Source organism: Cervus canadensis, chromosome 18, assembly GCF_019320065.1.
Source record: "Cervus canadensis isolate Bull #8, Minnesota chromosome 18, ASM1932006v1, whole genome shotgun sequence".
In the NCBI taxonomy this organism is placed as follows: domain Eukaryota; kingdom Metazoa; phylum Chordata; class Mammalia; order Artiodactyla; family Cervidae; genus Cervus; species Cervus canadensis.
The window spans coordinates 22,256,639-22,328,031 of record NC_057403.1 but is presented as its reverse complement, the minus strand read 5'-3'; the positions used below and the strand labels follow the sequence as shown (position 1 = coordinate 22,328,031).

At 46.0% G+C, this 71,393-nt stretch overlaps 3 long non-coding RNA genes and 2 pseudogenes across 6 annotated transcripts in view; 2 read left to right on the top strand and 3 right to left on the bottom strand.

Moving 5' to 3' along the window:
• The window catches only part of LOC122420130, a 23,496-nt gene extending 17,349 nt beyond the window's left edge, over positions 1 to 6,147 (top strand). For both annotated transcript variants that reach the window (XR_006263188.1, XR_006263187.1), the window contains 2 exons: positions 4,056 to 4,166; positions 5,780 to 6,147. This is a non-coding gene — a long non-coding RNA (uncharacterized LOC122420130). The remainder of the gene's footprint in view (positions 1 to 4,055; positions 4,167 to 5,779) is intronic.
• Positions 6,148 to 17,852: 11,705 nt separating this feature from the next.
• LOC122420135 lies at positions 17,853 to 29,433 on the bottom strand. Its single transcript, XR_006263196.1, has 4 exons — positions 29,331 to 29,433; positions 20,049 to 20,091; positions 19,258 to 19,303; positions 17,853 to 18,374 (listed from the first exon to the last, which is right to left on the bottom strand). It is a non-coding gene; the product is annotated as an uncharacterized LOC122420135 (long non-coding RNA).
• Positions 29,434 to 30,191: 758 nt separating this feature from the next.
• LOC122421269 lies at positions 30,192 to 34,921 on the bottom strand (annotated as a pseudogene).
• A 15,093-nt stretch (positions 34,922 to 50,014) lies between these two features.
• On the top strand, positions 50,015 to 59,683 carry LOC122420131. 3 transcript variants are annotated; one of them, XR_006263189.1, is made up of 4 exons: positions 50,015 to 50,026; positions 53,433 to 53,522; positions 57,859 to 58,056; positions 59,118 to 59,683. It is a non-coding gene; the product is annotated as an uncharacterized LOC122420131 (long non-coding RNA). The 3 variants fall into 3 exon arrangements; XR_006263191.1 differs by lacking the exon at positions 50,015 to 50,026 and adding an exon at positions 50,147 to 50,172; XR_006263190.1 differs by lacking the exon at positions 50,015 to 50,026 and adding an exon at positions 53,056 to 53,171.
• LOC122420128 lies at positions 51,364 to 52,874 on the bottom strand (annotated as a pseudogene).
• Positions 59,684 to 71,393: the final 11,710 nt, after the last annotated feature.

Here is a 71,393-nt window from a genome sequence, read left to right as displayed (position 1 = left end):
TCCTTCCCTCTGTTCTCGCCCAATTCTCTCCTTTGCCCGGAGCCCCACGCATCCCTGACTCCTCTCAAGGCCCCACGGCTCCTCGCCCTCCCCTCAGGTCGGGATCAGCCCGCCCCAAACTCCCAGGTCGGCACCCACAGGGCACATGTTGGTTGGTTTGGCACACCACCCCCCCACCGTTGACCAGACCCCCAGATAGAGTGGGCAACTTCCTGGCCAGCCAGGCGCCCTTCCCCAGCAGACTGGGTGACCCTGCTGCGAAAGAGCATCCAGTCCAGGACACGACAGAAAAACCATTCCTCCAGGGAGAGGAAGACCAGAAGCCCTTTTGTAACCTCTGCCCAGCAGTAATCGAATAAAGCCTGTGTTTCTCAAAGCGGGGAAACAAAATGAAAAGCCACCCTCCCCCTACAAAGAAAAAAGAAATCCAAACACAGTTCACAAAGATAGTATAGACCCCAAGTGGATATATAAATAGAAATCAAGCCACAATCACTTCTGTTGGTTGGTTACCCATCTTTTCAAATATATTTTTGCTCTTATTTTTAAAAAATTTCACGTCCAGCCACTTGTATGCCACCGAAGCTATCTTGCGTAGTAAAAATATCAGTATCCCTTTGGTAGGGTATGGGATCAACCAATTTAAGGCTCTCAGGTCTTGCTCCATTCCACATGTTGTTAAAATATCTTTTATAAATTTTGTTACCTTCTGTGTGAGAAGTTCAGCCAAAACCTGCGCAGGAACTTCCAAGACCTTGTCCATGATCAGTGAAACAAGTGTCGGCATGGAGAAAGCTGGAGTTGTGAGTGTTCCTCTGCGACTGCACCCTGAATTTATAGCCTGGCCTGGGCGGTGCCGTTCTACAGAGGAAGTGTTTTGGCCAATGCGCAGGTGATACGTAACAGGGCATCACTTGATGTATAAGGTTACTTTCGCTTTCACTTGTTTGATGACCAAAATGTTGGATCGTAAAAATTTTCTTAAAAAAAAAAAAATAAAGAAAATGATCAGATGCTCTGGGAAACTATATCAGACCCTTTGGAAACAGAGGTGGCAGTGAGGAATGATAAGAAAGCTTAGGGTTCTGACCTGGGGTGAGGTGAGGGACCATAAGATGCCAAAGGACCGTCAGGGTTAAACTGTCACTTAGAGAAAGGACGCTCTCCAGACCCAGCCCAGGGGCGGGGTTTTCAGAGAAGAGCTCCATGTAGTACCTCTTAGAGTCTCGGAATCAAGGCCTTGGTGTGGGAGATCTCTGGGTCGAGTGTGTGTTTGTGTGTGAATATGTATCCACATATGTCCATCTGTGTGTATGTATGTAGGTATGTGCCTACATACGTGTGTGTAGACGGGTGTGTGTGTGTGTGTGTATTTGTGTGACTATATCTATTTGTATGTGTGTCTGTGTTTCTATGTGTTTTGCATCTGTTTGTAAAGGGAGTCAGCGACACGCAGCACAAGTCTCCTGACACACAGGAGTCCCCTTTGGGAAGAGGAGCGGGTGGAGAAAGGGTCCAGGAAAGCAGCCGCAGAAGGAGACTGGAATCCTTTGGGGCTAGAAAGGCAGAGTGTGAGCAGGAGTGGGGGATGTCAGGACCCCGGAGGAGACAGAAGTCTCGAGCTGAGGGCACAGGCGATTCAAAAGAGGAAGGACATGAGGAGTGGGGGTAGGGGCCAGAATAGGGTTCCTGGACTCCAACCCTGGGGAGGTGAGGGAAGGGCTTGGGGTAGGGCCTAGAATGTAGGACAGGAGGGCAGGGTTTCCAGGTTCCAGCTGGGACCAGGCTGAGAAGGCAGGGTTGCTCTCAGAGGGCGTCTCAGACGCCGCCAGCGTCTGCGGAAGCCCTGCAGGAAAATGAGTGTCCACGTGGGGGCGCCAAACGTTCTTCCATGGAGTTTGCAAGAGGGTGAAATGAGTGGGTGAATCTAACTGAGGCCACACGGAGGCTGAAAAGGATCCAGGCCCCAGGGAGCGGAGAGTATAGTGGGCAGAAGAATCCAGAATCCAAGGAGTGGGAAGGGGAGGAAATGGAGGATGGGGCAGGCCTAGGAGTGTGGGGGGCCCAGAATGATCTAGACGAGGGACGAATTTAGGGGGCAGGGGATGAAGAGGAAGTTGCTGTCCTGGGGGATGGGAGGGGAAATCGGGGTGAGGAGTGACTCTGCAGAGATGGGATTACTTGTGTAGTTTCTGCTTTTCAGGCAAAAAGAGGCCTCAGGCGCATCCAGCCTTTGGAACCGCCAGCCTCCCTTGGGAAGCTCAGAGGTTGTTGGAGTCCGCAAGACCTCACATATGTGGCCTGGGGCAGGACTCAACAAGTTCCTCTTTTTAAATATTTATTTATGCATTTGGCTGTGGTGGGTCTTAGTTGTGGCACACAGGCTCTAAAGCTTGGCTCAGTAGTTGCAGCTCACAAGCTTAGTTGCTCCAGCCTGTGGGTTCTTAGTTCCTCGACCAGGGATGGAACCCACGTCCCCTGCATCGCAAGACTGATCCTCAACCACTGGACCACCAAGGAAGTCCCACAAAAGAAGTTCTTGATGCACCTCGGAGTGTCCCGTTAATGCCTAATCTCAATGTTAATTCTGAACCACGTCTTACCTCAGAGAGGGCTGAGAGCCTTTTCTGCCTGCTGTTCCACTCCCCATTGGAATCACCTGGATAATTGCCAGCAGTCGTCCTTAGTCAGGGATATCCCAGGTGGTGCAGTGGTGAAGAATCCACCTGCCAGTGGAAGGAAACTCAAGAGAAGTGGTTTCGATCCTGGATCAAGAAGTTCCCCTAGAGGAGGGAATGGCTGCCCACTCCAGTTTCCTTGCCTGGGAAATCCCATGGACAGAGGAGCCTGATGGGCCAAGTCCATGGGGTCACATGGACAGAGGAGCCTGGCAGGCTACTTTGTGTCAGACACAGACGCACAGACGCACACACGCTCTGCCTGTCTCTGTCTCTTGCTGTCTCTCTCTGTATCTCTCTCTGTCTCTCTGTCTCTGTGTGTGTGTCTCACTGTATCTCTCTCTGTCTATGTCTCACTGTCTCTCTCTCTCCCCCTGTCTCTCTCTCCCTGTGTCTTTCTCTTCTGATCTGAGTAGGGGGAGGATTGTGCCCAGGAAAACATTCGCTTCTCACTGGAGACGCAGCAGATGCTCCCTGCAGACGCAGACGGTGTCTCTGATGCTGCAGCTGGTGTGGTGATGGCATCTCTGTGGGCAGAGCGGGTCTCAGGACCCTGTCCCTGTAACTATAGACTCAGGAGCCCCTGGTCCATCCTGCGTAACTCTTACCTGCACAGAACTCTGGAGCAAAGAGCACTCAGGGGAGTGCTTCTTTATGCTCCATCTCTGAGCAAAAAACGGAGGGGGTCTCCAAGAGGAGAGAACCCTGGAGCTGTGTTTGTGCACTGACATTGTTCGGGACACGTGCTGACCCTGCCCCGCTGACCACACACTGGCTCCGGCTGGATGGAGGGATGATTGGGGAGCAGAGAGTGGGGTTTCCAGTGGGGCTTTACTGAGCATAAATTCAAGTGAGGTGTTTTGTTTTTTTTGGTTTTTTTTGCTAACATAAAAGGCTTTATGGGATTTATTGAAGGTACCATATAAAACCTGACTTCCTGGAGTCCCTGGGAATTTGCAGGTAATTATAATTCAGAGGAGAGCTCAGGACGCATGAATGTCTATATGTCCTCTGTCTGTCGTGGGAGATGCTGGGGAGGAGACGGCGGGGAGGCGCCCTGTGTGCAGATGCTGAGGGTGGAGCATCCGTGAGTGGTAAGGAGAGCAGAGCTCGCCCTCACACGGCTCTCAGTGTGTTAGGAAGACAGGGGACAGAGGGGTAACAAACAAAACAATGTATGAATTTTGTTTCGAGAGGAACAGAGCGGCTTGGTCGTGCTGATTGAGGATGACCAGCAGCTGTGTCCGGGCAGGCGAAGCCCGCTGGGCTGGAGCTGGGGAAGGAGGGAGGCGAGTGCAGTGCTGGGAGGGGCTCCCAGGAGGAGGGAGAATGTGAATCGCTGTGATGAAACCAGAACGTGTTTCTTGCTTTTTCAAGGGAAATTAATTCAGCCGGATCTAGAGAGGAAGGGAAGCCAGGATGGAAGTGAGCTGCTGAAAGTCTTAGGTGCCTGACGGAAGCTTGCCCTCCCCCATGTCCCTACCAGTGGTAAGTGATGAAACACTTTCTTTTGAAAGAGGAAAAAAACTCTTGGTTTCACTGATCTGTTTTTTTTTTTTTTCTTTCTGGTCTTTATTTCATTTAGTTTTGCTCTGATTTTTAATATTCTTTTCCTTCTGCTAACTTTGGGCCCAGTTTCTTCTCTTATTATCGTTCCTTGAAGAATAAAATTAGCTTGTTAAGTATAAAGTTAACCTGTTAAGAAGTTAGCTTGTTAATTGAGATCTTTCCTTTATAGGAAATGTTCTTTATTTTAAATTTTAGGAAAATAATCTCCAAACTTCTCATTATCAGTAAATAGAGATAAAGCATGTAATACAGGGCTAAAATAATACCCAGAGAACCTGAATTTGTCTAGAAATAAATAACAGTAAAATGCTGTTTCCTTTCTGGATCCCCCCCACCCCAAACCTAATTAATTCACCTTGAAAAACATTTTGTATTCTAATTTGTATTGATGTTGGAACTCTATATAAGAAAGATCGTGCTGTTATTGAAAAACAAAAAAAACAAGTTTAATAGGTAGCCAGTTTTTACTGTAGTGGTGAGTTCTGTCAGGTATATTCTTACTGTTATGCCATAGAGTAGCAGTCCCCAACATTTTTGGGACTGGTTTTGTGGAAGACAGTTTATCCAGGGGCTGGGGAGGGGGATAATTTCTGGATGATTCAAGTGCATTCACAACAACTGGAAAAACTGTGCTCATGGGCACTTAATATTCAACAATTAATAATCACTTAATTTTTACCATGCTGAGGGTTTTCTTTTTCTTTCTGTTTATGGTTCCCCTTGCTGGGCAAATGCTTTTAAAGTCAATGAGGTCTTTCATTTGTTTAGTTTTGTTTTGTTTTGCATTACTCTAAGAGGTAGACCAAAAAATGTTGTGATTTATGTCAAAGCATATTATACCTATCTTTTCCTCAAGAGATTTAGATTACTGGCCATCTAGTTAGCTCTTTAATCAGTGTGGAGTTTCTTTTTCTCTCTGGGAGTGTCCTAATTTCATTCACTTTTTCCTTGAGAAACCTCCCCGCTGTTCTGTGTACTGGCTGTTAACAATCGACATTGCCAGCATCACTGTAGGAGGGTTCCCTTCTCTCCACAACCTCCCCAGCATTTATTGGTTTTAGACCTCTTGCCGATGTCCCTTCTAACCTGTGTGAGGTGATACCTCATTGTAGTTTTGATTTGCATTTCTCTATAAGATTTCACCATGTTGAAATATGTTCATGTGATTTTTTAGAAAACAGTGAGAGTAAAACTGACCTCCCGAGATCGTCCTCTTGACTGTCTGCTGTGTTTTGAATTCTTTCTCCGTTACCAACCCAAGGACATTTGTTGAGGGCTGGTGTATTTTACTTACAGCCCCACAGACGTGATGCCTATTAAGTGCCCATGAGAACAGGTTTTTCAGTTGTTGTTACCAAAAGTGGCCACTAGGAGACAGCACTTCTCAAGGTTACACTGTTTTTTTTCTTTTGTAATTTAGCTTTCATTTTCTTTTGGAGAAGAGCTGATTTCCGATGTTGTGTTTGTTATAGGTATACAGGAACTTGGTTTAGTTATATATGAACGTTTATCTGTTTTTTTTTTTTTTTCAGATTCTTTTCCCATATCGGTTCCTTCCATGTATTCAATAGACTTGTGTGTGCTATTCACTAGGTCCTTTTGGATTATCTATTGACAAGTACTATGTATATGTTGGGAGGGATTGGGGGCAGGAGGAGAAGGGGACAACAGAAGATGAGATGGCTGGATGGCATCATCGACTCGATGGACATGAGTTTGAGTAAACTCCGGGAGTTGGTGATGGACAGGGAGGTCTGGCGTGCTGCGATTCGTGGGGTTGCAAAGAGTCGGACACGACTGAGCGACTGAACTGAATTGAACTGATGTATGTGTTAATCCCAACATCTTAATGTCTCCCTTCCCCTACCTTTTTAAAAAATAAAAAATAATCATAAGTGGGTTTTCTAAGTCTGTGTGTTTCTGTTTATAAATTAGTTCATTTGAATAAAATTATAGATGCCACCTGTAAGTGACAAGACATTTCTCTTTCCCTCTCTGACAGACTTCACCCAATATGATAAATCTCTTGGTCCATCCATGCTGCGGTCAATGGCATATTTTTGTTCTTTTTCATGGCTGAGTGTATTCCAGTATATGGAGGACTAGTTACTCTTCATTTCTCTATGGATGGACATTTTGGTTGATGCTCTGTCTTTGATATTGTCAATAGTGCTGCCCTGAAAAGAGGGGTGCACGTGTCATTTAAAATGAATCTTCCTTCCGGATCTAAGGCAAGGAGTGGGCTTGTCAGATCATGTGGTAACTCTATAGTTAATGTCTTAAGGAACCTCCATACTGTTTTACTTCATGGCTGCACCCACACATTTACTTCCCCGCCCACAGTGTAGGAGGATTCCCTGTTCCCCTAGCCTTCAGCAACATTTAATCTTTGTAGATCTTTGAGAAGATGGACATTCTGAGGGGTGTGTGGTGATACCTTGTTGCCATTTTGATTTGCATTTCTCCAGTAATTAGTGATGCTGAGCAGCTTCTTTGGTGCTTTATGCCCACCTGGATGCCTTCTTTGGACAAACGTCCATTTAGATCTTTGGCCCATTTTTCTATTGGGTTGATTGTTTTTTCGGTATTGAGCTGCATGAGCTGTTTGCATGTTTTGAAGATAAATTCCTTGTTTCTAAATTCAGTTGCAAACATTTATTCCCCCCAGTCCAAGGTTTTTTAAAGTTTGGTTTATGGTTTCCCTTGACATGCAAAAGCTTTTGAGGTTAGAGGCTCTTTTGTTGAGTTTTGTTTAATTTTTCATTATTTTAAAAGTGGATCTGTTAGGAGAAGCACACTGACTGAGACTGCCCACCCTGGCCAGGCACCATAGTAACCATTGCCATGAGTTGTTTTATGACAGGAGGTCCTGGTAAGGAGCGGGGAACTTATAAGCCACCCACCACCAACCAGGAGAGGTTGGGAAAGGTCCAAAGGATACACCACATGTCCGACCACCTACCAGAATCCTTCTCTCTGGCATCCATCTGGGCTGAAGAAGGCGTGCATCACGGAAGGACTCTGAGTCAGAATGATCGGCTAAAGACAACCTGGAAACTAATGCCATCACCATAAAACCCGAGAGTGCAGGCCGTGTGACAGAGCTGTTCTCCTGGGTTCCCTTCCCCCCCTGCTCTCCACCCGGGTGACCTTTCCAAAGAAAATCTCCCGCTTTGTCAGCACGTGTGTCTCCTGGGACAATTCATTTCCGAGTGTTAGACAAGAGCCCAGGTTCGGGTCCTGGAAGGGGTCCCCCTTCCTGCAACAGATCCAAAAGGGCTTGCTGCAATTTATGTCAAAGCGTGTTTTCCCTCTAAATCCCTCAAGAGGTTTAGAGTAATTGTCCCTCAGTTTAGCTCTTTGGAATTCTTTTTTTCTGTAGGGAGATAGGGAGTGTCATAATTTCATTCACTGTTCTCTTGTTTAAGGAACCTCCACCGTCTCCTCTCTATGGACTCTTAACAATTTACATTGACAGTATCAGTGCAGGAGAATTCCCTTTTCTCCAAAACCTACCAGCATTTATTGTTTGTGGACTTTCTGACAAAGGTCATTTTGACCAGTGTGAGGTGATTCCTCGTTGTAGTTTTGATTTGCATTTCTATAAGATTTTAGTGTGTGGAGGCTTTTTATATGATTTTTAAAAAATAACAACAAAACAGTATAAAACTGACCTGTGGAGATTGGCCTCTTGGCGTCTGCCCTCTTTTGAATGCTTTTTCCAGGACCTACTTGAGGACATTTGTTGAGGACAGGTGTTTTTTCCTTACATTCTTGCGGGCCTGGTCAAAGTGTCCAAGTGAAAGTGAAAGTCGCTCAGTCATGTCTGACTCTTTGCGACTCCATGGACTATACAGTCCATGGAATTCTCCAAGCCAGAATACTGGAGTGGGTAGCTGTCCCCTTCTTCAGGGGATCTTCCCAACCCAGGGATGGAACCCAGGGCTCCCACGTAGCAGGTGGCTGAGTGTCCAAGAGCAGAGGTTTTTCAGTTGCTGATACAAACGTGGCCACAAGGGGGCAGCATTTCTCCCTGCTCCAGCTGTGTTTTTTGTCTTGGTTTAGCGTTTCTTTTCTATTGAAGTAGAGTTGATTTCCGATGTTGCGTTTCTTTTAGGTACAGAACTTGGTTTTGTTATACATGAACATATATCTATTTTGGGGGGAGGAGGTCTTTTCCCATATAGGTTCTTTCAATGTATTCAATCAGTTCAGTTCAGTTCGGTCGCTAAGTAGTGTCTGACTCTTTGCGACCACATGGACTGCAGCAGGTCAGGCTTCCCTGTCCATTATCAGCTTCCGGAGCTTGCTCAAACTCAGGTCCGTGGAGTCAGTGATGCCCTCCAACCATCTTGTCCTCTGTTGTCCCCTTCGCCTCCTGCCTTCCAAATGAGTCAGTTCTTCACATCAGATGGCCAAAGTATTGGAGTTCTGGCATTTCCATCAATCCTTCCAATGAATACTCAGGACTGATTTTTTTAAGGATGGACTGGTTGGATCTCCTTGCAGTCTAAGGGACTCTCAAGAGTCTTCTCCAATACCACAGTTCAAAAGCATCAATTCTTCGGCACTCAGCTTTCGTTATGGTCCAGCTCTCACATCTATACATGACTACTGGAAAAACCATACCTTTGACTAGATGGACCATTGCTGGCGAAGTAATGTCTCTGCTTTTTGATATGCTATCTAGGCTGGCCATAGCTTTTCTTCCAAGGAGCACACTTCTTTTAATCTCATGGCTGCAGTCGCCATCTACAGTCATTTTTGAGTCCAAAAAAATAAAGTCTCTCATTGCTTCCATTGTTTCCCCATCTATTTGCCATGAAGTGATGGGACCAGATGCCATGATCTTAGTTTTCTGAATGTTGAGTTTTAAGCCAACTTTTTCACTCTCCTCTTTCACTTTCATCAAGAGGTTCTTTAGTTCTTCTTTGCTTTCTGCCATGAGGGTGGTGTCATCTGCATATCTGAGGTTATTGATATTTTTCCCGGAAATCTTGAGTCCAGCTTGATTCCAGCTTGTGCTTCATCCAGCCCAACATTTCTCATGATGTACTGTGCATCTAAGTTAAATAATCAGGGTGACAATATACAACCTTGGCAGACTCCTTCCCCAATTTGGAACCAGTCTTTGTTCCATGTCCAGTTCTAACTGTTGCATCTTGACCTGCATACAGATTTCTCAAGATGCAGGTCAGGTGGTCTGGTATTTCCATCTCTTGAAGAATTTTCCACAGTTTGTTGTGATCCACACAGTCAAAGGCTTTGGCATAGTCAATAAAACAGAAGTAGATGTTTTTCTGGAACTCTCTTGTTTTTTTGATGATCCAGTGGATGTTGGCAATTTGATCTCTGGTTCCTCTGCCTTTTCTAAATCCAGCTTGAACATCTGGAAGTTCATGGTTCACGTACTGTTGAAGCCTGGCTTGGAGAATTTTGATCATGACTTTGCTAGCTTGTGAGATGAGTGCAGTTGTGGAGTAGTTTGAGCATTCTTTGGCATTGCCTTTCTTTGGGATTGGAGTGAAAACTGACATTTTCCAGTCGTGTGGCCATTGCTGAGTTTTCCAAATTTGCTGGCATATTGAGTGCAGCATTTTCACAGCATCATCTTTTAGGATTTGAAACAGCTCAACTGAAATTCCATCACCTCCACTAGCTTTGTTCATAGTGATGCTTCCTAAGGCCCACTTGACTTCCCACTCCAGGATGTCTGGCTCTAGGTGAGTGATCACACCATCGTGATTATCTGGGTCATGAAGATCTTTTTTATATAGCTCTTCTATGTATTCTTGCCACCTCTTCTTAATTAATGTCTTCTGCTTCTGTTTGTCCATAGGGAAACCCGAAAGGAAAACAAAGATAATCCCCAGGAAAAAAAAAATGTTTGCAACCAAGGAAAAAATAAGGAATGCATTTCCCAGACATGCAAACAACTCATGCTGTTCAATTAAAAAAATTAAAAAATGGGCCGAAGACCTAAATGGACATTTCTCCCACATAGGCATCCAGATGGCCATAAGGTACATGAAAAGATGCTCACATCACTAATTATTAGAGATACTGCCAATCAAAACTAGAACTAGGCGTCTTTTCAAGCCTGTCAGAATCGCCTTTGTCAAAATGTCTACAGACAATAAATAGCAGAGAAGTTTTGGAGGATAGGACTCTATCCTGCCTTGATGCTGGGAATGTAAACTGCTAACAGCCTGCTCAAAGGAGAGAATGGAGGTTCCTTAAACAAGTGAAAAGCAAATGAAATTTCAACACTCCCTAACCCCATACTGGAAAAGAAACTCCAAATCAATTAAAGAACGCAAAGAAGGGACAATTACTCTAAAGCTGCTGAGGAAAATATAGGCAGAACACACTTTGACAGAAATGGCAGCAAGTTGTTTTTGGACCCACTCTTAGAATAATGAAAAATAAGACATAACTCAGCAGAAGGGCCCTCAGTAACCTGAAAAGCTGTTGCCCAGCAAGGAAAACCCTAAAAAAAGAAAGGAAAGCACACAGCATAGGAAAAAAGCAGTTTGCAACCAAAAATAAAAAGTCAGAATTTATCTAGAAAACAGGCAGACAGCTCATAAAACTCAGTAAAGAGAATAATAAAAAACCCAACCCAATAGAAAATGATGCCAAATATCTAAATGAATATTTCACTAAAGAAGGCAGCCAGAAGGACATAAAGCGCATAAAAGATGCTTAGCGTCACTGTTAGATAAGTGCCAGCCACCTCACACAGGGCAGAATGGCCCTCCTCCAAAAGAGAAACAGAGAGGAAACGCTGCTGGGAAGAAGGGATTCTTCTACACTGGGGGCGGGGCTGGCAATGGGCAGGGCAGGTCACAAAGGAAAACAGTATAGAGGTTTGGCAAGCCCACCTCTTGCCTCAGATCCGGAGAAAATCATAATGTAAGGTGCTATTTGCTCCCCTATGTTCAGGGCAGCACTACTGACAATATTCAAGACAGCAGACGTGAAAGCGTTAGGTGCTCAGTCCTGTCCGACTCTCTGCAACCTCCGTGGACTGCAGCCCAGCAGGCTCCTCTGTCCGTGGGATTCTCCAGGCAAGAATACTGGAGTGGGTTGCCATTCTCTTCTCCAGGGATCTTCCTGACCCAGGGATTGAACTCGGGTCTCCTGCATTGCAGGCAGATTCATTACTTTCTGAGCCACCAGGGAAGCCAGATAGAAAATTAAAATTAGCTAGAGAAACAAAAACAAAAACAAAAAAAGCCAGTGTGGAGCATGAGGAAATGCTCCCCCCTTGTGGCCATTTTGGGTAACAACAATGGAAACCTCTGCTGATGGGTACTTAAAAGTCAGTCACCAAGCCTGAGGGGATGTGGGAAAAAACACCTATCCTTAACAAATGTCCTCAGGTAGGTTCTGGAAAAAGATTTCAGATCAGGGCAGACGGTCAACAAGACAATCTTGAGAGATCATTTGTGCTCACAGTGTTTCTTTTTAATCACATGAAAAACTTTCAACATCATGAATCTTATAAAAACTCAAATCAAATACCTGTCAGAATGGCCTTTGTGAAAAAGTCTAAAACAATAAATTCTGGAGAGGTTGTGGAGAAAAGGGAACCCTCCTACACTGACGCTGCCAACGCATGTTGTTAACAGCCAGGACGGAGGACAGGGTGGAGGCTCCTTAAACAGTGAAAAGTGAAAGAATGTACATCTCTCCCTAACCACTTGCAGAAAATGAAACTCCAAATCAATTAAAGAGCTAAATGGAGGGGCGATATGCTAAACCTCTCAAGGAAAATATACGCAGAACTTGCTTTGACATGAATCGCAGCAAGTTCATTTTGGATCAACTCTTACAATAAGGAAAATTAAAGCAAAACTCGACCAAAGGGACCTCATTAACCTCAAAAGCTTTCAACAGCACGGAAAACCCTAAAGGAAAGAAGGAGACAAACCTCAAAATGGGGAAGAAAATGTTTGCCACCAAATTTAAAAACAAGGAGTTCATCTCCAAAACATGCAAACAGTTCATACACATCTATCTATCTATCTAAATATATATATAAAACAGTCAACCCAATAGAATATGGGCCAAAGATCTAAATGGACATTTGTCCAAAGAAGGCATCCAGATGGACATAAAGCACATGAAAAGATGCTCGGGATCACTGTTAGTAAAATGCCACTCAAAACTGCAATGAGGTGTCAAATTACCTCCCTCAGAATGACCATCTTCGAAAAGGGAAAGTGTTAATCCTTCAGGCGTGTTTGACTCTTTAGCAATCCCATAGACTGTAGCCCGCCAGGCTCCTCTGTCCATGGGAATTCTCTCGGCGAGAATACTAGAGTGGGTTGCTGTTTCCTTCTCCAGGGGATCTTCCCAACCTAGGGATTGAACCCAGGTCTCCCGCCTTGCAAGCAAATGCTTTACCATCTGAGCCACCAGGGAAGCCCTTAATCTTCAAAAGATCTATAAAAAATTAAGTGCAGCTGAGGGCAAGCGGAATAGGGAATCCTCCTACACCGTTTCAGAGATGTATATGGGTGGGTGCAGCCACGAAGGAAAACGGTGTGGTGATTCCTTAAAATACCAAATACAGAGTTACCACCTGATCTGGCAAGCCCACTCCTTGTCTTAAATCCAGAGAAAGTCATAATTTAAAATGATACCTCCACCTCTATTTTCAAGGCAGCACTGTTGACAACCTCCAAAACAGACCATCCACCAAAACATCCATCAATAGAGAAATAAAGGGTAACTGGTCCATCTATATACTGGAATACACTCAACCATCAAAAAAAAAAAAAAAAAAAGAAGAAGGAAATAATGCCATTGGCAGCAGCATAAATGGACCTAGAGATAATCATAAGTAAGTGAAAGACAAAGATCCCAAGATATCACTTCTAGATGGAATCTAAACATGGATACAACGAACTTCTTTACAAAACAGTAACAGCTTCCCAGACTTAGAAACAGTACTTGTGGTTACCAAAAACTGAAAGTTTGGGGGCAGGGAGAAATTAGTAATAACATGAGAATAACAGATACACTAGTGTTTATGAAATAATCCACAAGGACCCACTGCAAAGCACAAGGAACCCTACTCACCGTTCTGTAATGACCTACATGGAGAACGAAGCTGACAAAGAACATCTAAGTCATGTGTAAACTATTCAAGTTGCTGTGCACCTAAAAAACCAAAACCCACCACAGTGTAAATTACCTATGTATTCCGATTCAAAATAGAATTGAGACAATAGAAAGACAAAAAAAAATAATAATAAATAAAAAGAACTGAAGACTCCATCCTCCTCAAGCCTTGGGACCTGGGCTGATGTCACATCCTTGGAGCCTGAGTAGGCTTGGGTCCCCAGACTGGACTGTAGTGGGGCTGAGGGTCTGGGGAGGGTGCCCAGCAATGAGCCCCCCACCGCAATAGACATGAACTTTCTTTTCCCCTCTGTATGAGCCCACAGTCTCCAGAGCCAGAGGGGCCCTCCTGCAGCAGAACCAACCATAGTGCCCCCAAAGGATGGCGGAGCCTCGGGGCTGGAAGAGCTTTGCAAAGTCCTGGCTCTGCGTCTCCTGGTGGTGGGGTTCTCACCTCCAGCTTCCTTCCTTAGCGTCAGCCCAGCTGTGGATGACACCACCTTCTGCAGAGTGGTGTTGCAATCGGCATCTGTCTTGGGGATGGAGGGTAAGGGGGAGGAAGTAAGGAGCCACAAGCCTTGCGCATAGCCACTCTCACTGACAACCCAGGCATAGGACTTGTCCTAAGGCTCTGGTTGCCCAGGTACCCAGAGTTGGGCATGAAGAAATGCTGCCGCCTTGTGGCCTTTTCCCAAAACAACCGCTTGAAAACCTGGGCTGATGGGTATTCACAAGCCTGTGGGGCTGGAAATAACACCTGCCCTTAACAAATGCCCAGGGGTAAATCACCGGAAAAGAATTCAAAACAGGGCAGACCTTCAAAAAGCTAATTTCAAGAGGTAAGTTGTACTCGCAGTGTAGAAGGTAAACAGGGACCTGGAAAGATACTGAACGTCACAAATTATAAAGAACTGCCAATCAGTACTAGAATAAGGTTTCACCCTACACTGGTCAGAATGACCATCATCAAAAAGTCTATTATTCCAGTGTTCATTGCAGCACATGGAAGCAACCTAGATGTCCATGGATAAAGAAGTTGTGGTATGTGTGTATATACAATGGAATATTCAGTTCAGTTCAGTTCAGTCACTCAGTCGTGTCCGACCCTTTGCAACCCCATGAATCGCAGCACGCCAGGCCTCCCTGTCCATCACCAACTCCTGGGGTTTACCCAAACCCATGTCCATCGAGTTGGTGATGCCATCCAACCATCTCATCCTCTGTCGTCCCCTTCTCCTCCTGCCCCCAATCCCTCCCAGCATCAGGGTCTTTTCCAACGAGTCAACTCTTTGCATCAGGTGGCCAAAGTATTGGAGTTTCAGCTTCAACATCAGTCCTTCCAATGAACACCCAGGACTGATCTCCTTTAGGATGGACTGGTTGGATCTCCTTGCAGTCCAAGGGACTCTCAAGGGTCTTCTCCAACACCACAATTCAAAAGCATCAATTCTCCGGCGCTCAGCTTTCTTCAGAGTCCAACTCTCACATCCATACATGACCACTGGAAAAACAATATTACTCAGCTATAAAAAGGAAAAAAGTTGAGTAAGTTCTAGTGAGGTAGATGAACCGAGACCCTGTCACACGGAGTGAAGTACGTCAGAGAACAACAAATATTGTATATTAATGATATATATGGAATCTAGAAAAATGATATTGATGAACCGGTTTTCAGAGAAGGAATGGAGACACAGATATAAAGAAAGGACTGGTGGACGGCACTGGGGAAGGACAGAGTGGGACGAATGGAGAAAGATGCATCGACATGTACACACAGCCACGTCTCACACAGATCAGCCGAGAAGTTCCTAGATAGTGCAGGGAGCCCAGCCTCCTGCTCTGTGATGAGCTAGAGGGGTGGGCTGGGGGAGAGGGAGGGAGGGAGGTTCTCGAGGGATGGGATATATATGTATATATATATATACACACATATATATGTAATTATGACTGATTCACACTGTTGTATGGCAGAAACCAACATAACATTGTTAAGCAATTTTTCTCCAATTAAAAAATAATTTTTTAAAAAAAGATTGCCATGCTAAGACTCTTCAGTCATGTCTGACTCTTCGCAACCCCATGGACTAGACAGTCCATGGAATTCTCCAGGCCAGAATACTGGGGTGGGTAACCTTTCCCTTCTCCAGGGGATCTTTGCAACCCAGGGATCAAACCCAGGTCTCCAACACTGCAGACGGATTCTTTAGCAGCTGAGCCACCGGGGAAGCCCAAGAATACTGGAGCGGGTGCCTATCTATTCTCCAGTGGATCTTCTCGGGCCTAATGAAGTTGAAAAGTTTTGCACAGCAAAGGAAAACACCGACTAAAGAGTGATAACAGCCTGAAGGGGAGAAAATAGTTACAAATAATGTCGGGTTCACTAACATGAGGAACCTGACAAATAAGCAAGATAGTGCGTACAACACAAAAGCAGCAGACTCACTGATACTTTGAATGACTAGTGGTTTCTCGTAGGAGAGCAGGGGCTTAACTATGGGGAGGAGGAGGTACAAAATCTGGGAGTAAGACAGGCTCCCCTGTCCACGGAATTTTCCAGGCAAGAATACTGGGATTGGGTTACCATTTCCTTCTGCAGGCGATCTCGCCTACCCAGGGATCGATCCCGTGTCTCCTGTGCGTCCTGGATTGGCAGGCAGATTCTTGAATACTAGTGCCACCTGAGAAGCCCTAAGACAGCCTCAAGGATGGATCGTGCAACACGGGGAATATAGGCAATATTTTGTAAGAGCTGTAAATGGAAAGTGCCTTTCAAAATTGTCAATGAAATAATTTTAGAATTTAAAACAAAGGAAGGGAGTTGAGACAGGGTGTGAGCGTAAAGGCTTCCCAGACTCGAGCCCAGGGGAAGTGAGGGAGGCCAATGGTGAGAGGTCTTGGAGTGGGGTCTAGAGTGTGGGACAGAGGGCAGGCTTTCCAGGCTCCAGCTGGGACCAGGCTGAGAAGGGCAGGATTTCTCTCAGAGAGGGTCTGGCTGGGGCGTCCAGCATCTGGAGAAGCTCTGTAGGAAAGCGAATGCCCACCTTGGAAGTTGAAGCCATGCTTCAACCGCATCTGGGAGATGCTGATACGTGTGAGTAGGTGAAACACTGAGACCACAGTGGAGGGAAAATGGATCCAGGGTCCAGGGAAGGGCTGGCACCGAGGACAGAGCGTCTGGAAGACAGGGAGGGGCAGGGAGGAAAGGGAGGACAGGGCTGACCCAGGAGTGTGGAGAGCCAGAAGGGCATGTGACCCACCAGGGTTCTTGGAATCCTAAGTCAACAGACACTGATAAGAGGCCAGACAGGATATTCAGACAAGGTTTTATTGGAGCTCTGGGTGCATCAGGAAGGGAGTCAAACAAGTGACAAGTTCCCTTGTTTGCTCCTGGGGGGTGAGGGGGTGTCAGGGCGCCTGTGGGAAATCTGCTCCATTAAATGGGGAGAGGGCGGGCTGGGTCCAGCGTTGGGCGGGAGGGCTGAATGCGAGGTCTGTGCAGCCCCTTGGTGGAGCTGTGTGCAGGCATCACGTCCAGGACCCCACTTTAGTTCTCCAGCTCTGAAGGGGGGACTGGAGTTTTGATCTTTTCTTTCTGATCTGGTGCATCACTTGCCCCCGCTGCCCGTGTGTGTAGTGATTGTTAGTCATTTGTGGTTTCCTTGCTGTCTGTGGCTCAAGAAGCTGTGTGTCCACGAGGAAGCACTGCAGCCCAGGTCCCAGCCTGTCTGAAATCTAGAACCTGGAGAGCGGGGAGGGGGAGAGAATGGAGGATGGGGCAGGCCTCGGAGTGTGCAGAGCACAGAAGAATCTAGAAAAGCCGGGGATGGGGGACGAGTTTAGGGGGCGAGGGGTGAAGAAAAGGGCACTGCCCTGAGGGGTGGGTGGGACAAGTCAGGGAGAGGAATAACTGATCGGACGGGACAGACGGGGCTGCCTCCCCAGTTTCCATTCTTGAGGCAAAGAGGCCTCAGGTGCATCCAGCGCTGTTGGAACCGCCAGCCTCCTGGGCCCCGCCTTGGGAAGCACAGAGCTTCTTGGAGTCCACACCCTGGTCCACACGCTTCCCCTCCGGGCCGGTCCTTACACTCCGGGGGCGCCTCCGTGGCACAGAGCTTCTCCTCCTGTCTGTTCTGACCCTGTTCTGTCCCTGGATGACTGGCGCCCGGGCCCTGTGCGCCCCGACCCCTCTCAGGGCCGCCCCGGCTCCTGTGGCCGATCTGCTGAGATCGGGAGTCTGCCTCCGCAGCCCCGGGTCTGCGCCGCAGCGCTGAGCCTGCTGCCCGCAGGACACCACCTCCGGAAGCCCCGTTTGGCCTCTCGCAGCCTTCCACCCCAGTGAGACTCAGGTCCCTCAGCCCTCCTGCCCCCAGGACCCTGTTCTTCCAATGGCTCCTGGCTTCTCTCCAGCTCTCCTTGCCAAAATTGGGCCTCTGTGTCCTGGGGCCAGAGTACATCTGAGAGAGAGAGTTTTAAGAGAAATGGAAAAACTAGTTTTACTGCTTTGACACACACGGGGGACCAAGCAGGCTAATGCCCTCAAGACTGTGTCCTGGGACTTCCAGTCGTCCAGTGGCTTAGAGTCCATCTTGAAATGCAGCGGACCTGGGTTCGATCCCTGATGGGGAATCTAAGATCTCACAGCCCAGGAGCAGCTGAGCCCTCGCCCCACAGCTGGTGAGTCTCTGCGCTACAAGCAAGATCCCACCAGAGGGAGGGACTATCCCGCACCTGCAAATCAGAACCAAGGCAGCCAAATAAATAGATCAATAAAATATTAACATAAATAAAAGGCTGTGTGTCTGGTCCTGGAGGGGTCTGAGGAGTCTTATGGTGTTCAAGGAGCAGACCCTGATCAACGCGAGGATGCTCTTCCCTTGGGTCTGTGATGAGGTCTCGGGCAGCAGCAGCATCACCCTTGTGGTTCCAGCCGGTCTCAGGTCTTCCTGCTTGTGGGTGGCATAGTTCACTTCTTCCATCTGGCAGGGGTTTCAGATTCTGTAAAACAGGTCAAATAGGACATTTGGAACCAGGACGGCTCCAAATATTTATTGATAGCCCTTGGGGAAGAGCTAACAGCCCATGAATTTGTTTAATAGCTACGATATTATTATTTTGACTTCCTTGACAGTTTCTTTTCTTTCTGTATTGTCTCACTTCTATGATTGAATATATTCTTGACTGAAGTTGTTTTTCATAGATACAAGGCAGGTGCACATGGGTGGGATCTGCGAAGGCCTCATAAGTTCCTTCTTGGCTCCAGTTCCAAGGGGAGTCAGCCTGTGTAATTTGAGGAAAGGACACAAGAGCTGGAAATAATCTCATGTTCCAAGCTTCGTTAGCATCAACAGTTTATGTTGAGGAAATATTATTTCTCTCTTTGATTGCCTTCTTATAGCCCTTGGACCAACATTTGAAAAACATGAAAGCATATTACCATGAGGATAATGATTAATGATTTGTGATATTTTCCAAAAGAGTATTCCTATTTTAAAGGGCAACAAGGAAGATGAGTTTTTGAGTGTTTCCATCTGATAAATATGTAGTGTCCCAGTGGTCTTTGCCGTGAGGCTAGAGCTTGAACTGTCTCGTTCACAATTAGTGTTGCAACTAGAGGAAGCCCGAGCTAGGAACGAAGAGCCTGTGCGCTCCATCAAAGACCCAGCCTCCAAGAATGAGTAAATAAGTCAATCATAAAACTACATGTACAAAAGAGAGTCTCAGACTGAATTCCAGAAAACAAGGAACCAACACCATTGTAACCTCAGGAAATTCAGGCCCAAATCCTGCCATTTGATTTTGCTTGCGGATTTCTCTCTTCTAAAGGGCCCCAAAATATGAGGATTATTGCAAATGTCAGGAGATAGTCATTTTTATTTACCTGATAAGGCTGCTCAGAGTTAAGCATCTCTAACTTCTGGAGAAACCTAGAGAGAGAAAAGTAACATATTTCCGTTTTACTCACAGAGGGCATTTATTCAGTTGCTGTCAATCATTAGTAGCTTGAGGGGAAGGGCTGGGCTTTATCTAGAAAGCCAACAGATCAATAATATTTCAGAGCAAAAAAAAAAAATAAACAAACAACCCATAAACTTTAAAACTATATTTACAAGTTGACTCAGTATTTCATCTTTTGTTAAACACTTTTATAATACCAGCAGGTTTTTTAAATGGAGATTTTAAATTTTCTTATCCACTTAGTTGCCTGGTATAATGTGAAATTGATCAGACATCAGTGCTTGTCAAAATGGTCTCTCCTATGAATCTTCTTGGGCGATGAAGACCTTTTGCAAAACCATCAGAGTATAGTAACTGTGTGCGCCTGACTTAAAGACGGAAAGACATGGTGATACACCTGAGCAGAATGTGACGGGTTAAGAAACTTGGTCACAATAACCAGAACTGTGACTTGGTAGCAGAACTTGGTATGCCCTGGTATGTCCTAATTATGACGTAGGGACCTACTAGGTTTGTAGGAATTCCATAATTTTTTTTAGCAAATCTCTATTAATAATATCCATCCCAGTTTAACCTGAGAAGGCTTCTCCTTCACTTGATAATGCTCCCCATGGTGTTTAACATACCGGTGATGCTAGTTAATCTAATATTTCCCTCTGAGATGCCTCACAGTTCCTCTGGAACACTCAGAGTTAGCTAGAGAAAGAGACTTACCATCTGTTGTCCAAGGCAGCTCAATATTCCAGGAAAGTTTGTTCTGTTAACAGAGAGAGAAAACCAAATTTCAGTATTGTTGTAGCTTACTATTAATAATAAAAGTCATTTACTTGATTAAATTATATTTAATTTTAATCAATCCTGAACTGTACACAATTCTTGCTAAAGTCACATCATGAGAAATGCTGGGCTGGAAGAAGCAGAAGCTGGAGTCAAGATTGTAGGGAGAAATATCAGTAACCTGAGATATGCAGATGACACCACCCTTATGGCAGAAAGCGAAGAAGAACTAAAGAGCCTGTTGACGAAAGTGAAAGAGGAGAGTGAAAAAGTTGGCTTAAAGCTCAACATTCAGAAAATTAAGATCATGGCATCAGGTCCCATCATTTCATGGCAAATAGATGGGGAAACAATGAAGCAGTGAGAGACTTAATTTTTTTGGGCTCCAAATGACTGCAGATGGTGACTGCAGCCATGAAATTAAAAGACGCTTACTCCTTGGAAGGAAAGCTATGACCCACCTAGAGAGCATATGAAAAAGCAGAGACGTTCCTTTGTCCACAAAGGTCCGTTTAGTCAAGGCTATGGTTTATCCAGTAGTCATGTATGGATGTGACAGTTGGACTGTAGAGAAAGCTGAGCGCTGAAGAATTGACGCTTTTGAACTGTGGTGTTGGAGAAGACCCTTGAGAGTCCCTTGGACTGCAAGGAGGTCCAACCAGTCCATCCTAAAGGCGATCAGTCCTGGGTGTTCATTGGAAGGACTGATGTTGAAGCTGAAACTCCAATACTTTGGCCACCTGATGTGAAGAGCTGACTCATTTGAAAAGACCCTGATACTGGGAAAGACTGAGGGCAGGCAGAGTAGGGGACAACAGAGGATGAGATGGTTGGATGGCATCACTGATTCAGTGGACATAAGTTTGGGTGGACTCCAGAATTGGTGATGGATGGGAGGCCTGGCATGCTGCAGTCTGTGGGGTCACAAAAGGTCGGACACGACTGAGCAACTAAACTGAACTGAAGAGAAAATGTATAATAGATAATATTATATTATATTGTATTATATATTCTATATTCTATATAATCTATCATATAACATATACATTATATGTTATATAATATACATTATTGAATTATATAATGGCATTTTATAGTATATATAATAAGTAAAATATATGATAATAAAGTATATATAAACATACTTTACGGACAGTAAACTGTATATAATAAAGTATAATGATAAATATTATTTTATATATATTTGTTGTATATGATATTATCTGATATATCTTATATTATGTATCATATATTTTATATCACATATATTTATATGTGATATATATCATAAATATTCATATAAATATTTATATATTATATTTATATAAATATTATATTTATATTTTTATATAAATTCTATTTTACATAAATTTTTATTTATATTTATTCAATAACTAATACTTTAATAGAAATATATATTACATAAAAATTAATGCATTATTAATTTATATATAAAATATATTTTTTACACATTCATATATATGGGTATGTTACAACTTATAGTATACAATTATTTAGATAGTTATGTTTATGTATATAGTTATATTATATCCAATATTAAATATATATCATGGATATAATATGTACAGTTATATAGAAATATATATTATATGATAATAATAGTTATATATTATATTATATTATGTAATAATAAAATAATGAATATATTACATATAGAAAATATATTATATATCAATAAAATAAGTATATTTTATGATTATATAATTGTCAATTAGATATTATTTATTAATTAAATATTATATTACATACATTTAATATTATATAAATATTATATTACATTATATATATGTTACTGTTCAGGATTATATTGAATTAATATACATATTTGTTAAATAGACAATATATTATTATAATAAACATAATAAGTTACACTTTATATATTATATAAATTAATACATATTAGATGGTAATGATGATATTGTATTAATATTAATAATGATAATATATATAAAACAATATAATATTATATATTTCAATATATATTCATATATGATATTATGTGTTATGTTACATACATGATATATAATAATTAAATTAAAAATACTTGGCATATAATAATATTTATTACACATGTTATATATTTTCATATTTAATATAGTTATATATAATCCATTTCAATTATCTATTAATATTAAATGGTGTTGTTTATATATTATATAAATAATACAGGATATATATATAGAGCTATAAAAACTATAATATAATAATAAAGTATATGTAAATATACTTTATATGGATATAAACTGAAGTATATATAATAAAGTAAAATCAGCATTATATGTAATATATAATATACTTTGATATATAACATATATTTTAGATGATATATATTACTATATATCACATATCAATATTATATATATATAATAGTATTTATTATATATTTAAGCAATATATGCACAATATATATATCAATTTTACAAAATATAATGGTTGCATTTATATATAATATATATATAATTCTTATATATATATATAATTACTTTATATAATATATAATATAGCAATTATATATAATGAAATATATGATGTAAATTAATTATATCTCTACATGTATATATTATATATTTATACATAAATTTATATGTATAATCCTCTATATAAATATGTGTTTTATTATTAACATATAGTTATATATATTTAATGTACTTTTGTATAAATTCTATATTTATATTTTATATATCCTAAATATATCCTTATTAATATGTATAATATTATATGTAATGGTAATACATATTATATATTTAATTTTTTAATAAGTATACAATTGTTTAATGAAAATTTAAAAACTTTTTCATTAAATGTTTATAAGTATAAGAAAAATTTTACATATCAGATATAAGAATTGTAATATAATATAATTATAATATAATACACAATAAATATACTATATATACATACATGTAATAGATTTATATTTTAATATATTTATATATTCCTATGTCATTATGTCATATATTATTGTATTATTTTTATATATTATGTTTTCATTTTCATTTCATTTATTTATATTTTTTATTTTTTATTATTTTACCATTATTTCTTTTTAGTAGATGTTAAGTCATATGGCATTTTTAAAATGCCTTAAAACTTAAAACCAAGAAACAGGCAATTGAAGTTTTTTATCAACAGATTTTGTAACCTATAAGACATACATATCTTAGGGCACAATTTTCCTTTATGTCATACAAGATATGTACTTAATAAACTCAAATATGTATGTGGTTTTTCATAAAAGGCAAAGATAAGTAAACATAGACTTGTTCAGAACTCAATGTGTCGGTATTTTATCTATGCCATTTATCTCAGTTATTTATGACAATATAGCAGTGTGAGTGAACTTTCTTGCTGACAAATGTTGCAACAGGTGTGCCCTAGTGACTTGCAGTAGAACTAAGTACAATGAAAGAATGTTGCTGTCTCCTGTCTCTAGTAATAGACACAGTTAAACGGGCTAAAATGATGTCAGTACCAGACAAAGACTTCATGAACATTTCCCAGATTCTGTGACTCAGAAATACAACAGTTGTAAGCGCTTATTTGAAGTCAGTGCAATAGAGCGCATTTAGAGCTCTATATGAGATAATGTATAATATGATCTCTATTTAGTAATCTCAGGAATATTATCTAGAGACAAAGACACACTGAGACATACACACGAGCAGAGATCTGTTCCTCACTTTACATTTCATGAATCAGGCACTGCAATTAAACTTGTCAGTTCATGAAAAACAGAGAGAACAGTCAAATGTACACACTTGAGGTCAAAGGCTTTTTCTTCCCTCCTCCCACCCCCCTCTCCCGGCTCAGTTGCAATTCTAAGTAAGCCAAGGCTGAGACACAGGCAATGTGGGCTGTGTTTGTATAAATACTTAGGGACATGGTGAGGCTTAACATCAACTTTCCTCCTTGGAATATCTTTGTTCTCTCAGGGTAAGCGTTCTAAAAAATGGAAGTGTGTTATCAAGTCATTCTCTCCAACAGCACATGCAAAAAAAAAAAAAGTTCTGAAATTTCAAAAGAGTTCCCTCTCAACCATTTTCTCCAAAGTCTAAAGAATATTGTGACTACATAGTGTTAAACTATTTTTTCCTTATTGATAGGTTTAAACGTATAGCTCGACCAGTCTTCCAAAATGTGTCCTAGGAGGTTCTCAGAGGGAATCAAAGGAGCATTTCTCACTTTTGATCAGACACCCATGAACCGAATGCAAACCAGACTTCATTAGCTGCTGGAAATCTTATACCAGGGGAAAGACACCAGAAAGCATAAAGCTCAGAGTGGCTGCTTCCAATTCCTGCCAAGTCCTTGCTAGACAAGCAGCCGAGGGCTTGGGGGTGACAAGCGAAGCCCCTGTTAAAGCTCTGGTATTGGCAGAGCTGCCTGACCTAACGCTAGACTCTGCAAAGTACACTGAAGCCCACAACCATCTAGCCAAAGCACAAGGGGCCATCACGCCTGAAAAGGGATGGTGGGAATTGCCAAGTGGCAAATTATTGGTACCAGAGGAGCTGGCACCCACCCTGGTAAGCCAAACACACCAACTGACCCATCTAGGCCATGATAAACTGGAAGAGCTCATTTGAAAATGTTTCTTGGTTCCCGCCTCTCTTCACTATGCAGGACAAAATCTCAGAACTGCACTGCCTGCTCACAGGTCCATGCTGCCTCTCAGCACAGACAGAAACCTCCAGGGATTCAGCTAAAAGGCACGCTGCCCTTTGAACACCTGGAAGTGGACTTCACTGAAATGAAACCTCACCGACACTACTGTTTCCTGCTGGTTATAGAGTGTGCGTTCTCGGGATGGGTAGAAGCTTTTCCTACCCGGACTGGAAGAGCATCAAGAGTAGCCCGGTGCCTGCTTAGGAAGACAGTTCCCAGATTTGGATTTCCTACCAGCATTGGACCGGACCATGGCCCGTCTTTCAGAGCTGATTTACTATAACAAGCGAGCAAAACTTGAAACATCAAGTGGAAATTACATACAGCATATAGGCCCCAGAGTTCTGAGATGGTGGAATGAACCAACCGGACACATACAGAGACGCTCTCCCAGTGGATCTCAGAGACTGACTGCTCCTGGGGAGACTTGTTTCCGACGACTCTGCTCAGACTCAGGATGACCCCGCGGTCCCATGGCTCTTCTCCGGACAAAATTGTGCATGGGAGGCCCCCTCCCAGAATAAAACAGGTGTCAACAAATTTGCCTCAGGTAAGGGGACATGAGATTTCACAGCAGATGGAACAACTGGGTAAGGTCATAAATCAGGGAACGAAGTTTGTACAAGAAAGGGTGCCGTTCCCCCTTGGGGAGCACATTCACGAATGTGTGCCCGGGGATCAGGAGTGGTCAAGGACTGGAAACACGACTCGTTGGCCCCACACTGGAAGGGCCCGTGTACTGTTGTTCTAACCAGCCCGACTGAGTTAAAGTTGCAGGTGTCACCCCCTGAATCCATCACATGAGGGTGAAGAGAGCATATCACACAGACCTGGAGGACACCAAGGGGACTACACAAAGGACCCCGCTGATCCCCGGGAAATCAAGATCATCTTAAAGAAGAAAAAGAGATGAAGCTCTACAAGCATCTGTTGCAACAAACACTTTCCGGTATCACCTTGAAACTACCCTCAGTTTCAGGACAAAGAGGGACCTGTGCTGTCATTAAAGTTCAATGTTGTGTATATATTCCTGATTTGTCTGGCTATAGATCAGCCACCCTAGATGACATGAAAGCTCAGGTAAAATTATGTCTGATGATAATCCTCCGTTTTGACCTTCAGTCCTATCTTGGGTGAAGGGTGATTGGTGGAAAACTATATTTACCATTGTTACAGTTGCCTTGATAGTTCTGCTTTGTGGACCCTTTATTTTACAAAGTATTATGAACTTTGTAACCCAAAGGTTGATGTCGTTCTCCCAAATTGGAGGTCGAAGAGTCAGGGTGCAATATATCCCTGTGAATGATGCTCATACTATGAGTTAGGAGCATCAAGCGCGGGGGGATGAAAGAGAAAACAGACAGAACTGGCTCCATTTGAAAGCAGGGCTCCATCTTGGGCAGGACTGTGGACTTTCAGCTCTATGCCCAGTATCTATGGAAACAACATGCCAACTGGAAAACCAGGCCCCCTGGAAGGAAGAGCCCCAGGGCTCGTACCTAGACTCTCTGTTGCCTGAAAGAATACCCTAATTATCTGTGTAACCAAATAGAATCATAAATTCTATTATGCTTATTGGGGTATGACCACAGGCCTATTGATAATTGTCCACTGTTAACTACCTAGGCTTAAGGCATATGAATCATGGGTTAACTTTGATTGTGTCTTTCTGTTCCTTTGTTCAGACTAGTTTCAGGGAATTTGGGGAGCTGGGTTTGGGCACGTACACTTAGGGTATAACAGGTTTTCAGAAAAACTGGTCAGGGTCCTTGGCTAAGAGGAGACTCTGCCTTGGGCCCGCCAGTGTAAAAAACTGCGCTCCACTATCTGAACTGTCCTTCTGAGTGAGTTTGTTTCCCAGAACACGTGGCTACAACAGCACAAGTAACACAGGGACTGAAAAAGGGCTGTGACAGACAGAGACCAGAGGAGGCACATTGCGCAATAATTTGAGGCAGTCAACCCATGTCTGCAATAAACACCCCTAGGGCAAGGACTGAACCTGAGATGTGATGAGAAAAATCTGCAAAAATACAGTGACCACAATGGAAGTAAAGCTAGGGAAGTTCTAGTAACACAAAACATTGAAAAATAGAACATCAAAATCCTGGTGAAACTTATCTAACATAACAGTGAAAACTGCAGCCTCTAACTGGGGATTTCCTGCTGCCCTTTAGAGCCCTTTAGTGCCATTTTTGTATGTACTGTTTGCTAAAGAATGGGCCGATTACTGCTCCTTCAGCCAAAATAAATTCAGGGCCTGGACTGAGTGGAGCAGATGAGCCCGGAAAAGCTGAAGTTCAGACAAGCTGAAGCTCAGAGAAGCTCACTTTCTCGGCATGGAGATATTTATTTCTTTTACCCAGACCAAGCTAATGAAAACTCTTCAAAATGAACTTGCTGATGTTCTTACTGAGAAATTAAGTGAATTTGTAAAAGATGAGTTACAGAGTTTACAGAATGTCTTCTACAGAATTACAGTATATCTAATGGAGCAGGCTCTGACGCTCCTCAAATGGCTGCTTAAACACCTAGTTAAATGTTTCATCGGATGGGCCCTAGAGAAGATAGGTTCCGTGGCATGGAACCAGCTGGGCCTGAGTTCTTTACAGAAGAGGATCTTTTCTATATTTAAGGCGATGTTTGGTCACAAGCGATCTGAAGACTTTATGGTTTAATCTCTATTTATGAAAGAGTTTTTTGGGCCTAGACAAGAGAACAACAGTCTCAAAGGCCCCTTGCTGAATCATCTAACTTCGCAGAAAACGAAACAGAGCTTTAGTTGGGCCCTGATGCTCCAGGCCGGTTGTATCTATCTGGGACTTATCGCCCCCTGTCGGGAAACCTTCCACCCCCTACACCCGCCCAGAAGACTTATCACCCTCTGCTTACAAAAGAATACTACAAAAGAAATCTTACTACAAAAGAATTCTAGCTACAAAAGAATACTCAAAATAAAGAATCTCAACAAAAGAATACTCAAAATATCCTGCCTGATTAACGTGTCCCTTATCACTTCCACAAACCTCCCTATAAATGTGAAGCCTCCCGGATCCCTCTCGGCGCTCAGCCTGGTCCTTAGGCCAATTGTCGCCCCTCTTGCCTGAATAAAGATAGCCTACTTCTGTTGAGGTCGTCTTTCCTTTTCTGCCTCGCCCGAACTGTACTTCACAATTTTTCTAAAGTAAAAGATTTAAGTAAATGCAGTGCAGTGGATGGTCTGTTTCTTTGGCGGGATCTGCCTGATGTCCAGCCCAGGGTCTCTACCGTGGACCCTAGCCTGGGAGCGGGTCTCCAGCAGGAGAAAGCGCAGGGGTGGGGTGGGAGTCGACAGGAGCCCTCTGTCGGGGGCGGAGGCCAGGCGGCTGGAGTGCACATCTGGGTCAGAGAAACGGGAAGGGGAGTGGAGGTCCGCAGGCTCACATTGGGGACTTGAGACCAGACAGGTTTGGAGACAATCCAGTTCAGTAGCCGAATATTCAGAGAGGCTGCGGTGGCACTGGATGGTTTGAGAAGCCCATTTCTGAAATCAAATCACATCCCAATCAGGATGTATACCCGTCGAGCCCAGAGGAGAAATGGGCGCCTAGAGGATAAAGTGGGGGAATGAAAGGGGCAGAGTAACCTTCCACAGGCTTCCTGATGTGAACCATTTAGGCCCAGGGCTACAGGAGGCCCAGATCTGGCCTGTCTTAATATATTGTTCCGGCTTTCCCCAGCGGTCCAGTGCTTAGGAGTCCACCTGCCAATTTCGGGGACAAGAGTTCAGTCCCTTTTTCAGGAAGACCCCACACGAACAGTTGGGGCCAATGATGTACAAGATAGGAAAGCAGATCAGAAACCCAATCACCACCTCCCAGCTGGAGAACAAAAGCGGGAGCCTGGCTGTGATGCCTGAACACACCCCACAAAGGGTGTGGGGAGGGGGCAGACCTCTCGATCTCACCCCTCCAGCCCAACCCCTGACCCAGCCTGCACTTGCCCCACTTAAGGGACCCGATTCCCCTGCGTGACCTGACACCTTCCCCCCATCCTGCTGGGTTTGGGTGGGGGAGCCGTCAGTCAGCCTTTGCGCAGGTGTCCACCAACTGTCCCCGGCCTGCCGGCGTCTGAAATAAAGCAAACTTTCCTTTCCTCCAACCTGGCCGGTCCACTGGTTTGAGGGTGGAGCCGCAGGACCCACCACACTTCTTTCGGCAGCCGTGTGAGCTTACCAGATGACATCCGCCTTCAAGGAGATGCAGTGGAAGCACCTTTCATGTGCTAAGGACACAGACGTCTCACACCTTCTAGTCCTTTCCTGGGGTTCTGAGGCAACCCAGTGCTCATTTACACTTTTTCCTTCCAAGTTCCAGTCAAGAGAGAGGCCCGTCAGTGCCCTCAGAGACTCCTGCACTGAAGAAGCTTTGGGAAATGTATCTCGCGCCATCTGGAGTCTCTGCACGGCTTCTGATGGCCACAACGTGCCCAAGGATTCGGGTGCAATGACACTACCCCTAGCAAGCTTTCTCAGCTCTGTGAAGACACAAGTACCTCCACATCTGCTTCTCACACACATAGCCGAAATTCCTCCGGTCCAGGCCCCGGGCTATCAGAGACCACCTCCAGAGCTCCAAACACACCCGGGTTATTCAAAAAGCAATACTCAGCAGAGGGCTTGGCCCCACCCCACCGGGCACTTCCTGGCGCCTCTTCAGAAAACCACCAGCTCTCAGCTCTGCCCTAGACACGCCCCCTTCAGGGGCCACAAGCTCTTTCAAACCTGGCCCTTCCCCTGGGTCCCTGCACCCTGCGTGGTGCCTCTCCTCACTAGGAGAGCCCTGAGTGACATTCAACTTCTGTTTCTAATGACACTGGCCTCTCTGCAGACCCACTGAGGCACCGCTACGAGTTAAGACGCAGGCACAGCCTGAGCGAAAGCAACGAGATACTCATTATGTTTTGCGAGAAAGCGAAAACGACTTCATTTATGTGTTAAAGGAATTTATTAAACTGATTTGTCTGCGTGCAATTAAACCTATTTTGAAGTTTTTAACAGGAAAGATTGCTGGTGCTATGAGAACCTGGTTTCCCGTTTACATTGCACCCAAGATGTCATATCAGGTTCTTCAGAAAGATCCTGATGAAGGAATATGTAGAAATCCGGTTTGAACAACGTTTGAAACAATTTGGAAACAATTTGTTGAATGATACTTGACGTCCTTATTGCATCTCCAGGAAAACGATCACATGAACTATGAACGAGAATTGAAGGTATTTGAAAAAGGAATGACTTCTACACCGGTTTATTTTTTCCTATCCCTTCACACCCAGTTTATGTAGACACATTTAGTTACATGTTAGGAGGGACAGTCCCTATACAAAAGTACTTAATAGCAAGTAGATATTTTTACCCTAGATTTTTACCCTTCTTTTCCTGTAGTTTCGTGGAAAATACTCCATTTGTAAATTTGACTTTGGCTGTCCATTTTGAGTCTTCTGGCTCCTCATTTTGAACACTTCCATTTTCTTGTTTCTGTAGAGCCTTGGAGCGTCTCTTCTCTCTCGTTTTTGCCTCTCAAATTCTTGTTTCTTCGCAGCACGTGTAGCTTGCTCCTATTCTTCCTGTGCCTTTTGGTTTGACGGTTTCTTTGGATTGTTTGATAGAGTATATTCTCGTGCTACAATGGCCTTCTGACAAAGCCAGGTCAGTGGGACCTTGGCGGTCTTCTGGGAAAGACTGCTCACCTTGTTCTAACCAGGACTGGTCAGCTTTTCTCAGCTGCCTGCTGAGTCGTTCCTCTCCAGCTAAGTAGAGATGGTGCAGGTGATCAGGGTGTTAGGGGAAGCGCACTGATTCCACCCTGGCCAGGCACCTAGTAATCATTGCCATGAGTTGTTTCATGACAGGAGGTTCTGGCAAGGAACAGGGAGCTAATGAGCCTCCACCAACCAGAAGAGTTTGGGAAAGGTCCAAAGGAGACACCATATGTCCGACCACCTCGCAGAATCCTTCTCTCAGGCACCCATCTGGGCTGAAGAAGGCCTGCACCACCGGAAGGACTGTGAGTCAGAATGATTGGCTAAAGACAACCCAGAAACGAATCCCATCACCATAAAACCCGAGACTGCAGGCCGTGTGACAGAGCTGTTCTCCTGGGTTCCCTTCCCCTTCGCGTTCCCTTCTCCACCGGGTGCCCTCTCCCAAGAAAACTTCCCATTTTGTCAGCACATGTGTCTCCTCGGTCGATTCATTTCCGAGTGTTAGACAAGATCCTGGTTTCGAGCCCTGGAAGGGGTCCCCCTTCTTGCAACTGGAGGATGAAGCAGACAGAGCTGGGCTCCGTCTCAGGCCAGGCTGCGAACACTAGGCTACACGCCTGGTCACCCTCCCAATGGACTCTGAACTTTGTGCCCGGTGTCTTTAGAAGTGGCATACCAATGGGAAACCAGACCCCCGGGTCAAAGAGCCTCAGGACTGGTACTTGGACTCTCCATTGCCTAAAAGAATATGCTAATTATCTCTGTAACAGAACAAAGTCGTAAATGCCATTATGTTTTTTGGGATATGACCACAGTCCGACTGATACATGTCCACTGTTTATCTAGTCTTGTGACACATGAATCATGGGTTCACTTTGATCTTAGCTCTCTTTTACCTTGTCCAGACTAGTTTCAAGGAATCTGGGGAGGTGGGTTTGAGCAAGTACACTCAGGGTATATAAGCTTTTCACAAAAGCTGGTCGGGGTCCTCGGCTGAGAGGAGCCTTTGCCTTGGGCCCGCCGGTGTAGTAATCTGCACTCCACTATCTGCATCGTCCTTCTGAGTGAGTTTGTTTCCGGGAAGCCGTGGCTACAACACAACACATGGCGAGTCTGGTGGGATCCTTCTTGGCTGCAACTGACAGCCTGACCACTCAGGGTACTCAGCGGCCAGCTTGCCTGCCAATGGACCAGACCCAGCGGCCTCAGCCGGGACCTGTTTGTCCCTGGTTTCCTCCTGACACAGAGCACTGGCCAGAGTGCCCCGACCGGTAAGGAACAAGAGACTTTATTGACCTCTCTCCCCTTCCCTCTCTCTTTCCTCTCCTTCCCCTTTTTTCTAGTGTCCCCATCCTGGATGCAGGAATCTCGTCGAAGGGCCTCAGCCTGAGCTGAGGTTTGGAAAGTCATCACCTCCTCTTGGCAGAGAACTCGAATTCTGGTTCTGCTCTGGTCTGACTCTGGCAGGGCCGAGATCCAGTCCTCCCTTGTCTGGAGGCCCAGGGTAAAGTCCCATAACACCTGGGTATCTGCAGGTGGCAGGAGATATCTGCAAGGCCATCCCTTTTGCCGCCTTCTCCCGAGTCCTCCCCCTTCTTCTTTCAACCTGGCTTCCTTTCCTCCCTTTGAAATCTTTGAAGATCTGAGATATTTTCCTTTACTCTGTTAGTACTTGGATCTGAAGTTCTGTGTCTCTATAGGAGGTTTTTTGAGAGACCCTATTCTTGTATTTAAGGGAGTGTCCAATGAGAACTGCCAGGTTTATATGTGTGTGTTTCAACTCTGTGTTCTGTGTCGTCCTTTATGTTGGCCATTTTGCTTTGTTTGGCCATCATTTGGCTTAGACCTGCCACCATTCTGTTAGAACCTGATTTTCTTTCCCTGTGCCTTGAGACCAGGGCTCTGGCTCTGTTCTTAGGAACACTTATCTCGACCATCTCTAACTCCTGAGACTGAACCATAGCTACTCTATTTTGACTTTTAATTGTAAAATTTTGAAAAATCGGAAAGTTCTTTTAAAAGTTTTATTTATTCAAACTGTTTTTTTTTTATAAATGAGTCAGTTTTATATTGTAATATCTAATTCACAACTAAGCTTAGAAAATCAAGCTAGATCTTGGATACTGTTTTATGACCTAGTCCAGTAAACAGCACATTGAGTGGCCTGTCAACAAAATCTTTGCCAAACCTGAGAACGGACATTCTCAGCACCATGGGATCAAATGGTCATGAAATGCCCCCTCTGAATCATGGTCAAGTATATGAGCAAAAAGGGGCTCTGCCAGCTGAAAACTGACACTTGCCGTCTACACCTACAAGGATTAAATCATGGCCACTGCAACTGCTGACTTTCAACTCCCCTCAAAGGAGTTCAGGGTGAAAATCAGAAATGAGGCACTCTGTGCTCTGGGGAAAACTGGCAGAACAGGCCTTCAAATAGTTAGATCTTTTCAGGAGAAGATTGTATGAGTGCCAATTCTTGCATCTTCTCTTCCCTGGAGAAACACTGACGTCATTAATGGCAACATCTGCCTTGGCTATTAAGGAAAATCTTAGAATTAAGAGTCAAAATAGAGGAGCTATAGTTCAGCCCTCCTGGGAAATAACTAGCTGATACTATGGGTGTTATTTCAGACTAGACCTTGTATTGCTAAGCACTTGAGTTTCCTGAGTCGTGTCAGGTTTGGATGCCACCATTCTCAAAACAATGTCTGTTGGAAGCTACTAAGTGCAACCTTACTTTTTACCAAACTAGGCAACTGGCTACCTGGCTACAAGTCTCCCCAAAGTGGAAGTGCAGACTGGGTTTCAGGCCTATTCTTCTAAAAAGAAATGAGATTTATTTTATCTATTCAAATTCCAGTTATCACTCCTTCAACTACTTCTAATTGAGTCTATTACACCAAAATGGCAGGCCAGGGGATTGAGATTTTAACCACACAAGACTCAGATCTAGCACTTAGAACTCAGGAATACTTCCAATTCAGTGTCTATTCTCCAAGCTGAGGCAGTCCTATGCCCCATTTTGACAGGAAGTTATCACAGTCATAGTTGCCTAGTTCCCTCAATTAAAACTGAGCAGGATTCTGTGGGGCTCTGGAGTACAAATCTGTTCTGTGTTCTCTGTTTCTTGTGTGGAGGATCTAGGCTTCATTCAGCCTCCTTGACCTTCCCTGAGTTCCAAAGGGTTATTCAAACAATTGCTAATCAGGGAAGGGAGGGGATATAGAAACACAGGAGAAACAATCAAAGGGTGGTACAGCCTCCAGACAGGGTCCTGGTTCTTACTCAAAGAAATATGCCTAACAATATCTTTGAGTCCTCCTACTGAACCAGAACCCCCACCTAGGTGGAGGATGGTAACTTCAGACTAAACACAAGATTCCTGGAGCACGGGTCTGCTGCCTTACCATCAACCGATCCAAAAAACAAACAAACAAAAAAGTCACAAACCCTGCAGCCCTCACCCCAAATATTGCCTCCTGTTTCTGGGGACCAGTGATGACCATCCTGTTAGGTCTCCTGCTTGGCCCCTGTATATTTCATCTCTGAGAGGAGCCAACAGTTTCAAACTAAATTCCTGTTACCACAAGGGTGAGTGCTGGTTTCAGGCAAAAAAAAAATACCTTGACTTACGTGGGGTAGAGAGAGACTTCTGTTCTGCTAGGCAGGCCTACGCCCATGGAAGCACACTGATTGAAACTGCCCAGCCTGGCCAGGCACCATAGTAGACATTTGCATGAGTTGTTTTATGACAGGAGGTTCTGGTAAGGATCACTGAAGTAATAAGCTTCCACCAACCGGAAGAGTTTGGGAAAGGTCCAAAGGAGACACCACATGTCCGACCACCTCCCAGAATCCTTCTCTCTGGCATCCATCTGGGCTGAAGAAGGCCTGCACCACCAGGAATGACTCTGAGTCAGAATGATCAGCTAAAGACAACCCAGAAACTAATCCCATCACCATAAAACCCGAGACTGCAGGCCGTGTGACAGAGCTGTTCTCCTGGGTTCCCTTCCCCTATGGCTCTGCGCCCAGGTGCCCTCTCCCAAGAAAATCTCTTGCTTGGTCAGCACCTGTGTCTCCTCCGACAGTGCATTTCCCAGTGGTAGACAAGAGCCGAGGTTCGAGCCTTGGAAGGGGTCCTCCTTCCTGCAACAAGGGTACCGATCTGTGCACTGGGATTTGCCTGAGGTTTGAGCCTTCGTTTCCCTCCAAAGCAATATCTTGTAAGTTTGCTGAATCTTTAGTTTTCTTTGAAATGGGAAGCCTCGTGCCTCGTGAATACTCCCTGTGAAACGCTGCAGATGGCTACATCGCCACGTTCTCTGCTTCACATTCTTATTTCTGAACCCAGCCAATGAGACTCCTTCTCCTCGCATCCCAAAACACCCTGTCCACGCCCCACTCCCCCGACCTGTGGCGCCCTACATGTACAACGTAAAGAGAAAAAAATCGAAATCTGATACCGGAGTAAAATTAAGATATAAGTCAATGCAGTGCAGTGGATGGTCTGTTTCTTTGGTGGGTTTGCCTGATGTCCAGCCCAGGGTCTCTACCGTGGACCCTAGAGAGGGAGTGGGTCTCCAGCAGAAAGCGCAGGGGTGGGGGTGCGAGTCGACAGGAGCCCTCTGTCGGGGGTGGAGGCCAAGGGACTGGAGTCCAGATCTTGTTCAGAGAGACGGGGAGGGGAGTGGATGTCCACGGGCTCACATTGTGGACTTGAGACCAGACAGGGTTGGAGAAAATCCTGCTCAGTAACCGAATATTTAGAGAGGCTGCGGTGGCACTGGATGGTTTGAGAAGGCAATTTCTGAAATCAAATCACATCCCAGTCAGGATGTATACCAGTGGAGCCCAGAGGAGAAATGGGCGCCTAGAGGATAATGGGGGAATGAAAAGGGTGCATAGAAACCTTCCACAGGCTTCCTGATGTGAACGTTTTAGGCCCAGTGACAAAAAGGCTCAGATTTGGCCTGTCTTAATATATTGTTACAGCTTTCTGAATATTATAATATTATATTAGTATAATATCATATTAGTGAGAGAGGCATTTCCTAGGCAGGTTGATAGGTAGTCTAGGGGTCCCCAGGGAGAGAGGATCTTGAATTCTCAAGGAGGAAGAAAGGACAAATTCTTTTTTTAGCCTCTACATTCCTAGGATTATATAACAATAATGTATCCTGCTTGAGGACAGTCTCTGGAAAAAACCTTCCGGCTAATCCTGTTATCTCAAAATGTAAATTATGGGAGTAGGTCTGGTGAGATCTTTACAACCTCCAGACATTCTTTTGATTCACTGTAATAACTAATTTGAGAGTATGTAACTCCATGGGTAATGCTAGCAAGGGGGTACTCTTTCTGGCCCCCTTCTGAGGTGTATGTCAGAAGCTTTCTCTATTTTAATAAATTTTATTACACAAAAGCTCTGAGCGATCAAGCCTCATCTCTGGCCCTGGATTCAATTCTTCGCCTCCAGAGGCCAAGAATCCTGGCATCTTTGCGTGACTCAGCAACAACCTTTCATCTTGGGGGCTCGTCCGGGATTCTTCAGGACAAGGTTAGGATGTGTGGAGCTCTAGTTCTTTGTTCTAGCGAACACGTTTTCTGCTGTACTTTAGTAACTCTACAGTGCGCTTGTGTGAAGGAATGACACGCCTTGCGCGAAGCAAGTGAGGAGCCCTTCTCTGCGGTTCTGCGGGAGCTCATACGGCTTATGACAGAAACCTGTCGGGGGTTTATACCATCTGCCAATGCCAAGAGGCACCCAATGTCTCCTTCGGGGACCGACCAGACATAGGCAAAGCGTGTGGACCGAACTCTCCTTTCTCAGTCAAACTTCATGGTCTCTGACCATTTCCTAACTCCTTGGAGTTAGAAGTACTAACCTAATCTGTCGGATCACAGACTTTCAAGGGACTTGTGATCCATGCTGTTACTGGGTACTATGACTTAGGTCCCAAACTTGGATGGGTAGTCAGGAAGCGCCTAGCCTCGCTAGGCATGGAAAGTTTGGAAGCTAGATGGAGCTCTGGCTCCAAGAGCATCTCAGTGGTTAAATGTTACTCAGATTGGAACTGCAATGGGGTTTTTTCCTTTGGTAGCGCTGGCTCTTAGTGGACCAGAGGAGACTCTTATACTGGTGTGGGGACGCTTGGAAGGAACATCTCAGTTTTCTGTTTGTATCAGTCTTATTGTGGTCAGAAATATACTGAGGGTCGTGCACAGGCACTCAGGTGACGAACGGTGCCCCCAGTGATCTTAGCCTGGGAGGCATTCTGGAAGGTTACTCTGATTGCACCCTGGGTGGCATCAGCGGTAATGGTGAAGGGCTGGACATCAGTCAGGGATGCCATCAGGTCTACCCCTGGCGCATCCCCACCCCGTCTTGGTGGTAGAACCGGGAGGGCCGAGTACGGTGCCTGCGTCGGTAAGGGACAGACTAAGTCCGACCAGGAAAGAAAAGCTTTGGTGTAAAGTCTGTCTACACCCCCATCTAGAGCAGTGAGGGATGCCTCCGGTACAAAGAGGGCACTGGTCGCTTTTTTCTGTCTTACAGATGGGAGCTAACAACTCCAGCCTCACTCCTTTGAACTGTATCCTGAAAAACTGGGATCGATTTGATCCCCAGGGCTTAAAGAAGACACACCTGGTCTTCCTATGTGATACTGCATGGCCACGGTATCCTTTGGAGGATGGAAAACGGTGGCAGGCTGGAAGGTCTCTTAAGTATAACATTGTTTTACAATTAGACCGGTTCTGCAGAAAACAAAGGAAATGGGTAGAAGTAGCATATGTGTTGCCCTTTTTCTCTCTGTGAAATATGCCAGACTTATGTCCTAAGGGTATAGATTTGGGTGTGAAGCCTTCAGCTCCCTCCTGTCCTCCTACTTTACTAGATGAGATGGAGGATAGGAGACAGAGAGATAAAGAAAAGCAGGTTTCTCCAATTTATCCCTGGGATCCTATGCGCAGAGCAGCCAGAGAGACTGAGGAACAGTCACACAAGCTGTCGCCTCTTCATGAAACACTCACCAGGAGAAATAAGTCTATGAGAGTTAATAAGCCTTTTTCTTATCAAGAAATACAAAAAATCAAGGAGAATCGGGGAGACTATTTAGAGGACCTAGAAAAAATACATTAGAGCTTTTAAAGGTGTTACTCTGCTTTATGACCTTACTTGGAAGGATGTGATGTATATCTTGGGACAAACGCTGACTCTCAACTCATAGACTCGAGTTTTGGGAAAAGCGGTTGCTTGTGGAGATGAATGGTTTGGTAACAAATCAGTAGGGAAGAGGGAGGATGAGATAACCGCCCTCCCCACAGGAAACCAGGCGGTCCCAACTGCAGAACTAGACTGGGACTACAACACAGCTAAAGGAAGATGGGATCAGAGTCATTTTGTCAGATGTATTCTTGAAGGACTCAGGCAGGCGCGTGCTAAGCCTTTAAACTATGGCAAATTTGCAGACACAGAAGAGGAGGAGAAGGAAGCTCCTGGTAAATTCCTAGCTAGACTGAGAGAAGCCCTTGATAGATTCACTGAGACTGATCCTGAAAGTGAAGAGGGAAAAGTGACCTTAAAGGATAGATTTCTCACTCAGTCGGCTCCAGATATCCGCCGTAAGCTATTAAAACGGGCATATGGACCAAATCAGTCCTTAGATACTCTGTTACAACTGGCTCAGACAGTCTATTACAGTACGGAATATGAAGAAACGAAAGAAAGGCAGAAAAGGACAAAGGAACAGGCGGAAGCCCTTGCAATGGCTATGAAAACTGTTCTTAAACAGTCTGAGAAAAATGCCCAGAGGGACCCAGGTGAAAAGGGACGGGCTTGCTATTACTGTGGAAAGGAGGGGCACCTCAAGCGGGATTGCCCTCAGGCATCTAGGCCGCCCCCGGCTCCATGTCCCTTCTGCAAAGGACCACACTGGAGGAGAGACTGCCCCCAGAGGCGTAGGTTTCAGGGGTCGGACTCTCAAGACAATCAGGACTGAAGGTGCCCGGGGGTCCCCACACAAGCTCCTGTCCTAATTACACCTGAGGAACCCCAGGTATTAATAACTGTGGGGGGCCAACCTATCGATTTCATTTTAGATACTGGGGCAAGTTACTCCATGCTTACTGAAACCCCTGGCCCACTTTCTTCCTGATCTGCTTCCGTAATGGGACTGTCTGGATGAGCCAAAAGGTATTACTTCAGTGTTTCTTTAAGGTATAACTGAGACTCTGTGCTATTTTCACACGAGTGTCTGATCATGCCAGAGTCTCCCTCACCCCTTTTGGGGAGGGATATACTGAGCAAGGTCCATGCCTCTGTTTTCATGAATACGGAGCCTTCCCCTCCGCCTCCTTTAATTGAATAAAATGTAAATCCTAGAGTATGGGCTGATGGAAAATCTGTGGGTCGAGCACAATATGCTATGCCTGTAGTTGTCAAGCTCAAAGACCACACTTCCTTCCACATAAGAAGCAGTATCCACTGAAACCTGAGGTTAAGGAAGGGTTACAATGCATCATTGAGAATTTAATGGAACAGGGACTATTAATTCCCTGTAACAGTCCATGCAACACTCCTATTTTGGGTATAAAGAAATCAAATGAAAAAAAAAAATCAAATGGTAAATGGAGACTAGTTCAAGATTTACGAATAATAAATGAGGCAGTGGTTCCTTTAAACCCCGTAGTAGCTAATCCTTATACACTATTGTCTGAAATTCCTGAACGAGCCAAATATTTCTCAGTAATTGATTTGAAAGATGCCTTCTATTCAGTGTCTTTGGCAGAGGAAAGTCAATTTCTATTTGCCTTTGAGGACCCTACGCAGCCAGCTTCTCACTTAACCTGGACAGTTTTGCCCCAGAGATTTTGTGACTGTCCTCACTTATTTGGACAAAGTTTGTCACAGGATCTACAAAACTTTAATAGCTCCAAAGCAGTGGCGTTACAATGTGGAGATGATATTTTGCTCTGTACTGATACAGAGGAAGCTTGTTCACAAGCCTCAGAAGACTTAAACTTTCTGGCAGGCTGCGGTTACAAGGCATCAAGAGAAAAGGCTCAGCTTTGTCAACAATCTGTTAGATATCTGGGCCTAATCATATCAGAAGGGACTAAAGCTCTCCTGTACTATTCTACTCTTAAAAATTTACTTATTTAATGTGGCTGTGCCGAGTCTTAGGTGCAGCACCAGGATCTTCCATCTTCATTGCGGCTTTCAAGATCTTTAGCTGCAGCACTGGAAGTCTTAGCTGCGGCATGAGGATCTAGTTCCCTGACCAAGGTTGGAACCCAGGTCCGCTGCACTGGGAGCAAGGAGTCTTAGCCACTGAACCACCAGGGAGAGTCCCAGGGTAAAGATTCTTATGAATGTCATCCTTTCCTGTTAATATCCTACCCACCACGTTCTGCCACCAGAACTTCTCTCTCCCAGGAAACAGTGGTGGAGGTTAGGATAGTTTAGATATAATATTTTTCTGTGTAGCCCTGTGCCCCCAGTACAGAGTGGACTCAGAGTTACAGGTGAATTTCTGCTTACGAGACCATTCCCCCAGGCAAAATAAGGACAACTGAGGGCCTTCCGCCGTAAAGCCCTGTCGGTGGTCCCCCCGTGAATGGGTTCACCAGACTACTTCCAGGTGAAAAAAGCTAAGTTTTAGGGGCGGGCGGATTTGAGTTGCTTGCCATGGGCATACGTGGGAGCTGGAGCTGCAGCCAGCGGCTCGGCTCCCAGACTTAAACGCAGAAGCATCTTTGAGATTTCGACGAGGAACATGCCTTCTAAGACAAAGTTTCCAGAAAGGAAGCAAAACCACAGACTTGTCAACTATCAGAGAGCTCAGATACTTCAGGTTCTGAAAGTGAAGCAGAGAGTGAACCAGAACAAGTGTCTGGTTACCATCGCTTACTCGCCACATTAAAGAATGTTTCCAAGGAAGATGAGGAGGAGGAGGAGGAAGAAGACGGTGTTCCGGATGAGACAGAAATGAATCTTGAAGATGGCGATAGTGACATCAGTGATGAGGAACAGATGGCAGTGGAGTCTGCTGACATGCAGAGGAGTGTGTGTGGCCTTACCTGCAGACCCCAAGGGAAAAGATGGGCACGGGCACCAGGCGCATCAGAGGAGTCCCCCGAGGAGTTTCAGTTCAGTTCACTTCAGTCGCTCAGTCGTGTCCAACTCTTTGCAGCCCCATGGACTGCAGCATGCCAGGCCTCCCTGTCCATCACCAACTCCCGGAGTTTACTCAAACTCATGTCCATTGAGTCGGTGATGCCATCCAACCATCTCATCCTCTGTCATTCCCTTCTCCTCCTGCCCTCAATCTTTCCCAGCATCAGGGTCTTTTCCAATGAGTCAGCTCTTCAAATCAGGTGGCCAAACTATTGGAGTTTCAGCTTCAGCATCACTCCTTCCAATGAACACCCAGGACTGATCTCCTTGAGGATGGACTGGTTGGATCTCCTTGCAGCCCAAGAGACTCTCAAGAGTCTTCTCTAACAACACAGTTCAAAAGCATGAATTCTTCCGCACTCATCTTTCTTTATGATCCAACTCTCACATCCATACATGACTACTGGACAAACCACAGGTTTGACTAGGCAGAACTTTGTTGGCAAAGTAATGTCTCTGCTCTTTAATATGCTGCCTACTTTGGTCATAACTTTTCTTCCAAAGAGTAAGTGTCTTTTCATTTCATGGCTACAGTCACCATCTGCAATGATTTTGGAGCCCCCCAAAATAAAGTCTGTCACTGTTTCCACTGTTTCCCCATCTATTTGCCATGAAGTGATGGGACCAGATGCCATGATCTTTGTTTTCTGAATGTTGAGCTTTAAGACAACTTTTTCCACTCTCTTCTTTCAGTTTCATCAAGAGACTCTTCAGTTCTTCTTCACTTTCTGCCATAAGGGTGGTGTCATCTGCATATCTGAGGTTATTGATATTTCTCCTGGCAATCTTGATTCCAGCTTGTGCTTCATCCAGTCCAGCATTTCTCATGGTGTACTCTGCATCTAAGTTAAATAAGCAGGGTAACAGTATACAGCCTTGACGGACTCGTTTCCCAAGTTGGAACCAGTCTGTTGTTCCATATCCAGTTCAACTGCTGCTTCTTGACCTGCATATAGATTTCTCAGGAAGCAGGTCAGGTGGTCTGGTATTCCTATCTCTTGAAGAATGTTCCACACTTTGTTGTTATCCACACAGCCAAAGGCTTTGGCATAGTCAATAAAGCAGAAGTTGATGTTTTTCTGGAACTCTCTTGCTTTTTTGATGATCCAACGGATCTTGGCAATTTAACCTCTGGTTCCTCTGCCTTTTCTAAATCCAGCTTGAACATCTGGAAGTTCACGGTTCACGTACTGTTGAAGCCTGACTTGGAGAATTTTGATCATTACTTTGCTAGCGTGCGAGATGAGTGCAATTGTGCTGTAGTCTGAGCATTCTTTAGCATTGCCTTTCTTTGGGATTGGAATGAAAACTGACATTTTTCAGTCCTGTGGCCACTGCTGAGCTTTCCAAATTTGCTGACATATTGAGTGCAGCATTTTCACAGCATCATCTTTTAGGATTTGAAACAGCTCAACTGGAATTCCATCACCTCCAGTAGCTTTGTTGCTAGTGAAGCTTCTTAAGGCCCACTTGACTTTACATTCCAGGATGCCTGGCTCTAGATGAGTGATCACACCATCATGGGGGATAGATTCATCCTTAAGGAATGATGCCAAGGTACATGATTCTGAAAATCAAAAGAAATTCCTTCTCTTTCTGACTTACTTCTCTCCGTACAATATGCTCTAGGTTCTTCCACCTCATTAAGAGTGACTCAAATGCATTCTTTCTTAAGGCTGAGTAACATTGCATTCTACATATGTGCCACAATTTCTGTATCCATTTATGGCACTGGACATCTAGGCTGCTTCCATGTCCTAGCTCTTGTGAAGAATGCTGCAGTGAACATTGGGAGATGGGAGGGAGGTTCGGGAGGGAGGGGACACATATATACCTGTGGCTGCTTCATGTTGATGTATGGCAGAAGCCAGCACAATATTGTAAAGCAAATACCTTGCAGAGAAAAAGAAGAGAAATTCCTATGATATAATCTTCTTAGTAAGATATTTCTTCCAAATGATAAGGGGTCTTGTATTCATTGTTAAGACTTTCAGATGGTAATATCAGAATAGCCTGTCTAATGACAATGTGTATGGGTTTGTTACATATTGTTTCTTTCCAGTGTCTACAGAATCACCCTCATCATACTTTCAGTATAACCCAGAGGGTGACATTCTGACATGTGGCTAACCCCTTTGGAAAACTAGTCTTCCCACTTGGGAGCTACAGGCAGCCGTAAGTTTATCTCCCCTAAATATGCCTCCTGAACCCGACTGTGCCCTTTGTCCAAGGTCAGCCCCAGTCTCAGCTCCCCAGGGTCCTCTTTGCTCCTCTTCTAGCACGATCAGTCCACTAGAGGGCACTCACGCTCCGCTTTTGCCATCACCTGAGCCCAATGCCCGTGTGTTCACTGCCACACCCACCAGCCCTCAATCGCTCTCTAGGTTTGCTCAGGGCCAAGCTCCTGGGACAGACATCAAGGTCCTCCAGGAAGAACCTCATGTGGAGGAGGTGGCAGGGTGGACGGATGACCTGGAACCCACCGCAGGACCCAAGTCACTGCTGCAGGGGACGGCTTCAAGCGCAGAGGGCAGTGTGGGATGGACACGGGTGCCCAGACACCTAGGCCACCGGCGCGGGCACTGGGGGAAACAGCTGTGAGCCTGCGGCCCCGTCACTGAGGATCTGTGTACGTGGCCTTGGCTGGGCTGCTGAGGAACCTTCCAGAATGGACCCTCCACAGCAGGAGATGAGTCCTCCCGGGCACTTCAGGAGCCCCATGCCAGGAAGAGTCAGGGGAGATGTGGCCATCACTGCGGTACAGGTTCTCCCGAGGCCTGAGGAAGCAGGTGGGGTCCCAGGTTCACCGTCAACCTCAGATCAACACCCAGGGTGCTGGGACGGTGAGGTCCTGCCACCCCGCCTCTCAGGACACCACTCCTACGCTTGACACCCCTCCCCACTCCCTCCAGTGCAGGAAAACAGATCCCAGAGTCTCTTCAAGTAGATTGGACAATGTAGGCACACAGGTGAGATTCAGCAGGTGGACGTGAGGAGAGGCTGCTGCTCCTGGAGGGAGAGCAGTTAGATGATGGCCTGTGCAGTCTGCCCAACTGCTGCCGCTGAACCAGAGGGTGGGCGGCTTTCCTCGGAGACTCCAGCCTCGTCCCTGCAAACATCTGAGAATTTCTCACTTCATTCCTGTGCTTCCTGGGTGACTCAGATGGTAAAGAATCCACCTGCCAATGCAGGAGTCGCAGGTTCAATCCCTGGGTCAGGAAGATCCCCAGGAGAAGGAAATGGCAACCCACTCCAGTATTCTTGCCTGGAGGATTCCATGGACTGGTGAGCTACAGTCCATCGGGTCGCAAAGAGCTGGACACGACAGAGCGACTAAACAACACCACTTCATTGCTTCTAGCCGAGGTGCCTTAATTCTGTTCCCTCAGCCAGTCCTGCTTCAAGTCTGTGTCCTGACCACACTTGGGCAACTCAGTTTGACGGCCTCAGTTTTCCAGATACACCCAGGTCGTCAGAATGGTCACTGCCGCCTCTGACCCCACCAGGATGGAGGCTGAGTCCTGCCCTCCTGGTGGGCTGTGCGACCAGGCTCTCAGCCTCCATATCCTGATTATCAACCATCTCCTGGGATGATTGCAGCGCCTGAGCAGAAGAAAGAGGCAGGGACAATTGTTATCCATCCCTTGTGTCTGCAAGAAGACCTGCTGGGGAGGAAGCCAGGAAATGACTGCACTTTCTGTCATTTGGATGTGGTAGTGCTGCCTGGGAAATTTAACATGGAACACAGGGCTGTTTTCCTGTTTTGCCGACACAAGATTTTGAGTGTGGAATCATAGGTTTCTGTTGGGTGTCACCGTCAACAACAATCCTACCCATTCGGGGCACAGACCGAAAATTCCTCACCCCAGGGAAAGGTTGATGTGGGGGCCAAGGCACTGCCAGGCTGGCCATGGCGACCCTCTGTAGGGGCAGCTCCGCACAGACGTGGTCTCTGTTGGGAATAGCAATGCTTCCTCCCTGGGCATCAGTACCCAGCTCCCTGGCTCCCTCCCCCTCCCTGCAGTCCCCAGGCCAGCTGCCCATCACAATCTCATCTCAGCCCTCACAGCAGACTCCGAGCAACTGTCCCTGGGACATCACATGGCTCATTGCCTCTCTTCTGTCCTGCTGCCTGCCTGGTCCTATGCAGGGTCCTGTAGCTGCCCTTAAGGGTGTGTGTGTGTGTGTGTTTGTGTGTGTGGGTGTGTGTGTGTGTGTTTGGCCCCTGCACATGGATAATATCTCATGCTGAAAGAATTTGACAGTCATTTAAAAATGTTTATTTTAAATGCAAGAATTCACAGTTAGGACTCCTACGTGGAATCAACCAGGATCTCTCTTGGAGACTGTTATCACTCTTTAAAAAAAAAATTTTTTTTTAACTTTCTATTTACTTTTGGCTGCACTGGGTCTTCACTGCCATGCACAGGCTTTCTCTAGTTACGGCGAGAGAGGGCTACTCTCTAGTTGCAGTGTGCAGGCTTCTCGTTGCAATGAATTCTTTTGTTGCGGAGCACAGGCTCCAGGGTGTGTGGTTTTTAGGAGTTGCTGCATGGCTTAGCTGCCCCATGACAAGCGGCATCTTCCCAGACCAGGGATCGAACTTGTGGCCCCTGCACCAGCAGGTGGGTTCTTAACCACTGGACCACCAGGGAAGTCTGAGCCCATGACCCTTAACTGAACAAGCAGGTGGATGGAAAGAACAGGACGAGATGTATGAGGGAGCCTGTGTGGAGACCAGAGAGAATCTTTTTAATTGTGCGCAGCGAAGGGGGCTGAGAGTGAAGGGTCTGACTGGTGAAGTACGGGCCCAGCTTAGATGAGAGGCCAGAGAGGAGCGGTGGGTGCAGGTGGGCCCAGAGTGATGTGATCTTACAGAGTTGACCCGGATCGAGGTCTTCAGGCTTCTAAGGTGTGGACGAGACCGGGTGGGCAGCGGGCCAGCGAACAGGGCACACAGACTCGAGATCTGGCCTCCACCGGACCTCCTGCACCGGCCCGTCACTCTGTTTCCTGGCGGCCCTGCTGGTGGCCAGACTGTCCTGTATGTGACGGCTAAGGAGTCGTAGAGACGCTGGTCAGGTCATTATCAACCACTGCATCCCCGCATCGTCCTCGTTTTCCTTGTTAACTTGTGACTAATTGCGTACCTGTACTTTGGTAGCCCCAAAGTGAAAGTGATTCACGGGGCAGTTTGTTTTTATTTCATTTATTTTCGACTGTGCCGGGTCTTCGTTGCTGCCCGGGCCTTTTCTCTAATTGCGAAGAGCAGGGGCTACTCTCCAGTTGTGGCGTCCGACTCCTCACTGCGGTGGCTTCTCCTGTCACGGAGCACGGGCTCTAGGGCCTTTGGGCTTCAGTAGTTGTGCACGTGGGCCCAGTGATCACGGCTTCCAGGTTCTTGGGCACAGGCTCAACAGCTGCGGCGCATGGGCTTAGTTGCTGCGCGGCATGTGGGATCTGCCCGGATCGAGGACGAACCCGTGTCTCTTGCATTGGCAGGCAGATTCTCTACCACTAAGCCACCAGGGAAGCCCTCTTTAAAGTTTAATTTTTACTAAAACATCTTATTTTCTTTGGGGTTTAGCCGATTAACAATGTTGTGATGGTTTCACGTGGACAGCAAAGGGACTCCGCCATATTTATACATATATCCATTCTTCCCCAAACTTCAAAGGGCAGTTTGTTCTGGGCATCTTTTTTCTTCCTTGTGCACCATGAATATAATTTTTTAAAAAATCTCCACCACCAGGGTACTGGCAGATGCCAACACCCTTTTTTTCCCCCTCAAACACGTTTCTTCCCTCACAGTCAAGACCAATAACAGGAACTGCTCAAATATGTACAAGGGTTTCTGAGAGCCTGTGACTGAGCACCTCAGAGCAGGCACACTTCCAGCTGATGGAGTCGATGCTGCTGCTCCTGGCAGGCCCACGAGCAGCTACGTCCTGGGGAACACTCAGCCTCACGTGCAGGTCCCGTCCTGATGTAAAGAAAAGTAATGACAGGAAAGTTGCTTGTCTGAGGTCTGCCACTGCCCAAGGAAACATCCTCAGTTCTCTCTGGTGGCCATATGGGAAAACTTGTTGGGCTCAGCTTTCTAAACCATTAGACCAGGGAATTCCCTGGTGGTCCAGTGGATAAGAATCCACCTACCAATGCATGGGACATGGGTTCGATCCCTGGTCTGGGAAGATACCACCTGCTGCATAGCATCTAAGCCTGTGTGCCACAACTACTGAGCTCATGCACTGCAACTCCTGAAGCCCACGTGCCCTACAGCCCACGCTCCACAACAAAGAAAGCAATGAGGAGCCCGGGCATCACAACAACGAGTAGCCCCTGTTCGCCACAACTAGAGAAAGTGTGCATGCAGCAACCAACACCCAGGGCGACCAAAGAATAATTAATTAACTAATTTTTAAAAATGCAAGGCCCTAACTTTAATCAAGCTTTGGACTGAATCAACAGAGGGATAGTGGTTCCATTATATGATATGGGGAACTCTCAGGAAAATCACTGCAGAAACCAAAAAGAACCCAAGAGCCTCATTTGGACATAAAACCTGAAGATGCCTATTAGACACTAAAACGTTCTGGTCACTTGCCCTGTGGAGGCCTTACAGGCTCTGCCCATAAAGATGGGGAGTTTCTTTCAGTCTCTCAAGCCTGTTATCTCCCTAATCTTTTGTTTTGCCTCTAAACCCCATTACAACAGACTTACTCACAATTTCTCTTGGTTCTCAGAAGCCTGGACTCTTAACAATGCTGACAAAGGCATGTCTTGCAGGGAAAAGAACAAGGACTTTGCAGTCAGGCAGATGTGGGCTCAAATTCTGTCATCAGTGCTTTCAACCTCCCTAAAACCAAGCAAGCTGTGAACCCTCCCTGGTCCTAACACCTCCCTCAACGTGACAACTGAGAACGGCCCTGTGTAGAAGAGGACCTCTCAGGATACTTGGTTCCGAACTGGTGTCAGCTAAGACGGATTTTCCCATCGTTCTCTTGAGCTGAGCTTCTAAGAGTGGAAGCAGACAGCGGTCCACTAGTTTCTCTTCCTAACTCCTCCCCTCGGCTGCCGTCAACGTCCCCGTCCCCAGTAGCTGCAGCAGAAACCCCCCACGTCCTATGCCAGTTCTGCAGACACTCCACGGGGTCACCCCCAAGCCCAGTGCACTCAAGCATGCCTTCCACCCATTTCCAACTCTGGGCCTGGGCTTATGCCCCTCCCTTAACCAGAAACGTTCCCCTCATTTCTCTTGGGGGGTTCATCTCCTAAAGACCCTCACGGATGAACTCACGTTCATAAACCATCACCAGTTTACCCCATGTCTGTGATTCCAATCCAAACAACACTCAGTTCCTAAATTCACTACAGGAATTTAAGATCTAGTCAAGAAAAGACACTACTGTAAATCTATAACTTGAGGAACTGTAGTTTTGTTTTTTTTTTTTTTCTTTTGGCCACACTGCAGTTTGCAGGATCTCAGTTCCCCAACCAGGCTAGGGCTTGGGCTCAGGGACGTGAAAGCGCTGAGTCTTAACAGCTGGACACCCAGGGAAGTTCTGAAGCTGTTGTGTGTCCTTTGAAATCTGCACAATCTCTCAAGAACGGGTGCCTTCGCTTCCTATGGCTGCCGTAACCACCCAGCACACGCTGAGCACAGCCCTGTCCTGTGAGCCTGAGTGAACCCGAAGGGGCTCCAATCAAGGGTCAGCGGGGCTGCACCCCGTCTGGAGTCTTCAGGGCAGGATGTGTTTCTCTCCCTTTCTCTGGATTCCGGGGGCCGCCTGCATCCAGGGCTCACGGCCCCTCCTGTGTCTTCACCGCTCATCACTCCTGCCTCTGCCCCTGCTCCCACGTCCTCCTCTCTTGCCTCTACTTCACGAGGACCAGGATGATAACACTGAACCATGCGGAGAATCCACAGCAAGAGTCCCCCCACCTCACCATCCTTAACTTCATCATGTCTGCAAAATCTCCTCCTTTGTTGACTAAAAGGAGGGATTCACAGGGTCTGGGGTTAGGGCACGGGCATCTTTGGGGGGGGGGCGTTATTCTGTCTACCTCAGGGGACTTCTCTCTTCCTTCTTCTGTGCAGAGGACTCAGGGTATTGTGGGGTCAAGATCACAAGGGGATCGATTATGGAGCAGGTCCCCCCGACCTCGTCTCAGGGTCCCTTTCTTCCCCAGTGTAGGCACAGAGTGTTTGCCGAGGCCAAGAGCTCCATTTTTAAGTTTTGCTCTTTACACTTAAGGCCGGTGCCAGGTCTCAGCCTTTGACTGCAGGAGGTGAGGGTCCCCCGGCCTCTCACACTTGGCCGTCACTGCTGAGTGTCAGGAGCGAGCCCGTCCTGGTCTCTGGTCCAGGCTCAGGTTACCAGCACCTGATTCCACACGCCTTCTCTTTACCATCCCCCACGTCTCAACCCCGAGACAGCATGCCAGCTCTGCACCCCTGTTCTTATCCCCACTGCGCCAGGCCAGGATCCTGGAGTGGGTAGCCTGTCCTTTCTCCAGGGGATCTTCTCAACCCAGGGATCGAACCCAGGTCTCCCACATTGCAGGTGGATTCTTTACCAGTTGAGCCAACAGGGAAGCCCCTCCAAAGCACAATCAGGGTTAAGCAGTCATTAAGAGAAAGGATGCTCTCCAGACCCAGCCCAGGGGGAGGGGTGTTCATTATATCTGTGTGTGCACCTGCGTGTTTGTGTGTGAATAAGTATGTGTATATTTGTGTGTATGTGCCTATATATATGTGTGTGTGTGTTTGGACATAGGGAAATGTTTCTCTGTGTTATTATGTACGTGTGTATTTGTGTGTGTTTATCAGTATTTATGTAATCTGTGCAGACATGCGGGTGTGGGTGTATGTATGTGTATTCATGTGAGTATAGGTATCCGTGTGTGTGTGTGTGTGTATGTTTCTGTGTGTTGTGCATCTGTCTGTGAAGGGGGTTAGGGACAGACAGGCACAAACCAGCTGGCACACAGGAGTTCCGGGGCTAGAAAGGCAGAGAATGAGCAGGGGATAGAGGATGTCAGGACCCAGGAGGAACGGGAGGAGCGAGAAAGCTTGAGCTGAGACTGTGGGCGGTTCAAAAAAGGAAGGACTTGAGGGCTTGGGGCGGGGACTAGAGTGCAGGACAGGAGGGCAGAATTTCCAGGCTGCAGCTGGGACCAGGCTGAGAAGGGCAGGCTTGCTCTGGGGCTGGGTGTGGGTGGGGAGGAAGACCTGCAGGAGAGGGAATGTCCACCCGGGGGCGACAAACGTCCTTCCGCAGAGTTCGCGGCCCCGCTGAGACCTGTGAGTAGATGAAACCGGCTGAGACCCCAGCGGAGGCTGAAAAGGAGCCAGAGCCGAGGAAGTGGGGGGAGGGGGGGCCTCGAGGACAGAAGAATCTAGAACGCCAGATGGGGTAGGGGAGGAAATGGAGGACGAGTGAGACCGCGGTGAGCAGAGCCCAGAAGAATCTAGCAACTGGAGAGAGGGATGGGGAGAGAATCAAGGATGGGGCAGGCCTAGGAGTGTGCAGAGCCCAGAAAGGTCTAGAAAAGCAGGGGAGAGGAGACAAATTTAGGGGGCCGGGGATGAAGACAGGGTCACTGACCTGACGGATGGGAGGGGAAAGTCGGGTTGAGGAATAACTCGGCGGCGGGGAGTGGGGGGCTTCGGGGGGAGGGGGTGCTACTTGCGCAGTTTCAGTTCTTGAGGCAAAAAGAGGCCTGAGTCACACCCAGCGCTGCCGGAACCGCCAGCCTCCCGGGCCGCCTTGGGGAGCTCAGAGCTCGTTGGAGTCCACACGATCCGCACGCTTCCCCTTCGGGGACAGTCCTTCCACTCCGAGGGCGCCTCCGTGGCACAGAGGTTCTCCTTCCCTCTGTTCTCCCCCTGTTCTGGCCCTTGAAGACCGGTGCCCGGGCCCTGTGCACCCCCGACTCCTCTCAAGGTCCCCAGGGCTCCTGCGGCCCTTCTGCCTCAGGTCGGAACCGGCCTCCCAGCTCTGCACCCAGCGCTGCCCTGCTCCCCACACGGACCTCTCCTCAGGGCTCCCCTCCGGAATTCTCCCTTTGAAACCTCTTCTGCCCTCGGCCCTCCTGCCTCCGGGGGCCCTGTCCTCCTCGCTCCTCCAGACCTGGACCCTCACCCCAGCAGGAGAAAAAAGTCAGCACACAACCAGGCAGGAGACCACAGTTACCGTTTTATTTCTCCAGGGTCAGATGTATTTATTATCAGAAAGGCGGAGTAGGTATGTTGATGGTAAAAGCAAAAGTTTGGTTTCAAATTGTCTTCCAGTGTTTGCGGAAATTGCAGTTTAGGAGCCAGTATATTAATTCAAGTCCGATGTGTTTTTCCAAACTCGTTATCATAACGTTAGTGACATTTCTTCAGTTTCAAGGTACTCTTCGTTAGGCAGGTGCAATTGGTATTTATAATTAACAAGGAAACTTAAATCTCGGTTTTAAACTTCCCACCATGATGCCTCCTTCTTATACAATAATATATGACGTCCTTCAAGATTTTCTGAAGATAGTATAGATAATGAACGGATATATAAACAGAAATTAAATCACAGTCACTTTTGCTGGTTGACGTTTTATGCTTTTAAAGACGTACATGAGCTTATTTTTTTGTTTGTTTTGTTTTCTTTTTTTTTCTATAATTTTTTTTTTTTTTGTAAACACTTTAGAGACAGACACACAATGCCTTTCAAAGGTGAAAAAGAAAATGCCCTTTCCCTCCTGGGATGAGGATGAGGGGAAGGATAGCGGGTGATTCTTCTCTCAAACTGGCTCTCATCCAATCTGGTGTCCTCGGGGAGAAAGGGGGACCATTCTCTGGAAGTCAGTGCAGGAGGGCGCCCTGTTTCCACTGCTGTCCCCAGCTCAGCTCTGCCCCAGTGTCCGAAGCCTCCTCTCAGCAACGGGGCCCTGGCTGTCCCTGTGGGGACCGGAAGATGTCAGTCGTGCTTGGTGGGCCCAGGGCCGGCCGCGTGCGTCCTGCTGAGGCCGGGCTGGGGCGCCCCCCGAACCGAACGTCATGCTGGGAATCTGGACTCGAAGCTGGTGCCAGGCTCCATGCCCTCTGCCTCTTTCTTCCCTTCGCGTTTTCTTCACCCCACGTCCTCAGTTTTTGAGGTGAAGGTAAAAAGAGCAAATGTCCCAGAATAGTTTGACATCGTCAGCTGTTCTGGGGGTTTACTTGGGATAAATGAAACAAACCATTGAGAGGAGTCAGCAAGCGAGCCCAGCAGGGTCAGTCTGCAGGGTGTTCTGGACAAGATCTGTTCACTTCAAACCAGAGTCTATGCAACTTTTGTGATAAATGCACAGGCAGGGCAGCCTGGCTATCGTGTCCCCCTGAAGCAGCTCCTCCAGGCAGATCACACACTCACCCGCGTCTTTGGTCAGCACGTCATCGTTGTAGGAGAGACGAGGTTTGCTCAGACACATTATAAAGTGCATTTCCATCTCATCGGAAGCCACGGACTTGGAGCAAATGGGGCACTTGAAACCACTGTGCGAGCTGAACCACCGGGGTGCGATGTGCAGAGGTAGAGCATCCGCCAGCGAGGCTCCGGAGCCCAGGTACAGCATCCCGTCTCTATGGTGACCGCCAACCGTCTCCCGGTAACCATTGCCGTGGGCATAGGTGGAGTCGGACGCCGACCCTCCGCTGCCGGGCGCCCTCTCGGCGTCGCCGGCCCCCCGGGAGGCGGGGGTGTAGAGGCCAAAGGGCGCCCCGCCGCCGTGCTGGGGTCCATGCCCATGCCCGCCACGGAGCTGACCGAGCGGCTGCGGAGCCCCATGGCCCCGCCGCCCGCCCGGTAGTGTCCGAAGTGGGGCGCCCCTCCCGGCGGGGGCACGGCGCTGTCGTCGGTGGAGACCCACGGGAAGGGGCCGCGCGAGTGGGCCGCCGTGCTCTGCTTGCCGCCCATGCTCGCCCGGGCCCCGGCGGGGCGGGAGCCTGCAGGCCGAGACCCTCCCCCTGTCCTCAGCGGCGGGGGCAGGGCTGGGCGGGCATACGGGGGGCGCAGAAAGGAGACCGGAGGGGAAGGAAAAAAGAAGGAAAAAGAGAGGACCCGGGCGGGACCCAGACTACGGGCTGCAGGCGTCCCGAGCCCGGCGCATGTTTCCCCTCACGGTACGGAGAGGCGCGGTGCGCGGGCTCAGCGCGCCCCAGGCCGCCCCCGGGCTCCCGAGGGCCGGGCGCCGCGGGGAGGAGGCCGCCCGCCCGGCAGTGGCCGCCGGAGGAGGAGGGCGGGGACGCCGGCGCGTGCCGCCTCAGGACGCCGCGGCCGGGACGGCGGCCCGGACCCCCGAGGCCCGGGCGGGCTGCGGCGCCGGCGGCCCGCGGAGCGCGCGAGGCCGCGCTCGCGTCGCGCTCTCGGCCCTGCCGCGCGGGCCCCGCCGGCCGCGCCACTCATGAGCTTCCTTTTTAACCAATTCAGGTAAAACTGGTTGTATGTCACAGATGTTATCCTCTGTAGTACAGATATCAATATCCTTTTAATCAGGTATTCAACCAACGAGTTTAAGGGTTTCAGGACTTGCACCATTCCATATATCATTAATTTATTATTTATGAATTTCTTCACCCTCTCTGTGAGGAATTCAGCAACCGTATCCACTAGAATTTCCATGATCCTGTGGTCCTTCAGTGAAAAAAGTAACGCCATGGGGAAATCTTCAAGTGCGTCTGCTCCTTGCAGGCCACGTCCAGAATTTATTTCTCTGACGGAAGTCACGTGATGAAGTCACTGGCCAATGGGTGTGTGACACGGAACATGGCACCACTTGAGGTAAGAGGTTCGTCCACTCTCACTTGTTTGCTGGCATGATGACTAATTACAAAAATTCGGGGAGAAAAAAAACTTCAGGGAGGATTCCATGTCTAGGTCAAAGTCAATAGTATATGTCACATTGAACTTGAAAATGTACTGGTTATTTTAAATATCTTTTGATATTGACTTCTAACATAATTCAACAGTGATGAGAGAATAGACTGTGATACCTTTAGACCATGACATTTTTGTACCTTGTTTAATGTCCCTGGATGTGTTCCAGTGACTCCTAGTTTATGGGAACTTGAAGAGAATTTGTATCCTACTGTTGTGTGAAAATTATGTAAGTCTAAATTATGTTGAATTGGTTCTTCATGCTTTTCAGGTCTACTATATTCTCTACTTTTCTGAATATTCGTTCTATAAATTTTTGAGAGTTTGATGTTGAAACTCCAATTAAAAATCTTAATTTGTCTATTTAAAAAATAATTATAATATACCAGGGACATACATGTAACCTTGTTCTCTGTTTTTCACGTCTCCTGTAAATGTGTTAGCATACTTTGATAATTTAAAAATAAAAAAGAGAAAAAATGAATAAAGATTAACAATTTACAAAATCAGGGGAAAGATTGATATGCAGTGGGCCTCTCCCTCTAGTGATATTGCAGTTGGCAGCCCTTAGCATCTGGTAACTGAGATTGATCCTGTGCAGAGAGGACCCGGGGGACACGGTACTAAACAGGTGTCTGTTCAGATCATTTTTCCTTTTACCCTCTTCTGCTGAACTTCTAACAGTGGGAGCAGATTGCCGTCCTGTTTATTTATTTCAAGTATAGCTGATTTACAATGTCAGGTTTGATTTCTGCTACACTGCAAAGTGATTTATTGACATATCTCTATATTCTCTTTTTCATCTTTTTTTTCATTGTGGTTCATCTCACGGTAATGGGTGCTGTCCTCCAGGGCCTTGGTGCTTACCGCCCCTCTATATAGTAGTTTCCATCTGCCAGTCCCAAACTTCCAATCCTTCCCTCTCCTCACCACTTCCCCTTGGCAACCACAAGTTGTTCTCTATGTCTGTGAGTCTGTTTTTGCTTCAAAGATAAGTTTGTTTATGTCTTATTTTAGATTCCACATAGGAGTGATATATGGTATTTGTCTTTGTCTTTCTGATTTACCTCACTCAGTATGATAAACCCTAGGGCTGTCCATGTTGCTTCAAATCACATTATTTCATTATTTTTAGGGGCCGAGTGATGCTCCATTATACAGACACACACACACACACACACCAACCCACATCTTCTGTGTCCGTGCATCTGTTGGTGGACATTTAGTAGTTTCCATGTCTTGGCTATTGTCAATAGTCTGGGCTGTTATGAACACCGGGGTCCATCTGTCTTTTTGAATTACACATGTGTCTCAGTGTATGCCCAGAATTGGGATTGCAAGATACATGGCAACTATATTTTTAGATTTTTTGAGGAACCTTCATATTGCTTCCAAGTGGTTGCACCAGTTGACATCCCCCCACCTGTTCTCCACACCCCCTCCAGCATGGATTATTTGGACACTAGTTTCTCTTCCTGCCTCCTCCCCTCGGCTGCCGTCAATGTCCCCGTCCCCAGTGGCTGCAGCATAAAACCTGTGCCGGTCGTGCAGACGCTACACGGGGTCACCCCCACCCCCAGGGCACTCGAGCCTCCCTTCCACCCATTTCCACCCTGGGTCTGGGCTCCTTGTCCTCCCAGAACCAGAACCGCTCCCTTCATTATCTTGGTGGGTTCACATCCTAATGATCCAGAGGCTGAACTCAGGTTCATATACCCTAATCAGTTTACCACATACCAGGGATTCTAATCCAAATGACGCTCAGTTCCTGCCTGCCAGGAATTAGGACTAGACAAAAGAAAAGAGACACAGGCTGTAAATCTTACCATGAGGAACTGTAGGTTTTTTATTTTTCCTGTTGGCCACACTGTGCAGCTTGCAGGATCTCAGTTCCCCAAACAGGCATTGAGCCCAGGGCCCCGGAAGTGAAAGCGCAGAGTCTTAACTACTGGACATCCAGGGAATTCCAAATTCCTGTTGTGTGTCCTTTGAAATCTACACAGTCTCTCAAGAAGGAGTTTGCTTCTTACGGCTGCTGTTACCACCCAGCACACACAGAACACGATCCTGATCTTTGAGGTCTGGAGGTGAGAGTCTGAAATGAACCCGACAGGGCTCAGATCAAGGGTCAGAAGGCTGTACTCCTTGAGACTTCAGGGACATCCAGGCTTAATGTGTTTCTCTCCCTTCCCTGCGGGCTGGGGACGTGCGCAGGCTACATGCAGGGGGCTTTGAGCAGACACCTCGGCCCCGGGTCGGCCGCACTTGGGGCTCTGGAGCCCTGCGCCAGGTGGTCCTGGCTGTTGGCTGCTCCCAGGAGTGGGTGGGGGGCAACTGAAGAAGGGACTGTGGCTCGGCTGAGGGCAGTCTCTGCATCAGAGCGAGGGCCTCTGTGAGAGCACCGAGCAAGCTGGGCACAGGCACCACCCAGCGCGTCCCCAGCACGCACTGCACTGTGTAAGTGCTCTTGGAGGGAAAAGGATCCGACGCTCTGGGAAACTATATGAGATCCTTTGGAGACAGAAGGGGCAGAGAGGAGTGATCAGAAAGGTTAGGGTTCTGACGTGCGGTGAGGTGAGTGACCGTAAGACAGCAAAGCACACTCAGGGTTAAACTGTCACTAAGAGAAGGGACACTCTCCAGACCCAGCCCAGGGGGAGGAGTGTGCAGACAAGAGCTCCATGTGCTACCACTTGAGAGTCTTGGAATTAAGGCCTTGGTGTGGGAGCTCTGTGGGCTGTGTGTATGTGTGTTTGTGTGTGAAAATGTGGTGTATATTTGTGTGTATGTATGTAGGTACCTGCCTATGTATATGTGTGGACATGGGTGTGTATATGTGTATTCATGTAATTATATGTATCTCTGTGCTTGTATATTTCTATGTGTTGTGTGTCTGTGAAAGGTATTAGGAACACACAGGTGCAAATGTCCTTGCACGCAGGAGTCCCAGGGACCCCTGAAGAAGAGGGGATGGACAAAGGGCACAGGGAACCAGGTGGAGAAGGAGATTGGAATCCCTTGGTTCTAGAAATGCAGAGAATGAGCAGGGAGTGGCAGATGTCAGGACCCGAGAGGAGACAGAAGGCTTGAGTTGAGGGCTTGGACAGTTCAAAAAATGAAGGGACTTGAGGGATAGGGATGGGGGCAGAAAAGTTTCCTGGATTAGAGCCCAAGGGAAATGGAGATGCCAATGCGGGGGCGGCCTTGGGGTGGGGACTAGAGTGTGGGACAGGAGGGCAGGATCCAGGCTCCAGCTGGGGCCAGGCTGAGAAAGGCTGGATTCCTCTCAGAGGGGGTCTGAGATGGGGCTGCCAGCATCTAGGGCAGCCCTTCAGGAAAGTGAATGTCCACCTGGGGACGCCAAACGTCCTTCAGTGGAGTTTTGCGAAGCGCTGAGATTTGTGGGTCGGTGAAACTGAGACCACAATGGAGGTGGAAAAGGATCCAGGACCCAGGGAAAGGAGGGGAGCTGAGCAGAAGAATCTAGAACACGGGACAGGGTGTGCGGGGAAGATATGGAGGATGAGGAAGAATGAGCTGGAAGAGCCTAGCAGGATCTAGAAAATCCAAGGAATGGGGAGGAGTTTGGGGGGCAGGGAATGAAGAGAGGGTCATTGTCGCTGGGGATGGGAGAGGAAGGTTGGGTTAGGAATAAACGCAGGGCTGGGGCTTTTGGGCAGTTTCATACTTTTGGCAAAAAGAGGCCTTTGGTGTGTCTAGCGCTGTTGGAACCGCCTCGCGGGCCCCTTGGGAAGCACAGAGCTTGTTGGAGTCCACACCATCCACATGCGTCCCCTGCCAGGATGGTCCTTACACTCCGAGGGTTCCTCCATGGTGCAGAGCTTCTCCTTGTCTCTGTTCTGACCCTCTTCTCTCCTTGAAGACTGGCACCGGGGCCTTGTGCACCCCCGACTCCGCTCAGGGCCGCCCTGGCGCCTCTGGCCCCTCCGCTCAGATCAGGAACCGGCCTCCTGAGCGCCCAGGGCTGCACACAGCGCCGTCCCTGCTCCCCACACTGACCTCTCCTCGGGGCTCGCCTCCAGAATTTCCCCTTTGGCACCTCCCTGCTTTCGACCCCCTTGGGGCTCAGACACCCTCAGCCCTCCTGCTCCCAGGTCCCTGTAATTCCTTCAGCTTTTGCTGCCAAAATTCGGTCTCTGTGTATGTACTAGGGCCGGATTAAATCTCGGAGACAGAGTTGTGAGTGAAATGGAAGCACATAGCTTTACTGTTTTGCCAGGTGCGGGGGTCGCAGCAGGCTAACGACCTCAAGACAGTGTCTTGGACATGGAAGCAACCTAGATGCCCATCAGCAGATGAATGGATAAGGAAGCTGTGGTACATATACACCATGGAATATTACTCAGCCGTTAAAAAGAATTCATTTGAATCAGTCCTAATGAGATGGATGAAACTGGAGCCCCTTATACAGAGTGAAGTAAGCCAGAAAGATAAAGAACATTACAGCATACTAACACAATATATATGGAATTTAGAAAGATGGTAACGATAACCCTATAGCAAAACAGAAAAAGAGAACACAGAAAAATACAGAACAGACTTTTGAACTCTGTGGGAGAATGTGAGGGTGGGATGTTTCAAAAGAACAGCATGTATACTATCTATGGTGAAACAGATCACCAGCCCAGGTGGGATGCATGAGACAAGTGCTCGGGCCTGGTGCACTGGGAAGACCCAGAGGAAATCGGGTGGAGAGGGAGGTGGGAGGGGGAATCGGGATGGGGAATACGTGTAAATCTATGGCTGATTCATATCAATGTGTGACAAAACCCACTGAAATGTTGTGAAGTAATTAGCCTCCAACTAATAAAAAAAAAATAGAAAAAAAAAAAAAAAGACTGTGTCCTGGGACTTCCTCGGCGGTTCAGTGGTTAAGAATCCACCTTGCAATGCCGGGCACAGGGGTGTGATCTCCCGTCGGTAAGCTGAGATCCCCCAGGGCAAGAGCAGCTCAGCCCGCACCCCACAGCTAGAGAGTCTGCCTGCTGCAAGCCAGGATGCTGCCACACGCAGGGAATATCCTGCCTGTTACAAGGAAGACCCAAGGCAGCCAAATCAATTAATAAAATATATGTTTTTTAAAAGGCTGTGTGTCCGGTCTTGGAGAGGGTTTGAGGACTCTTACAGTGTTCAAGGAGGAGAGCCTGATCAACTCGAGGCGCTCTTCTGTTGGGTCTGTGATGAGGTCACGGGGAACAGCAGCATCACCCTCGTGGTTCCAGCCGGTCTCAGGTCTTCCTGTTTGTGGGCGGCATAGTTCACTTCTTCCCTCTGCCGGGGGGGTTTCTGATTCTGTAAAAGAGGTCAAAGGTCCTGGCTCCCAGCATTATGAATAGCCCTTGAGGACAAACTAATTCTGCATGAGTTTGTTCAGTAGCTAAGGTATTCTTATTTTGTCTTTCTTCACAGTTTTCTTTCTATATTTTCTGTGATTAAATTTATTCTTTGACTAAACCTTTTTTTTTTTTTTCCAAACAGAAGGCAGGTGGACCTGGGTGGAGATCTACAAAGGCTTCATAGGGTCCTGCTTGATTACAGTTCCTTCAGGAGTCATCCTCCCTACTTGGGGAATGGACACAGAGTTGAAAATCATCTCGAGTTTCAAGCTTAGCATCAATAGTCTGTATTAAGACAATATTATTTCTCTCTTTGATTGTCTTGTCATAAGCCCTGGACAGACATTTGAAAATTATGAGACATATTACCATGAGGATAATGATTAAAGTACACATTTGTCATGTTTTTCAAAAGAGTCCTCCTAGTTTAGAGGACAAAAAGAAGCGTTTTCGAGGGTTTCCGTTTGATATATATCTAGTATCCAAGTGGTCTTTGCTGTGAGGCTAGAATTTGAGCTGTCTTGTTCACAATTAGTGCTGCAACTCGAGAAAGCCCCCACTTGAAAGGAAGAGTATGTGTGCTGATCAGAGAGACCACCTCCAAGAATAAATAATAAAACAATTATATGTATAAAAAAAGAGTTTCACAAAAAAATAAATAAATAAATAAACGCTCAGTTTGGTGACAAAACCAAAAAAAAATGCTCACTTTGGTGACAAAAAAAAAATAAATAAATGCTCAGTTTGGTGACAAAAAAAGAAAAAAAAATGCTCAGTTTGGTGACCAAAAAATGCCTAGTTTGGTGACAAAATAAATAAATAAATAAATGCTCAGTTTGGTGACCAAAAAAAAAATGCTCAGTTTGGTGACATAAATAAATAAATAAATAAATGCTCAGTTTGGTGACAAAAAAAATAAATAAATAAACGCTCAGTTTGGTGACAAAAAATTGGTGACAAAAAAAAAAAAATAATGCTCAGTTTGGTGAGAAAAAAAAAAATGCCAGTTTGGTGGCAAAAAAAAAAAGCGCTTCAGTTGGTGACAAAAAAAAAAAAAAAGTGTCAGTTTTTGTGAACAAAAAAAAAAAAGTGCTTCAGTTTGTGACAAAAAAAAAAAAAAAATGCTCAGTTTGGTGACAAAAAAGTGCTCAGTTTTTGTGCCAAAAAAAAAAGTGCCTCAAAGTTTTGTGACAAAAAAAAAAAAAATGCTCAGGTTTTGGTGACAAAAAGGTGCTCAGTTTTGTGACCAAAAAAAAAAACAATGATCAGTTTTCCTGACAAAAAAAAAAAAAATGCTTCAGATTTCGTGACAAAAAAAAAAAGTGTCAGTTTTGTTGACCCAAAAAACAAAAAAAGTGCTTCAGTTTTGACAAAAAAAAAAATGCTCAGTTTGGTGACAAAAAAAAAAAAAAAGTGCTCAGTTTTTGTGACAAAAAAAAAAAAGTGCTCAGTTTTGTGACCAAAAAAAAAAAAAGTGCTCAGTTTTCTGACAAAAAAAGATGCTCAGTTTTGTGAGAAAAAAAAAAAGTGCTCAGTTTTGTGACCAAAAAAAAAAAAAGTGCTCTTTTGTTGACAAAAAAAAAAAAAAAAAATGATCAGTTTGGTGACAAAACAAGTGCTCAAGTTTTGTGACCAAAAAAAAAAAAAAATGCTCAGTTTCTGACAAAAAAAAAAATGTCAGTTTGGTGGACAAAAAAATAAAAAAAAAGTGCTCAGTTTTGTGACCAAAAAAAAAAAGTGCTCAGTTTTGTGACAAAAAAAAAAAAAATGCTCAGCTTTGGTGACCAAAAAAAAAAAAAAAAAAAGTGCTCCAGTTTTGTGACACACAAAAGAAAAAAGTGCTCAGTTTTTTTGTGAACCAAAAAAAAAAAAAAAATGCTCAGTTGGTGACCAAAAAAAAAAAAAAAAAAGTGCTCAGTTTTGTGAAAAAAAAAAAAGTACTAGTTCCGTTTTGGTGACCGAAAAAAAAAAAAAATGCCTCAGCTTTGGTGACAAAATAGTGCTCAGTTTTGTGACCAAAAAAAAAAAGTGTAGTTTGTGGACCAAAAAAAATAAAAAAATGCCTCAGTTTTCTGACAAAAAAAAAAAAATGCTCAGTTTCGTGACAAAAAAAAAAAAAAAAATGCCATTTTTCTGACAAAAACAAAAAAAAAAAATGCTCAGTTTGTGACAGTACAAAAAAAGAAAGTGCTCCAGTTTTGTGACCAAAAAAAAAAACAAGAGTGCTCCAGTTTTTCTGACAAAAAAAAAAAATGCTCAGATTTGGTGACCAAAAAAAAAAAAAGTGCTCAAGTTTTCTGACAAAAAAAAATCCTCAGTTTCGTGACAAAAAAAAAAAAAAAGTGCTCAGTTTGGTGACAAAAAAAAAACAACAAAAAACGCTCTGTGATAGCCACGCTTTCCGGGAAGCAAACTCACTCAGAAGGACAATGCAGATAGTGGAGTGCAGTTTATTACACCGGCGGGCCCAAGCAGAGTCTCCTCTTAGCCAAGGACCCCGACCAGCATTTGTGAAAATCTTTTATACCCCATGTGCACGCATCCAAACCCACTACCCCAATTCCCTTGAGACTTACATAAACAAAGGAAGGGTAAATACAACTACAATAACCCCATCATTCACGTGTTACGTGTTCAAACAGTCAATAATCAATAAGCCCGCAGTTACATTCCAAATAGTTAATAACCGATAAGCCTGTGCTTACATTCTGATAGATAGTGTCCAGAGGCAGGGGTGATTAGTGTCTGTTTTCTCTTCTTCAACATTCCCCTGCCCAGAGGGGGGTCTTATCTTTCCATTGTCATTCCCACAGGCGCTAAGCACAGAGTTCAGAGTCCACTGGAGAGGTGGCCGCGCACGATCAGCACAGACAGGCCTGAGATGGAGTCCAGGCCCTATGACTTCCTTCTTCATTCCCCCCTCTTGATGCTCTTAGTTTCCATAACGAGCATCATTTATTGAGATATATTGTACCTTCGCCCTCCTGCCACCCACATGAGAGAATGCTATCAACCTCTGGGTTACAAAATTCACGAGGCATTGTAGGAAGCAGGGCCCACAAAGCAGTATGATAAACAAGGCAGCAACATAGTCATACCATTGGAACACAGATCGTGTCCATCTTGCATGCAGATAAGGCAGGTTTACTGGAGGCTGGTGTAGGCTAGGCTTAATTCTGCCATGGGCGAAAGCAAATCCTAATGTGCAACGCCCCCACCCAGCCAACTGGTAACCATGGCCATAAGTTAAGCCCACAGAGCCACTGGGTCCCATTGGGGGCTACCCAGCGGATTCCAGGATTATATTTCCAGTCGGAACCGGGCCACTGAGCAGACTGATTGGGGTGATAGGTAACTTCCAAGATTTGTTTACATTGTTCAGGGCACAAATAACAATTCTTTTGGGTCTAGGGGATGGTCTCCAAATCCAACTTTCTGTTCTTTTTGTTCCCAGCAAATAGTAGCAGGGGCAATCAACTGTCCTTTCTCAGGAGTCATCCAGAAATATTCATCCCAGACCTGGTAGTATTGCTCAAGGCACCGGGAGGCCTGTCCCCCTTTTGTAAGGGAGCCCTTTTCCTCCTTAATTCTCATATATGAGGTATAAGCCTTTGTTATCTCCATAAGGCTGGTGTTCATGTTAAATGTAACCCTATGTCCCTGGCCCATTGATGGCTTCTTCTAACACCAGAGGGCAAAGAAAGGTTATGGTTGGTGAGAGAGAGGAAAGTTCCTTTCTGTTGTTAAAGTCCCCATAACGGAGTGACGATACCCACCAGGGGAGTCTGTCTATTACTGACAGGGACATAGCCCCACATACCCAAGTTCAGAATTGCATTGGTGAGGCCGAGCAGCAGGAGTCGTTTACCCAGCTCCATCCTGTAGAGGGCTCGTCTGGGACCTAGTTTTCTTCTTCCTCCTCAGAATGATCTTGGTTTCCCGTGGGTCGGTGGGGTCCTTCTGGGTGGTCCACTCGGCGTCCTCCGGGTCAGCGTGGTATGCCTTCTTTGCTCTGGTGTGATGGATCAAGGGACAATACCTGCAACTTTAACTGCAGTAGGGGTAGTTAGAATAACATAAGGGCCCTTTCACCAAAGGGCTAGCAAATCATGTTTCTAGTCTTTGACCCATACTTGGTCACCAAGTGTAAACTCATGAATCTGTTCCCCAAGGGGGAACGGCACCCTTTCTTGTACAAACTTAGTTACCCGGTTTATTACCTTACCCAGTTCCATCTGCTGTGAAATCCTATTCCCCCCTTACCTGAGGCAAATTTGTTGATACCTGTTTTATTATGGGAGGAGGCCTCCCATACACAATTTCGTATGGAGAATAGCCTTGGGACTGTGGGGTCATCCTGAGTCTGAGCAGAGCCATCGGAAGCAAGTCCACTCAGGAGCAGTCAGTCTCTCTGATCCACTTGGAGAGTCTCTTTAAGTGTCCGGTTGGTTCATTCCACCATCTCAGAACTCTGGGCCTATATGCAGTGTGCAGTTTAAAGTTTTGCTTACTTGTTATACTAAATCAGCTACAAAAGCCGGGCCATTGCCTGATCCAATGCTGGTAGGAAATCCAAATCTAGGAACCATTTCCCTAATCAGGCACCGGGATACTTCTGATTCTCTTTCAGTCCAGGTAGGAAAAGCTTTTACCCATCTCAAGAATGCACATATCATGACCAGCAGGTAATGGTAGTGTTGGTGAGGTTTCATTTCAGTGAAGTCCACTCCCAGGTGTTCAAGGGGCAGTGTGCCTTTCAGCTGAATACCCAGAGGATTTTGTCTGAATACCCAAGAGGCAGCATTAACCTGTGAGCAGGCAGCATAGCCTAGGTGGGTCGCTTGGTGTGTTTGGCTTACCAGAGTGTGTGCCAGCTCCTCCGGTACCAATAATTTGCCACTTGGCAATTCCCACCCTCTCTTTTCAGTCTTGATGGCCCCTTCCACTTTCGAATACCCGAGAGCTGTTGTCCCTGTTTTATCAGGCGAGTGCCATCAGTATATAGGACCCAATTAGGGTCTGGAACCCTGAGTCCTTCTTTAAAACAAACCCCAGATACCTTACCTCCTCTTTGTAGATCTGTGCCTTCGTCTTCGACACCTGGTAACCTTCCATCAACAGCTGGAGCAGTGCATTTGTCCCTTTCCAGCATTTTCCCTTGGTCTCAGGCAGCCAGCAGCAGGTCATCCCCCTATTGTAGGAGCTGACATCCATACTCTTCCGGATGGAATGAGTCCAGATCAGAAGCCAAGGCTTCCCCAAAGATGGCTGGGAAGTTTTTAAACCCTTGTGGGGGAGTCCAGATGAGCTGTTGTTTGGTGCTCCCCACTGGATCTTCCCATTCAAAGGCAAAGATGGGCTGTGACGATGGGGTGAGGCGTATGCAGAAGAAGGCATCCTTGAGATCTAGGCAAGTGTAAACTTTAGTCCTCAGTGGGAGGAGGCTAAGTAAGGTATAGGGGCTTGGAACAGTGGGATGTAAAGTCACAGTAGCCTGGTTGACTAGCCTGAGATCTTGTACAGGCCTACAGTCCTGTCCTCCTTCCCTGTTGACTGGCAGGATTGGCGTATTCCAAGCCGACTGGCACTCTACCAGAATGCCTGCTTGTTTCAATCTATTGATGTGGGGCAATATGCCGGTTCAGGCCTCCATCCATAGCGGGTACCGGCGCCCTCTAACCGGGATGGTACCTGGTTTGAGTTCCATTATCACTGGGGCATGATGTTTAGCCAGCCTGGGGTGGGGGGGTGGGGGTTGTCTTCCACCCAGACCTCAGGGAATAATTGAGTTAGCTCCCTCATGTTCTTCTGGCCCACCCGGTTCTGCCTTCAGAGGCTCATGCAACCTTCACTCATCTTGGGTTGGCACTGAGAGAGAGGGCAAATAAGTCATAGAGTCCGTCCAGAAGGTGGGCCTCTCCTCAGGGGAGAAAGTCACTTGTGCTCCTAGTTTGGAGAGCAAGTCTCTCCCCAACAGGGGTACTGGGCACTCAGGAATGTAGAGGAATTCATGAATCACTTGGTGCCCCCCCCCATCTGACATTTTCTGGGCTGGCAAAACGATTTAATCATCTCTTCTCCCGATACCCCAGTTACAGCGGTAGTCTTGTGGACAGAGGTGCCACAGGTTTTGTTACTACCGACAGTTCTCCTGTATCCACCACGAAGTCAATGTTTTGGTCCCCCACTTTTATGGTTACCATGGGCTCTCAGGGACCTGATATCTCTGAGCCCTGGCAGCCCTAGTTAATTTCCAGGTCAGCAAGCCCCACAACTGCGGGAGATGCTTCTTCTTCCAGTGGCCAAAAGCTCGGCACCGGGCACACTGGTTTGGCTCCCTTTGGACCGGCTGAAGGACTGTCCTGTCCCTGGGGCAGATGAGGTTTTCTGGAGGGCCCGAGATAGACTTTCCCAGAGCAGCAACTTGCACTGTAAGTCTCTTGTGGGTTCTCTTTCGTTCCCTCCAGCTCTCCGGCAGGGCGCGGTCTCTGCTTAATTCCAACGTCTCCCTCCCCCTCTTGTCAGTACTCACCGGGAGAGGCGGGTATAGCTTGGGCGGTTCGGGTGGAGCCGGATCCTGGAAGTGTTGGCCAGAGGCTTCTGTCACCAGGATCGGAGCCTGCCCAAACGGCGGCTCTATGAACTCCGGGAAAGCTGGCGGAGGAGCAGTGGCTGTTGCAGAAACTTCACCTGGCCCTGGATCGGGCATTAAGGAGGCCTCCGGTCCTGGTGAAGCACTGGGAGGCAGGCGTGTCATTATCCAGCATGGGGGAGGGGTCAGGTCATCCCCGTCCAAATCCTGTAGAATTTCCTTTTTTATCATAAGGCAATTTTTGTGCCATTAATATTTTTCCCTTTCCCTTCTGGATACAGAACCTTGTCCAAGTAGGAGGGTCTCAAGCTAACCCTAGCCATGAGTCAATAGATGGATATAGATCCATGTGTCCTGGCTCTCCTGTGACTACTGTATAGATTGCTTCCACTATTTTTAAGTTCACGGTGTTCTCTGGTGGCCATCCTGCTCCCATAGGGGTCCATTCGACCTCACAGAGTATGTGGAGGCAGTTAGGCTTCATCTCCACCCCATAGTCTCCTCCTAATCCCTTCTTTAAATTTTTAATCATGCACTCCAATACAGTTGCCTTAGATTCACTTTCCCCCATCTTGCTTACCTTCTTGGACCTTCTTCTACTTTTCCTTTTCGTTCTGTCTACGAAGTTCTCAGTACCCTATGTACTTCTGATATTTCCACTCAGTGACACTTAAATTGCCATTTTGCCTCCTTAACTGGGGTGAGAAGAGCCTTACCTGCCAGATCCCAGAGGGAGAAGGGGGATCAGCGTGTCTCCACCTGCCGGTCAGCATAGCTGAACCAGAACATCACGTGGTCCGAGACTGTTTCTCCCTTAAAGTCCATTCTGCCTTGGTGGGCTTGATCAGGTGCGGATGAAAACACAGATGGGTTAAATATCTCATGTCCCAGGCCATCTCCGGAAAAGCCAATTCATACTCACTTCTGTTTCCCCCTCCTTCTAGCCCAACAATTCCGAGGGGGTCAAGAATTTCACAGCAGACAGGACACCTCCTGGGGGAGGGCAGAATACGAGCATACAAGGACCAGTTTCCTATGCTAAGAATCCCCTGGCGATAGCTTGGTAATAATTTTCCCCGAGACGGCGTGGACACACCTCCTAAATGACCTTCACAAATTTCCTTCCTAAACCCTAGCACGCTCGTCGACCTGTGTACCAAGCAATCGCCGCCTGCCTATTTCAGGCTCCTGTGGGTCCCCGCTCCTTCTAGTCCCTCCCAGGGGGGTGATCAGGCCCCCTCTTCCACCCTACTGGGTGGGCTCCTCCTCACCTGAGCGCTCAGGTCCCCTGCTGCCGTCCACTACCTGCTGACGTGAAAGGTCCGGGCGTTGAGAAGCAGAATCCTTACAGAGGGGCGAGGCGCCTTCCCCCCTCTAGGAGGTTCAAGCTACAAAGCCTCGGGGTGGCCTCAAATGAGACCTGTCTCCTCAAAGTGAGGAGTTTCCCGGCCAATGCACCAAATGTTATAGCCATGCTTTCCGGGAAGCAAACTCACTCAGAAGGACAATGCAGATAGTGGAGTGCAGTTTATTACACTGGCGGGCCCAAGGCAGAGTCTCCTCTTAGCCAAGGACCCCGACCAGCATTTGTGAAAATCTTTTATACCCCATGTGCACGCGTCCAAACCCACTACCCCAATTCCCTTGAGACTTACATAAACAAAGGAAGGGTAAATACAACTACAATAACCCCATCATTCACGTGTTATGTGTTCAAACAGTCAATAATCAATAAGCCCGCAGTTACATTCCAAATAGTTAATAACCGATAAGCCTGTGCTTACATTCTGATAGATAGTGTCCAGAGGCAGGGGTGATTAGTGTCTGTTTTCTCTTCTTCAACATTCCCCTGCCCAGAGGGGGGTCTTATCTTTCCATTGTCATTCCCACAGGCGCTAAGCACAGAGTTCAGAGTCCACTGGAGAGGTGGCCGCACACGATCAGCACAGACAGGCCTGAGATGGAGTCCAGGCCCTATGAGTTCCTTCTTCAGCTCAGTTTGGTGACAAAAAAAAAATAAATGCTCAGTTTGGTGACAAAAAAAAAAAATGCTCAGTTTGGTGACCAAAAAAAAAATAAATAAATAAAAATGCTCAGTTCTGGTGACAAAAAAAAAAATAAAAAATAAAAATAAATGCTCAGTTTGGCGACAAAAAAAAAAAAGCAACGCTCGGTTTGGTGACCAAAAAAAAAAATAAACGCTCAGTTTGGTGACAAAAAAAAAAAAAAACAAAAAAACGCTCAGTTTGGTGACAAAAAAAAAAAAAAGAGTTTCAGACCAAATGCCAAAGACAAACAACAAATAGCCTCCTAAGCTCAGGAAATCCAGGCCAAAGTCCTGCCATTCGTTTTTGCCTTGCAGATTTCTCTCTTCTAGAAGTCCGCAAAATAGGAAGATTTCTGCTCAAGTCTGGAGACTGTCTTTTCTATTTACCTCATAAGGCGGCTCAGACCATAAGAATCATTAACCTCTGGAGGAACAAAGAAGAGAGAAAAGAAACATATTTGCATTTTACTCACAGAGGGAATTTACTCAATTGCTGTCAGTCATTAGTAGCTTGAGGGGAAAGGCTTTGCTTTATCTGGAAATCAGATCAAACCCAATAAGATTTCAGCAAACAAAATCCATAAACTCTAAAACTATATTTACAAGTTGTTTCAGGAGCTCATCTTTTTTGTTGAACACTTTTATGATACCATCAGGTTTTTTAAATTAGGATTTAAAATTTCTTTTACCAGCTGAGCCACAAGGGAAGCCTCCTGGGTTGGGAAGATCCTCTGAGAAGGGAATGGCTACACTCCAGTATTCTGGCCTGGAGAATTCCATGGACTGTGTAATCCATGGGGTCGCAAAGAGTCAGACACGACTGAGCAGCCTTCACTTCACTTTAAGTTTCCTACCCAGTTGCATGGTATAATGTGAAATTGATCAGAGACCAGTGCTTCTCAAAGTGGTCTTCCCTATATGAAGCACTTTTGCAAAACCGTGAGAGACTTAAAGATATGGTGACACACGTGAGCACAATGTAATGGGCTAAGAAACTTGATTACAGTAATGAGAATTATGACTTGGTAACATCAGGACACACCAGGTTTGTCGGAATTCCTTAATTTTTAACACATCTCTATTAATAGCAACCGTCCGCAGGAGAACTCTAGAAGACTTACATTTAACAATGTTCCCCGTGGTATTTAACACACCAGGGATGCCAGTCAGTCTAATATTTGCCTCTGAGCTGCCTCACAGTTCCTCCTGGACACTCAAAGTTAGCTAGAAAAAGAGACTTCCCATCTGTTCTCCAAGGCAGCTCATTGTTCCAGGAAAAGTTTGTTCTGTTACTAGAGAGAGAAAGCCAAATTCCAGTCTTGGACCAGCTTACTATTAGAAATAAAGTTCTTTACCTAATTAAATTTAATTTAACCTTCATCAATCCTCCCTTTTTTAAAAACGTTTAGCATTTTTTGTATCCACATGATATGTCTCTTGTTTTTCCCTATCCAAATCAGCAAAATTATCCTCTTGTTATATTTCAAGAAAAACTACTGTTATTTTCTATGTCTTCTTTTGGCAACAAACATATATCCTACTTGCATTCCAGTCTCTTACCATTTTTAGTAACTGTAAAACATTGCGTTTCTAGAATCCCTTAAAACTCAAAATAGGAAACAAGCAATTGAATTGGATTTCTTTTTACGAACATTAGGTTTCATAAAGTATATGACAGACATATTTCCCAGCATAATTTTTCTTTAGGTGGTACAAGATGTGTGTTTAATAAACACATTTAGTGTTTTCACTCATAAGAAGGTAAAGATAAATAAACATGGACTTGTTCCGTAGCTTTTCAGTATTTTATCTCAAACTGATTTCAGTCTTCAGTGCATTCTCATCATTTTACTGAATTTAGCAAAATCCTAAAGTTCTAAATTCCCAAGAATTCGGAAAAACAAAATATAATTCTTTTAAAGAGTTTACCTAAAAACGTCTCTACCGTTTATCTCTATTACTTATGACAATACCATCATAGTTAATTTTCTTGCAGTCAAATTTTGTAGCAGATAGGACTTTTTGACTCGCAGCAGAACTAGGTGCAGTGAAAGTTGATGACAATGTTGGTGACTCGTGTCTCCATTCACACGCGGTTAAACAACAAACTAACCTGAGGTCCATACCAGAAATGGACTTAATACTGAACATTTCCCAGATTATGTGAACCTTAGAAATACTTTATTTGTAAGCGCTTACTTTTCTTTAAGTCAATTAAATGGAGCTCATTTGGAAATGAATCTCAGGAATGTTATCTAAAGACAAACACACAAACTGAGTCATACATGTATTTAGATAAGAATAGGTCTCATTTTTTTCATCAGTCCTGTTTGACTGTTTTCCTTTCTGCATTTTCTCACTTCTCTGATTAAATTTATTCTTTTTTTTTTTCTAATCTCGCTGCAAGGCATGTGGGATATTCATACCCCAACCAAGTCTTCAACCTTCACCCCTGAATTTGACTGGTGGAGTCTTAGCCACTACAGCGGGAGTGAAGTCCCTACATTTATTCTTTGGTGAAAGTTTTTTTACAGACAAAAGGCAGGCAGAGGACTTGGCTGGGGGGTTATTCTGGGAAAGCCTCAGAGGGTCCTGCTTGGTTACAATCCGTCCCTTCCCTGGTCTGCCCCTGGCTGGAGTTTCAGCTCCAGGAGAAGGAAGTCAGCACAGAATCGGGCAGACCACATGAGCCTTCAGATATCCTTTATATCCTTAGAGTGAAGGCCGTACGTTGTTAGGGGCTCAGTGATAAAGAAAATGCCTGCAACGCAGGACATTGCAGGGATCACGCATCTGATCTCTGGGTGCATAAGATCCCCTGGAATAGGAAGTGGCACCCCACTCCAGTATTCTTGCTTGGGAAAGCCCATGAACATAGGAGCCTGGTGGACTAGTCACAAAGAGCAACTGAAAAGGCCCACAGGTCATCCATTGTCAGGAGGGTAGAGGTGGTGTGTTGCTGCCAGCAGCAAAAATTCTGTTTCTCAATTTTTGTTCGTGTTAGACCAAACTGTTGTTGAGGAAGCAAGAAAGGAAGGTAAGCTGGTGATCTGTGTCTTCTGAATACTATAATAATCTTAGGGATGTCTCCCCCAGTTCAATCAGTCTTGTTGGTTAGGCAGGCAGAGTTGGGATGTATAAATCAGAAGGAAACTGAAATCTTAGCTGCAAACATCCCACAATGATGAGTCCTCTTACACAATAATGCATGATGCTGTCTTCTTAAGACTTCACAAAGATAGCATAGATACCGAACTGAACCATGAATAGAAATTAAGCCATGATGACTTCAGCTAGTTGGTGACCACACTTCTTAAAGGCATATATAATCTTCTTCCTTAAGCAACTCATGCCTAACTGGTTCCATGTCACCAAAGCCATCTGGTGTAGGACAGATAGCAGCAACCATTTGACTAGGTGTTTAAGCAACTCACTGAATGGCCTCCGGGCCAGCCTCAATTCATCCACTTGTAATTTATTTTCTACAAATGTCTATAACATCTCTGTGAGAAGGTCAGCAACTATATATTCAAGAGTTTCTTTGAGCTTGTTCTTGGTTAAATAAGTCAGTGTCTCCATGCTGAACAAGTGAGCATTTCTGTTCCTTTTAGTCTAGGTCCTCAATTTACTTGCTCTGACAGACATATGGGAAGTCTCCATCTGGCAGAGGCTGTGTCTTGGCTACTCCTTCCTGTGCGGATGGATACACTACTTTGTTGCTATCTACAGTACTTTCTTGACTGTATATGAAGTGAATATAAGAGAAAACTTTTTACACT